Source organism: Cryptomeria japonica, chromosome 7 (assembly GCF_030272615.1).
Source record: "Cryptomeria japonica chromosome 7, Sugi_1.0, whole genome shotgun sequence".
Lineage (NCBI taxonomy): Eukaryota > Viridiplantae > Streptophyta > Pinopsida > Cupressales > Cupressaceae > Cryptomeria > Cryptomeria japonica.
This window is the reverse complement of record NC_081411.1, coordinates 339,406,488-339,478,576: the sequence shown is the minus strand read 5'-3', so window position 1 is coordinate 339,478,576 and position 72,089 is coordinate 339,406,488. Positions and strand designations below refer to the sequence as shown.

At 32.1% G+C, this 72,089-nt stretch overlaps 1 protein-coding gene across 1 annotated transcript; it reads left to right on the top strand.

The window, feature by feature from the left end:
* Nucleotides 1-15,708: 15,708 nt before the first annotated feature.
* Nucleotides 15,709-62,972, top strand: LOC131039090 (MADS-box transcription factor 55). Its single transcript, XM_057971741.2, has 9 exons — nucleotides 15,709-15,839; nucleotides 15,925-15,980; nucleotides 16,247-16,428; nucleotides 38,315-38,396; nucleotides 50,960-51,021; nucleotides 51,131-51,230; nucleotides 62,567-62,628; nucleotides 62,731-62,830; nucleotides 62,925-62,972. Exons 3-9 carry the CDS (start codon nucleotides 16,247-16,249, stop codon nucleotides 62,970-62,972), a joined length of 636 nt encoding a protein of 211 aa, XP_057827724.2. The 5' UTR covers nucleotides 15,709-15,839; nucleotides 15,925-15,980.
* Nucleotides 62,973-72,089: the final 9,117 nt, after the last annotated feature.

The following is a 72,089-nucleotide window of genomic DNA, read 5'->3' as shown; positions in this document are numbered from 1 at the left end:
AACAAGTGAATGCATTTAGATTCTCAAGGGGTATAAGGACAAAAGTCAAGAAAAGAGTTAATCTAGATCTAGATTTGATTCTCTCTTTTCTCCCTCATTTTGTTGTGCGAGTAAAATATGATATCATCTAGATATATATCTTCTTTATTAGCATTTTATCTTTGTAGTACAACCAACCATCTTTGCCTATGATATTATGATCAATGCTAATATACTAAGAGAGCATTAGATATGAAGTTTTTCTTTTATGCAACACAACAATTTATTAGAGTCCGGCCACCAAAGTTCTTATTTTTTTCACAGTCAAATAAAGTCAAATATTATGTCCCAATCTCATAGAGAGGTCCAACTACATAAAGGTTGATATGGGAGATTCAAAGACATACCATCTAGAGGGGGATATTTGTCCCTCACTCTATTATTTCTTGGGCATATGGAGGGAAGTAGATCAACCCACTACCCAATTGAATAAATCAACCCAACCTCCTTTTATTTAGCCTTCACTACCAATGGAAAGAGGTTACTAGCAACCTTCTTCCACCAAGAAGAAATTATGGAATGTTTTTTCGAGTAATATTAGAAATTAAATTCTTGAACTAATTAAAGAGGAACCAAAATGCCTATACTTGAAGAAGTTTTGACATTTAAATAATACATGCACATAATCTAGAGGTTATGATTAGAAGTAGAAGATATTGACTGTGGTAAACCCCTGAAGACCTTAACTTATTAGGAGTTAAAATTCATCTATATAAATTAAATAAATTTAGATTCAATTAGATTTAAATGATTGTAATGTTAAGGTAAAGTCAAGGTTACTTGATAATTTGTTAGGAGACCCAAATTAACATGTATTAAATATTAGTTAGCATAAGTTGGGCATGTGTTTTTTTCAATTTTTGCACATAACAAATTAGAATAAAAGTGGTTATCCCACATCTATGAGATTGTACTATTTGTCTATAGGTATAATCTTTACCTATTGTAATGACTTTTTAAGTGTGAATCACCTTGGATATTATTATTGGAGTTTATACACTATAGGGAGGTTCTCTTGTTTTTTATTAAGATAAATGGGTTTTACAGGGACCCAAAACCAAAATCCAACAAAAAATAAAACACAAAAATCAAATTCTAACCAACCACTAACCAACTATAGAAACAAGGGCATCACCCCAAAACAAAAACCACAAAAAATAAAACTAAATAGGACGCAACAACATAAAGAACTAAGATAGAGCTTTCATAAGCTCTGTAATTTTCTAGATCGCTTTGTTATTAATCTCCTAGAGTTTCTCCATAATAAACCTCGAACTACCAATAACCTGATGTTTTCTCCTGGTCCTGGTACACAGTCCCATGGAAGCCTACACCTCCTAGTTCAACTTAATCAAGTTGATATCTGGGGGTGTCTCTGCTTTGGCCATTTGCTCCTTTTGCGAAGCAATTTCCTCATTGACTCTCTTAAGACCCTCGACACTATTGTACATCGCTTCCTTGCTGACCTCCACCAAACCCTTTAGTTTACTCATCAGTTTCTATATCTCTTTCTCCAACCTATCGATTTTCACCTCATGCTTAGTCTTCATTATCTTGATATCTTTCATAATTTGTTGGGATAACTTTAGGAGTTCATCAGTCTTGTTTGGAGTAGGAGTCTCAATGAAATTGGCAATGAGGTCTTTAATCCCCCGTTTTGAAATATTGCTTTCCCCAAAAAACCATTGGAAACACTTTTCCTGATACATCAATGATTTCCTCATAAGCATTTCAACATCGTTTTCATCATCTTTGGTCACGTTGGGGTCCACATTGATGGGGATGTCAAGTTTTATTTCATTATCCTCCTTGTCAAGATTCACCGCCTTATTTCCAGTCTTCTGTTTCTTCAGATTATGCGGGCTCAAAATGTGAGTCTGCAAAATAGGGGTTTTCTTTTTAGCAGCTCATCTAAGAGGGTTTTTTTTCTACTGCTAGTAGTACCATGAGTCTTTTTTAGGGGACCCTCATCCTTTGAGGGTTTATAATCCGAGTCACCCGACACCTGGACATCGTTCCAATCCATAGCTTTCCCATCCTCAGTATCATCAATCTCCATATCTAATACATCATGCACCTCCAAGCTGGCTAAAGACTTAGGGTTTACTTGAATAGGGGAGGGTTTGACCTCATGGGCCTTTGCATACTCCATGATTAAGAGAATTAAACCCTCATGAAGAATTAATTTATCCTCATTCTTAGCATGCTTACTAATAGATAGCTCCAGGGGAGATAACAAGTAAAACGAAATAGAAATTATTTGGTCATGTCTAAAATGGTAACAAAAAATACTAGCAAAGCAACCATCAAGGGTAATGTAAGGTTCATAATGAATTATGCCATGTCCACCCAGAGACTTTGAAGGTCCAACTGGTTGTAACTGCCATCCGGGTTCTTCTTAACCCTCCTTTCACTTTGTATATTGTAGAAAACAGAAAGGGATTCTTCCGAAAACAAAAATCTATATCTTAGATCTCATGTGAGGTGAAGAAGTATTTATCTCATGAAGACTTGTAAAACATCAATGCAACATGATGTCAATAATAATGAAATATGCTTCGACTACTTGATGATGAATTTTTAAATTCCTCTAATTGATAGATCTATAATTCTACAATAATTAAATTGAATAACTTGTTTGATCACTATATTTCTCCTTAGAATTACATTAGGATTTCAATATGAGAAAAAGAGCGACATTTATATGTTTCTTACACCTTTTCATGAACAACGTTTTAGGAGAGGTTGACAATATGATATATAACTACTAAGGCCCCAAAAATAGCATTTAAATATTTGAATCTAGAGATAAATTGGGAAGACACTAGTGTTGGGTGCTATTGCCTATCTCTTTTTGTCTACACAAAGCATTAGGCACTAGTTAAGGTGGCCCACACTATAGATATAATCCCATAACATGAATATTCAAATGGGTTCAAGCACAACCACAAAAATAGGTGCTAAACCTAGTCTCAAATTGTCAAGGGTATACAATTTATGATGATATAACAATAATATTATTATAAATGATGTGGTGAGAAAATTGGGAATTAGAAATCATAATGCTTTTGGAAGGTGTATTTGGTCATACTTAAGCTGGGGTAGAAACTATAGTTTATTTGATGAATGCATTGTTATATTAGAAAAAAATGAAATGTTATGATGCTATTGGATTGTGTGGAATTTAAAAGAGTGGAAATATAGACATTTGTGTTACCTATGAAATTTAGTTGTACTAAGGCGCTTTACATAGTTGAGATGTGCCCCAACAATTGTTCACATTTTGAGGATGTCTTAGGTTCTTAATTGTCAGAGTATTGTTCGCGATTCCGCTTGGTTTTCTAGGGCTTCTGTGGTTATGGACTCTGCCCTCTTTGCTTCTCTTAAGGGTTTTCTTTTGGATACAAGGTGTCTCGACCTTCAAAATTTAATTTAAAGCCTGTTACTCTGCATTCTAATATCGATGTTGGGAATCGGCCAAAGTCCCCTTCTTTGCAAGGTCAGACTTTTGTCAACACTGAAATTCATCCTTCGGTAATTGAGGAGGATGGGGATTATGTGTCGGTTTTAGGGTCTCCTTCTCTTATGAAGGATGGCCTGCTCATGAATTCTCAGAAAGATGATCGTCCTATTGTAAATTGTATGGATTCCTTCCTTCCTGATGCAGACTTAATTTTTAAAGTTCAAAAATTAGTCTTTGATCATAGCATTATCTTGAATTCGGATGTCATGGATAAAGTGGTGGAAACGATTGATCGGGACTTGGTCAGTTTGAATTCCTCTTTGTATATTCCACCAAGTTGTAATCCTTTTGACATTCTTTCATCAGATAAATTTCATGGGGATGATAATGCCTTGGGTGTAACTGGGAATGGGAATGTGGGGTTTGATCCTACAATTAATAAACCTCTGGTTCAATTCCCTTTATCCCATACCTCTCCATCTCCTTCTCCTGCCAAAAGAGTTAGGAAGCCGAACGCGTTCTACATGTAGTTAGAGATTGATGCTGGCATTCAGTCTACGCTCTTGAGTCTGAATTTGGGATCAGTCAAGAGGAAAACAAAATTTAGTCCTCTATTTACTCGGTCTGTTGCTTCCAAGCTTAGCTTGAAGGCTGAATTGGAGAGCTCTGAGTTTGCAATTGAGAAGAGGGGAGAAATTGTCTCCCCTTGAGAGCAATGAAAATCGTGTCTTGGAATGTTAGGGGCTTAAATGCCCCTAACAAAAGGTGCCTCATTAAATCACAGTTGGATTTAATGAAGTGTGATGTGTTACTATTGCAAGAGACTAAGTTAAGTTGTCAGGATGCTGATTTTTTGTTTTCGAAATGGAAGTTGTGGAATTTTTGTGTCTCTCCTTCTGCGGGGGCATCTGGGGGCTTGGCTTTTCTTTGGAATGATGTGTGTACTGAGTTAAAATTGGTTGTTTCTGCTCCCTTTTGGATGTTGGCTTTGGTAAAGAGTCGTATTTCGAATGTTAAATTCTGGTTGTTCAATGTGTATGGACCAATACCAATTGGGGGTAAGAAATCTCTTTGGGATTCTTTATCTGTTACGTATTCTTCCCTGCATGGGCAGTCTGTGGTTTTTGGAGGGGATTTTAATGCCATTTCCTCTGATGATGAGAAAATTGGGGTTATTTTGCCCAATAAGCGTATCTTGGAGGATTTTTCTGGTTTTATTCATAATAATGATTTGGTGGATTGTAAAACCTTGAATAGTCCATTTACTTGGACTAATAGGAGAAAAGATTTCTCGCAAATTGCTGAAAGACTTGATCATTTTTTGGTTTCTGCCAATTGGATTTGCTCTGGTATGGATGTTGTGGCTTCGATTTTGCCTTATGCCGGTTCTAATCATTTTTCGATTGTGTTGTCTATTTTGGATGATAGAGCTCCTGGTCGTTCTTCTTTTAAATTCAAATCAATGTGTTTTTGAGATCCATATTTTCTCATGCTTTTGCAATCTTGGTGGTCCTCGGCTCCCTTTGTTTATGGAACTAAAATGTTTCGGTTTGTCAAGAAACTCTCTTTTTTGATACAAGAGATTAAGAAATGGAATGTGTTGCATTTTAAAAATATTTTTTTTGAAAAGCATAAGATTCAGGAAGAACTGGAAGTTCTTAATACTATGGTTATGAGCAGTGGTATGGATTCTGCTACTTTTTAGAGACATAAAATGTTAAATTCTCAATTAGAGAAGATTCTCTCTAGGGAAGAAATCTATTGGCGTTAGAAATCTAGGGATCTATGGTTGTGTGATGGTGACAAGAATACTAAATTCTTCCATTCTACAACTAAGTTAAAAAGACAACGTAATAGGATTTCTTGTATTCAAAATCCTGATAGGGTTGTTATTACAGAGGAGAAAGATATTGCTATCAAGGTTGTCCAGTTTTTAAAGTCCTTTCTATCTAAGGAGACATCTGTCTTAAATGATAGCTTTGCTTCTGCTATTCGTAGGCTTATTTCTGATGAGGATAATATAATGTTAATGGCACCTTTCTCTATTCAAGAAGTAAAGGAGGTTGTTTTTTCAATGGCACCTGATAAGGCTCCTGGTCCTAATGGTTTTACTGCTCTTATTTTTCAAAAATGTTGGCCTTTTCTTGGGGAGGACCTTTGTCTTGTTTTAGAAGAGGCTTGGTGCAATAGCTCTATTTTGAAGGAGCTCAATTCAACTCTGATTGCTATCATTCTGAAATTAGAGAGTCCTAAATCTTTTGTGGATTTCCGTCCAATTTCTTTATGTAATACCTTATATAAAATTATCACTAAAGTTATTTCTTTACAGCTTGCTAAGCTCATCCCAAAGATTGTTTCGAGGGAGCAGGGGGTTTTGCCCCTGGTAGGGAAACGACGAAAGGGGCTATTGTGGCCCATGAGATTCTGCATTCTATCTCTCAGCTGTCTATTTTGGCTATGACTCTAAAATTGGATAGGATGAAGGCTTATGATAGGGTAAGTTGGCAAGCGCTCTTGTGTGTGCTTAAGAATTTTGGGTTTGGGGTAAAATGAGTTAAATGGATACAGGCATGTATTAGCATGACCAGGTTCTCGGTGATTTTGAATGGTTCTCCATGTGGTTTTTTTGCTTCATCTAGAGGTCTCAGGCAAGGAGATCCATTGTCTCCTTTTTTGTTTATTATTCTAGCTGAAGCCCTTAGTAGAGCTATCTCGGGTGCTAGGGATAGTGGCCTCTGGAAGGGGATTTCTATTCCTCATATGGTTGCTAGTCATTCTCATTGTTTATTTGCAAATGACACGTTATTGTTTGGTAAAGCTACTATGGGGGAAGCTAAGGTCATTAATAAAATCATTTTGGATTACTCTTCATTTTCTGGTCAGAAGGTCAATCGGGCTAAGTCTAAGATTTTATTTCTTAATGTTTCCCCTTTGGCGCAGGCTAGGTTGGCTCATTTTTGGGGTTTCTCTATTGGCCAGTTCCCTTGTAAGTATTTAGGTATCCCATTTTTTACTGGTTCGGACAAGCATAATTTTTGGGGGCCATTTCTTCAAGAATACTTTCCTGGTCTCAGGTCTCATAAGTGGCTCTCTTTTTCTGAGAAAATTGTGCTTATTAAAGTTGTTCTAAATGTGGTTTCAATCTATTTATTTTATGTTTTGAAGGCTCCTAAAAAAATTGCGGTCGCTCTGCAATCAATTTTAAGGTCTTTTTTATGGAATGATAATGTTAATAAGAAAGACAGGATCCCCCTGTTAGCATGGGATAGGGTTTGTTCTTCGAAAGATAAGGGGTGTGCAGGGATTAAGGATCTTGGTAAAAAAAAATTTGGCTCTTGGTGCTAAGTTAGTTTGGAAGTTGTATAAACATCCCTCTTCCAAGTGGGCATCTATATTGTCTGCAAAATATTTGAGAAACAGTTCTAAGTAGGCCATTTTTATTGCTTCTTCACTTCATAAAGGGTCTGTAATCTTGAATTTCATGGCTGAGTGTAGATCTGTTTTTACTCCAGGGTTGTCCTGGCTTATTCATAATGGTTGAAAGGCTAGATTTTGGGGGGAAGTCTGGAATGGTTTCCCAACACTTTCTAGCCTTAGGGATTAGATGCCTCTTATGTCCCTTCTCAAATCTTCTTGGGGTATATTTGTGGCTAATTATTTTTTTGTGGATTCCTCGGGTCTTTTACCTGTGGCTAGATGGAAATCTATTGAATTTCTTACGGTGGACCAAGATATTAAATTTTCTTTTGTTAATGTGTTAAAAAAACGTCCATTTCTTTTTTCTGAGAATGAAGATGAGCTTATTCGGACCTATTCAAAATCTGGGGAATATTGGGTTAAGGAGGGACAATTATTTGTCTACAGGTTGTAGGGGGGAGGATTTGCCCTTTAAGTTGTTTTGGCATGTTTCCTATCTTCCAAAAGTAGGAGCTTTTTCTTGGTTAGCCATTCAGGATAGAATTCTAACTGGTATGAGATTGGATAGGCTTGGTATAACTGTTATTTTTCTGTCTGTTATGTGTGGCGGGTCTCTTGAATCAGTAGACCATCTTTTTCTTCATTGCCCCTTTGCTTCTCAATGTTGGTATTGGTTGTCTAATAAGTTAAACTGGTGTTCTACTTTATGTGGTGACCTTAGGTCTCAATTCATGAGTTGGCCTCTATTATATCCATCTTCATTTTATGCTTGTCTTTGGGTTATTGCTCCTTTTGTTTTGATTTAGAAGATTTGGCTTGAGAGGAATAACATGATTTTTAGGAAACACTCTTCCTCTCTGCTAGATGTGCTCTTTTGTATTGAAAATTCCATCTTTGAGACGACCTTGGCCTTTATTTACAAGGGCATTAGTTTGCAAAATTATTTTACACCATGGGATAATTGGATTACCCGGCATTGGCCGGCTTTGCAGACGCTCCCTATGATTGGGGCAATTTCTAAAATAAGGTCTTCTTTAATTAATAGGAAAGAGGTAGTATGGTTGCCTCCTCCTTCTTCTAAGTACAAGTTAAAATTTTGATGGAGCATCCCGTGGTAACCCTGGGAAGTCTGCCATTGGTGTAGTGGTTTCTGATAATAGAGCTTGTATTAGTAAAGTACAATGTCAATGGATTTCTAGTGGGACTAATAATGTGATTGAGTTACATGCTCTTTCTGTTGGGCTTGATTTTCTCCTTTCTTTGCACTTTTTGGATGTCATTATAGAAGGTGACTCTCAAGTTGTTTTTTATATGGTCACAAATCGCTCCTCGAATTCTTGGCATCTCAACTATTGGTTGGATAAGATACTTGCATAGCTTGAATTTTTTAATTCCTTCTCTATAGCCCATTGCTACAGGGAAGCCAATAGGGTGGCAGACTTCTTGGCAAATAAAGCATTAGATGAAGATATCCAGTCTCTGGTTGATGTGGATACCAGTTTGTTACCCCCTCATCCTGTTTAATTGAATATAACTTATTGGCTTAGTCTCGATCTAGTATCTTGTTGGTAATTATAACCAGGTATGTAGTTTAGTGTTGAGGTGTTGGTGGCCTTCTTGGTCTTTCATATCTCCCCATTATGTCTGCATTTTTTCTTGTAATTCTAGCCACGATACTAGTCATGGTTTTTTTCTATGGGTTGGATTTTTGGAGTGGGGGGTACCTTATAATCATGTTTTATTGAGTACTTTGTGCCTACTATTTTAGGTTTTGTGGTTGCCCGTAATATGATCTTCTGTGCAGCTTGCACGTGGGTTTATTCGTGTTTACTTTGGTTTTTGTACTGCCTGTTTGGAGTTAATGATCATATTTATATCTGCTTTTTCAAATGGTGGCTCGTTTGAAGGTTTATTTATGATTGGTATATTATTTCCTTTGTGGTGGCAGGCTGTGATTTTTTCTTTGCTACTTTGGGGATCTCATTTGTGTGACAATCTTGTATTATCATATGTTATGATCTTGAGTTTATGATCGTGCTTTTTGAAAGGAAGTTCTCATTATTCTTTTTTTTGAGGTGGCGGTTTGCGGGTGTTTGTTCGCACGATTTGTCGTGGGCTAGCTTGTGTTGATATATCTGTCCCATCCTTTAGTAGTTGAGCTCGCTCTTTTATGATGGCCTTTATTTTCTATATATTCTTGCTCTTTTTGTATCACATTATCTTTTCATGGAGGCTGTGGGTTATATAGTCTTGATGCCTATTAAGTGGCATGACTTCCAGGACTCTCATGGTTATGATGATGAAAAGCTTGGTCGTCTGTTTAAAAAAATTTCTCTGGATTTCTCTTTGGCTTTTCGCAAAGTACTGGGCAGACAATGGCTGGTGGAAAATGTAGATTGTTTCCTTGCTGAGGTTGCATCTCATTTTATCACTATCTGTATGGACTTGCTCTTGGATTCTTCTATGGTTAGGGCACTTTTTGATGCACACTTCCATCCCTATTTTTATTTTGCTGCTGACTTGGATAATGCTTTGTCTCTCTATCATTTTGAATTTGGCATTTTTTCTCATGGTGGTTTCCTATCTCATTCCCAATTACTATCTTCTGGCTAGCACAATGAACTTCTTTCAATTATGAGAGGAGGCTTGATTTCTAACCTTTATGATGATATTATGTTTGCTTTGGTAGCTCTGTTAGATCATGTTTCTCTAGATATCTTGGCAGTGGTTGTTAACGTATTTTCAAGAATTCACTTTCTTCTGGATTCGTTGAAAGCAATGATGTCTTCTCCAACTTCAATCTTGCCTCTTCAGATTGTGCCTCCTGCAGCTCACAATGATGATATTATCCACCCTTCCTCACCTCCGTTGGAAAGCACTTGTTCTTGGTTCTTGGATTCTTGATGTATATTCTCTCATTCAGAGAAATTTTGTACGAGTTCTAGGGGGTGGGGTTTTTTGTTGCCCAATATGGCTATTGAGGAATTCTCGGGTTGGCTTCTTATCTGGCTTTATTATGTATGAGCAAGACCAGAGGTTTTCTTTACCTGGTTCTTTCCTATCAGTGCTCTTTGAACCAGGTTGTAAAATTTTAAAATATTAATAAAATTTAGTGGTTCTCCACTTTTATTGAAAATTTTTTTTTTAGCTAATTCGATGAGAAGAAAATATTTGTGAAGAGATTAAAATAAAATAAAATTATATAGAATTAAAAATATTATAAGTGGAGGGAGTCCAAAAACAAAAAGAAATGGTAAAAAATGATATAATTATTAGCTTGGAATATACATTATGTAGATATCCAAGTTCAACGTATCGTATATTATTATTCTAATTAATATTATTTTAATTAATATTATTCACCCTTCATTATATTAAAGAGATGTATTTTTTATATTGATAAGTAACAATGTACTTATATAAAAATAAATATATCAAATAAATTATAGCCCTCATCAAAGTTGAACTCAATTGAATCATGTACTTCATTTCTTTGTTAGAATTTTGTAACTATGCAAGTATTAGTGAGAAATTTCAAATCCTACCTACCTAATACACACTATTTCTCAATGAATAATTTTAAAGGTAATAGTCTTGAATTCATCATAAGCATCAATACCATACTTAATACTTTTCTCAAATATTAATATTTTCTTCAAATATAAATTAAATAAGTGTAAAAATAAGCTATCAACTTGAATTATAGACAAATTGAAATAATATAATATAGTTAACCATTCCATATACAATAATCAAAACTAAAAACAAAATTATTTTAGTTGTTTATAATATAGAGGGTCCATAAAAAAGAATAAAGTGTTGAGTGGTCACTTTTAGCTCTATGCTAATAGGTTATCCATCTTTTTATTTTCAAAATAATAGAGTTTCTCTTCGCATTCTAGGTCAATGCGTGGGAAGTGTCCCAATTAAGTGTGGGTCCCTAAATGGAGGAATATAATGGACAATATAATTACTATGTTAGAATAAAATTATTAAATGATAACACTTGTCAAAGCAACAAGCTATCTGTTACTATTGTACTTGATACATTCATCCACTTCAATTAAGTCAAGAGATGCATTTACCTTTCTGTATGTATCAAGATAGATGTACAACAAACAAATCATGACACTCATAAAGTTGGAACTCAATTAGAGTGTGTTGATCATTTATTTATTTTTTGTAAAGCATTGAAAGGCACAATGTTATATGAATTTGAAGCCTTATGTTCTTCTACATGTTTTTCTAGGGAAAGTAGGGCCTTTGGTTATTGAAAGTTATAATTGAACATTAAATGTTTTAACAATAAAAATTATTAATGTATAATTTTTACTTTAAATATGTTCTAAGTGATTCCCATTTTCTCTCTATTAGTTATAGAATTATAACTTCACAAGATACTTATTAGGGTTTGTATCAATTTTTTTAAATTAAAAATATTTTTTAGTATTCATAACCATTCTCCATCTCCTATTTATCATAAAAATGACTAAAATTTAACTAAATCTAAAATCTTGTTACACATGTATACTTCAACTCAAATAATAAATTGATATATAATTATCACCAATTTACATTAGATACTATTTATATATTTAAAATTGTATAAACTATTAGTGTTGTTTTCATATAAATTATATTAATGCAAAAAAATTATTATTTCAAATTATGTTTGACTTTAAATATCATTTGGCTTAAACTGATTGTGTTGCTCTTAGCCATATGTTTCTAACTCCTCAACTTCTTGGACTTGTTTGTATGCATTTATTTTAAAATATCTTGTTCTCTATTGTCTATTTTGTTTATACTCTTATGAATTATGCCATTTCAAATTTTTTCTTTCCTCATTGATGTTAGTATGGATGGTGAAGGTTGATCGTTGATTAATTCTAAATATATGTAATAGATAAAAATATTATTATTTTCCACCTAACAAAAACACATAAATATGTAATAAAGGATTATCAACCATTGAAAAATAATATCCAATAATCAAATAATCATAGAGTTGTGATTCAATGGTTTTTATTATAAATAACATTAAGACTCATAGTAAATGAAAATTGCCAAATCCAATCTTCCTTCGTGCTCATGGCCTCCTACTCCCAAGTTTCAAACTCCTCCTTCCTACCCATGGAAAATAGTGATGTTTTGCCTACTAATGATTCTCTTGTCGATAGTTCCCCTATTTTTAAGTTGGTAGTGGATATCTCAAACACTTCCCCCTTGCAACACACCCTACTCAATGCCTCTAAAGAAAATGCTTGAGTTAACTCCCCCTTCAAGGGTTCCTTTTTAGATCAACTTAAAAAAACCCCATGTTGGCCTTTGACCCCTTCGGTTAAATTCTTTCCTTATTCTTCTGTGGTCCCAAAAGTGATCCTTGGCAAGGAGGTTTTGGATTGAATAACTTACTATGAGAAATATTCTCTCAATGGATGCTTCAACCAATTCTAGTAATCTCTTTTGACACTCCACTCTTGGATTTCAGCTTATTGGAATGCCCTAGTGTCAGGTAAGTTGTAAATTTACCCCTACACTTTAGGTTTTTTTGTTAGTCTTTATTGCACTGAAGATAAAGAGACTATTCTCTCTTGGGCCCCCTAGAGATGGGATTTGCATTCCCTATCTCTTCGCCCCTAGATCCCCTCTTTCAACCCCCTCACAAAACACTATTGAAGTCTCCCCTATGCGAGTCCAGCTTCCACATCTCCCTCTTCACTTTTGGTGTTAGGCTACATTTGAATTTATTAACAATATTCTTGGCCACTTCATTAAATTCAACCCCAACACTAGTCTCTTCTCCCACACCAATTTTGTGCACATCCTGGTTGACCTGGAACTCCTTAAACCCCTCCTAGTGGTGAGTTCTCTCAAGATTTGAGATTTGATTTGGTGACAATATGTTGATTTCAAGCGGCTCTCATTTCAATGTAGACATTGCTTTGCCACTACGAATCTTGCCTTGCATTGCCTATGCATGCCTCATCCTCACTTGTCTCCTACTTGGTTGAAGGGTGTTGAAAGGTGTCACCCTACAATCTTCCTTGTTGATATCACTTCAGACCCATTGATAGCATCAAAACCCCCTTCCTCTACAGTTCATGACTACTCCTCTCTAGCTCCTACTATTGTTCATTACGACTCCTCTCATCTAGTCATTGTTCAAGGTCCCCCTAATTCACTAGTGCCTATTTCTCATCAGACTCATGTCCCTCAGGCTCCCTTGAGTGGTCTCTCGAGTACGGGGCTTATTACCTCGATGGTGCAAGAGACACTCTCCTTGGATTACCAACTTATCTCTCCAACATGGCTTTTTCTTTAGAGGAATCTGCTAACACTATTCCTTTCACCTATCAAGATGTGGACTCCTGTTGGACAATTGTGCATTTCAAGAAAAATGGCCATTCCCTTTTGACCCATAGATCTTGTTATATTCCTTTGGGCCCACTTTCTGGCCAATGTTTTGACATTTAGTAGGTTGTTTATTTTAGCAGTGTTGTTTTGTTGATGGGTCACCTAGGGTAGCCCTACTGTTTTTCATTGGGTCTTCATGTACTTTTTGTAAACTACAATGGGTTGGATCCCTTCCCCACTTAATAAAAACATTAATACTCATAATCACAAGCCACAATGATATCATCCACACCCTTCATTATAGTAAAGGGATGCATATATCTATTTGTAAGTAGTAATGCACTTATATAAAAATAAATATATCAAATATATTGTGACACTCATAAAAGTTGAATTCAATTGAATCGTGTACTTAATTTATTTATTAGAATTTTGTTTCTATACAAGTATCATTGAGAATTTTTTCTTCATGAGAAATTTTTTATATTAAATGCTTAGTCATATCTCATCTCATGTTTACAATAGGAAATTAAAAAATCCTAACAAGTTTCAAACCCTACCTAATACACACTATTTCTCAATGAATAATTTAAATGTAATAGTCTTGATTTCATCATAGGTATCAATACCATACTTAATACTTTTCTATAAAAAAAAAATTTCTTCAAAGATAAATCAAATAAATGTCAAAATAAGTTATCAAGTTGACTTTGAATCTATTAATTTATAGACAAATTAAAAATAGTATAATATATTTAACAATTTTATATGCAATCATTAAAACTAATAATTCAAATGTTTTAGTTGTTTATTATATAGATGGTTTGTAAAAGGAATAAAATGTTGAGTGTTTAGTTTTAATTATTCTAATATGTTATCTATTTTTTTCTTATGAAAACAGTAGAGTTTCTCTTCACATTCTAGTTCAATGCATGGGTAGTGTCCAAAGTATAGGTCCCTAAATGGAGGAATGTAATGGACAACATAATTACTATGTTAGAATAAAATTATAACATGATAATACTTGTCCAAACAACAAGTTATGTGGTACTATTATACTTGATATATTTCATCCACTTCAATTAAGTCAAAGAGATGCATTTACCTTTCTTATGTAGCAATACAATTGTACAACAAACTAATCATTACATTCATTAAAGTTGAACTCAATTAAAGTGTGTAGTCCATTTATTTATTTTTTGTAAAGTATTCAAAGACACATGAATTTGAAGCCTTAAGTTCTTTTATATTTTTTATGAGGATAGTAGGGCTTTTGTTGATTAAAAATTATAATTGAACATTAAATATTTTAATCATGTTAATTATTAATATATTTTTCAAATAAAAAGTACTTAATAGTATTTGTAGTATTCTCTATCTTCTCTTTATCATAATTTTAAAAAAAAATTAACTAAATCCAAAACCTTATTAAATACATGTGTTGCTCCTCAATTAATAAATTGAAATGCAATTATCACCAATTTATCATAGATACTATTTTTATATTTAATATTTATATAAACTAATGATGGTGTTTTCACATCAATACATTTATTACAAATTATGTTTGACTTAAAGTGTATCTATGTTCCTCTTAACCAATGCTTTTATCTCCTTGACTTCTTAGGCTCATTTATATATAACATATGTATCTAGAATATCTTGTTTTCTATTATATATTTTGTTTATAACCTTATGAACAATGTCATTTTAAAGGGACACAACTATTCAGGCTCCAAAATGTTATATTCGTATGTCGTGTTATATGACATTCGTGAAAATGACGGTCAATAACACGCGAATGTCATATCACATATCACACAACGTACAAATATAACATTTTGAAGCTAGAATTATCTATAGCCATTTTAAAGTTCTTCTTCCTATCACTATTGTTAGTTTGGATAAAAAAGGATAGAAAGATGGATGATATCCAATAATCATAGTGCGATTAATTCTCATGAACAAGTCACAATGATAACTCTCCCCCATAAGTTTGGCATCACAAACAACTTAGTACTACAAAAGACATTCTATTGATAGGTGTCGACTCTAAAGTAAAATCTATCATTTCCCAAACAACATGAAAAAGCACCCTTAAAAATAGGTATCCAACCAAGATTTGTTGCAGCTTAGCACCATTTAACAATGTTCCTATCGGAGTCAGGTATAATTACTTCAACAACAATTAATGAACACTATAAGACTGCATTTTGTGATGCAGATTCGTACAATTATAAAGCCGACAGCCAAAAGGGAAGATGTAGTCGACTTTATCTGGACAGGTATCATTTACATTTGATACCCAATTAACTGTTATCTTTTAAACTGACACCGATGTGGTGTGGTCAAAAAAAATAGTAAGAAGTACTTGTGTACCCAGATTCATAACGTGAAGACATTGGTCCTCTGGCTTCCAATTCTAACCGAGTCACTTTACCCAAACTTAAAGTACATAATCTTAAGGTTTTGCAGTTAGATGACTCTGGTTTTCTAAATTTATAAATCAGGTTTCAAGTAGATCTTCATACAGTTTTATTCTTCTGGGAAACAAAAGGAAAAGGTTTGTATTCTCTTTTAGATTTCTGTTTGGGAGATTAAGCATTCTTTGCCTGAGAAACACAGAGACTGAGTAATTGTTCCTTCAGTGCAGGTGGAAGAATCTTAACACAGCAGGAGATTCTGCAGGAGCTACCAGTATAAGGTAGATAATTGGGTTCTTGTTATTTTTCTTTTTTCTTGCTTTACCCCTCAGAAATGAATCTGAAACATTGTCAACTTCTTTGTTTTACAGTGATGTTTTCAGGCTAGATCTGTCAATACTTTTGTTGACCCAATCTATAAGCTAAAGTTTAGGTTCTAATTCAATAATTTGTGTGTTTAGAGGGACTAATAAATTTCGTTTTGCTTTTGACTATACTGAAAAGGTGCATGAGATTGTCTAACAGAGAGATGGTGATTTGTTGGTAGATGGGTAGAGGAAAACGAGAGATGAAGAGAATAGAGAATATAGCAAGCAGGCAGGTTACATTTAACAAGAGAAGCAAAGGATTGAAGAAGAAGGCTGAAGAGTTAGCTATATTATGTGATGCAAGTGTGGCGCTTGTTGTCTTTTCCTCCTCTGGAAAAAAAGTAGATTATCCCAGCTTCAAGTATGTATTGTTCAGTACTATTACTACCCTTGCTGCTTTGCCAGCATTTCTAGTTTTAGTTTCTTTTTCATACCAAAAGTTCTACACTAGCGGTCTGGATATGTGGTCAACCACTTGTTTGCTACATGCAAAAGTAAACTGGTGATTACTTAATAAAACTACTTTTGCTCATTTTTTTTGTTGGTTTTGCTGTTCTATCTTAGAAATTTTATAAAAGAGCCCCGGCCCATTAATTTGTATGGTGAAAATCAAAATTTGAGACGTTGAAAATAAAGATTCTAAATCCTTAGGTCATTGAGAATTCACAGTCGTTTTGTAATAACTACACCCCACTAAAACCTATTTGACGGTTAGGGTTTTTTCCTCTTTAGAAATAGAGTACTACATCACTGGATGCTGTACACGTTCAAATTTTTTTTTCCCTCAGGAGGCAATGAAAGCCTTTTAAAGAAACTTAGAAAAATAAACTTAAGTAGATTTCTGATTTATTTCCCCAGTTATCTGACATATAAGCTCTATAGATTTTAGATTCGCTTAGACTTACAACAACAAAATTTGGGTAGCAGATCACCATTTATCCACTTTTCTTATGATTATTGGATAATTTTTTCTCTGTGGTATTTTGTTAATAAAACCAATGTTTCCAATCATAATATATAAATCATGAGGATTTTGTAATGATTTTTTAATAATGCAATACAGTTTAATTCAGAAAAAATATTGAAAAATTATAATGGACTGTTTTGATTAGATAAAAGACAGGATAGACTGTTACTGATACAAAAAGAAAAAGTGGCAAAGGATCCACACCCTTACAAAACCAGGAAGATCTCACAAGCTGTGAGATCACCCTACTCCAAAAAAGAGGACACCCCTTTTTTGAGAGCAGGGCTTTTGACAATTATTATGGGCTGTTTAAATATCATATTTTTGAATTTTTTTTATTGTTTCATGGTTAAGTGATTAAAACAAAATCATTAAATAGAATAAAATTTCTATATAACTAATTGTTGGTCATCTATGGTTGCATCATCTTCGCAAATACTTAAAAGTCTTATATATCTGAATCCAGAAGATATCTAATTGATGGCTCATGGACAGTAGAAAACTGTGTCAATTGTTAAGAACATTTATCAAACTAATAAATACAAATCCCCACAACTAAATTATTTATGATGTCAAAAGTTGGATCTTATCCCTTAAAAGTTCATGGGATTTCATGCTAGGTTCCAGGTTTTAAAACTTTTGAATATTGTTTTGTCCAATGTTCATCACTTGCACTACTAAACTTTGGCTATCACATACATTGTGGATGATTTAATGGTTAAGGTATATCTATTTTGTAATTATGTTATAATATAGTGTTATTTAATTAGAACTTTAAAAAATGGCTTGCAAGAGTTTGAAAAGATGATTATGTTTCAACTCTTATGGAGCATGTGATTATTATGAGATTGTGTGATGGATGATTTCTTAGAAAACAAGATGAGTATTGAGTTTCTTAAATATGATCTTCTTGTTTGTACCCATCTTTGCTTCATAATAGATTTTTCACATTATTTTTGAAAATGAAGAGACACAAAATAAGACATAGGCAAAATTCAATCCTTTACATGTAGAAGTGAACCCTATATTTCAATCACGTGGAATAATTTTCTTCCGTTAGAACCTATATCAATCTGATTACATAACTTACTACTTGAATATTGGTCCAATGAACAACTTAGAATAATTGAAGATAGCCTCCGTGTCATCGTAACATTTGAGGAAATCTTATATGGCAAGTCCTTTCCTTATTTAGATTGCCTTCATACATACGATCCTAAAGGAGGTTATCATAAATACTTGGGTATTGGCTAAAATCGATAGATAAAATTCACGGAGAAATAGATTGATCTCAAGTTTCAAATTTCTATAACAGTGGGTACTAAGCGCTTGTAAAAGAGAGAAGAAAACATAAAAATGGTTAGCCCCTCCAAAAGGAATCTATTAAAACTAAATTTGATGGGGCTAAAGAGACAATTCCATGACCTTTGGTGCAGGCTGCATCATCACAGATGAAGTGGGAATCCTTGTTTGGGCTCTATCCAAGAAGCTCAAACATGACACAAATAACAATGTCAGGATAGAAACCCTCTATGAAGGACATTAAGGTGGTGGATATAGAGGGTGACTCGTTGATATATATGTAATGCAATCAAAATGATGTTTGGGCTCATTTTGGTGGTTGATAGACTCTGTTCCACAACGCACGATGTTCCTATCTTTGAGAATCAGAGATCTATTTAAGTATGGTGGTGAGATCAGATTATCGTCCTTTGGCTATAGAATTCACAGGTTTCGTGTTGAGCTCACATCTTATCAATGCAAAGATGGAAGGTGTTGTCAAGACATCTAGCAGACAATTGGGGTGTAGCTGTTCAATAGTGACCATATCCATGATGGGTTGCTATATGAGGAATTCCTGATGAATGTAGTTCTGATCGTGGGGTAAAGTGGTTGTTCGCTGTCCCGGTCAGAAATTGAGATCAAACCAGCCCATAAGTCCACTGTTGATCGTTGCCCAGGTCAAAAATCCAAAGTTATTCGTTGTCCAGGTCAGAAATCCACTGATGTTGTGAATGTAAACATGTTGGGGTTGAGCAGAAAGATATTATTGACTTTCAACCCCCTGACCACATTGATACAAGCTACATCGAATTAACAAATGCTCTGCGTAAATAGAACCCTAAGTTTTTCTACTTATATAAGCGGGCCACCCAACAATTCCCACTGGTTTGGCCGCGTCTGCAGAGGTGGGGAAACAGGGACGAAGAGAGGGCTGCAGGGGTGGGCAGGGGTTGCGAGATTGGAAAGACATGAGTGTGGCTAACTGCCCCTGGATGCTTATTCAAACTTCTCGTAACTGCATTTGATTGGATTTTTGTTCCTAAAGCTTTATACCAAAACCCAGAACGCTTTCAGTCCAATGTTAACGTTATTCGTTTTTCAAAGCTTTGGATTTGACTGTGTATTTTTCATGTCGTTTTAGATCATATTCTGTGATCAATTATTTTTTTATTGTTGTTTTTGATTATATTCTGAGATCTTCATTATAATAATATCTCAAGAGATGATGAAAAATGGTGTAGAAGAGGTGATAGTTTTGGCAGCGGTAATTGGGTATGTCAAGGGCCGTGATGTGAGCTGGGAGGCACTCCTGGCAGTGGTTTGGGATGATGTTTTTCTGGCCTTACAATGAAGTATTTTAAGAGTTCTTAGTTCTTTTGTTATTTTTGTTTCTTTCTTATTTTCAAGATGGATTATGGAATGTGATATGAATCGTTGATATAATGAAAAATTCATACATTTCAATTCAGAAATGACATGCGCCAGCTCGTAATTCTCAGGCCAAGATCACAAATGAGCTTTTGAAGGAGCAATCAATGGCAACACAAAAGCTCTATCGCTAAACCTGGAAAGCCTTCAGTCCAATGTTACCACTATTTGTTTTTCAAAACTTTGGATTTGACCATGAGCATTTTTCTATAGACATTTCAGATCATATTCGGTGATTCATCATTAGAATAATGTCACGAAATATGCTGGAATGTTGGAAGATGGTGCAGAGGCAATGATAGTTTTGGCAGCAGAATTTGGGTATGTCAAGGGTTGTCATGTGAGTGAACAAAGACCATCCCATAGGCTGCAATGAATGGTTCAGTTGGGAATGAAGTAATTTAAGAGTTCCTAATTCTTCAACCATCATTTTCTTCTAGTTTTTTAATTCTAAAGGTGGATCACATATTGTGATTCAAATCGTCAATATAATACAAATAAATGAGCTTTTGAAGTAGTCGTCAAATGCAACACATTAGTTGGATTTGAAAGTTTACTAATATCAACAAGTTTTAGTGCAATGACAAATTTATAATAATCACTACAATCGTAAAGGTTCACTCATTCAAATAGTAATTTCAAGGTGTAATGACAAATCTACAACAAATACTACTATAACAAAGATTATGAGACTCATCAATCTATTTGTTAAAAATATAGGTAATTTCATCCATAATGTAAGATTTATTCAAGTTCATTCTATATATGTTTAGAGAAATGTATTTCAAAATATAGTAGGTTAGATGAATATTTATATGAAGAAAACTCTAGTGCTTCTTTGAGAATTGACTTTCCTCCTCATTAGGCGTGCACAAGGATGGCTGACTTCAAAAGAATCCTTTTGAGATTGGAAGGATTATTTAGTCAAAGGATTTGACCCCTCTAGCTATGGTATGTGATTCTCTTGAGGTCATGGTAGGTACCAAAGTGCAAGATGAAAGAACCATGACACGAGAACCAAATCATGGTAGGAAGGCTAGGCTATGTATGCGACTTATCCAAGAGAAATTTTTACATTCTAATAGGTCCTTGATAGTGTATGCAATGCAGATTTTAACAATTCTAAATCTAGATTTTGATCACAATCTACATTAAAAATTAATAATCAACTACACATTCAATACATTAAGCTAACCACATTGTAACCCATTTTTATCATTTATGCCAATCAATATCAACTTTTAATTTAGGGCTAATTACCAGCCTACCACTTATATTGTTAACAAGACTTGAAATTAGTGTAGAGTTATTTATTTACTCACATTTGGGTAAACCTTTGTTTCTCAAACCAACCTAGTGCTTTGTTCTAGGATTAACCTACTTTCTATTTGCCAAATTTGATCAATTTTTTGTTTTGTCGAATCAAATATAAAATATTTATACTTCAATTATCTTTTTCCTTTTTGATTAATCATATATTAGAGTTGCATGCCAAAAATATTAAATGATACAATTCTCTTATTAAGCATTATTTTAGAATCAACCCATCTATATCTATAGATTGCTTTGAGGTTTCAATTGTGGAAAATTGGAATATATCTATGTACCTCAATAAGGAAGAACCCTTTGATCATGATGTTTATCTTAAAAATGACAAATATCATAAAACATATGACTGACAAGCTAGATAATATTAGAGAGGGTATTCTAAAATTTGTGAGGATTCTAATCCTCTTAACATTAATGGAGGTAATTGCTCGTTTACTTATGTAAAATTCTATAGTGTGCAAGTGTTTGTAGGAATTGGTCAAACAATTAGACAACTCTTGAAATGATGATCCCTTCTCATATTTTAAATATTCTTCTATTTGAGCTCTTCCTAAATCCAATCGACCACTTTTCTCTTCCAACACAAGTTTCTTCCTTAATATTGACTTGCATGGCATTCCCAATACTCCATCAATATCGTTTGTCTTATACCTATCTTATCCTTATCAGGCTACTCTTCCTCCCACTTCACATATTGACCAAGCCCCCAATCTAATACCAGGATTAGGAATCTTTTAACCACTTACAAAAAATATTTAGACTAGTTAATTAACAAACAATCCTATGTTAACTTATGACATATTATCGTATCTTTTTCCTATGGGACTTGTGACATTTTTATTTGAATTGTATGATGGTAAGGGTGACCTGAGGAAACAAACAATAGAATTAAATGAAACTTGTTTTCCTTTTATATACAATAATAAATTACATGCAAATATTTTTTATATACACTAAAATAATATACCCTTTGTTTTTTATTAAGGAAAATCAGGTTTTAAAGGACTCGAAACCCACTTACATAACAAGGAGATAAGAAAAAGAGAAACTAGAAAGAAAGAATATGTACCCTTTGTTGATCTATCTCATACCACACATATTTATCTATTCATATAATTAATTAGTATAATACTTTATTAGACATTTTTAATTCAATCTCTATATAAGGATTGCTTTTATAAAATAAATATAATGTAACTCAAGACCAAATAAAAAAGATTAATGAATATGATGTGCTTCCAAACATTTATTGTGAAGACAAATAATCAACTAGTAGATCATCTATGACAAGAATGATTCATCGATAACTTGCTTCTAGTAATTAGACATAACTTTATCATACAACTTTTTTGAATTTATCTTCAAATGTTGAAATTTCAAGCTTATATTATAAAATTTTAATAAACTAATATATGGTTCATATAATACTCCATCTTTTTCATAAGACATATCAATGAAAAATACTTAAATAAAGGGTAGTAATAGTTCATTCCAAAAGAAAGATTTTAAGCCCAATGTAAAATCTTGTTCCTAATGGACAAGTATTGTTGAATAATATTACTATAAATACCTAGATTCAAAGGAAGCTTACACGGATTCAAGATACCCAATATTTAATATTTAAAAAATGTTTAGGTTCAAATATGATTATATTATCACTTGTTATATTAGTACTTTTCTAAAGGTTAAAATTAATTTTTTAATAAAATGGTCAATAATGATGATATATAATAAATAATAAGATGCAATATTTGTTTTGTAAAAGTTAAATTTATTTGGAGGGAATAAAATATGATAAAATAAGTTTGCTACTTCTACATTCCAAAATAATTAAACATTGATTCTTTTCCAAAACATCATAATCTCATGGAGACTCTTTTAGAAATGAGAAAAATGAATAAATAAATGTTTGATGCATTATATTCTCATGTTATGGGGAATTTGCTAACATTATTGATGGGTAAACTACTCCATCTTCTTCTTTATCTATTATATTTTATCATAAAGAAGTACTTAACAATGGATACCATTGGAGGATGCATATCATGTTACCACTTCAAAGATGTAATTTATGGTTGATCCTAGATTTCATTTAAATATTTATATATAAAATCTTATACATATTCATTTTCAACAAGATCAATATGCACATTTCAAAGTAGATTTAAAAATGTTTGTATTATTTAAAATATGTGCATTTCTCAAGATGTTGAAAATATTTAAAATGATATAAGATTTATATGCTTGATAACACCTAGTTTGTAATCCCTCTCTCAAAGAATACTAAGTTTAATATTAATACATTCAAATATATGCAAATACAACTAGCACAAAAAAAACAATGCTCCTTACAACATATAAATCCTTCAAGTATTGACAAGAATGATAAATAAAAAAGTTATCAAAGAATAATAATTTTACATCAAATATTAATATTTATAAGAATACAATTCAATAGTACTAAAACATAATGAAACATGGATAAGCTAGACCTAATAATATCATAATCAAGGAACCAACAAACAATCAAAATTATAAGATTAAAAGACAAGATAAATAAATAATATGGTTCAAAAAAAATAAAAAATAAAAGTGCATATATAGGAGTGTGATAATCATATAAAAAAATATCACTTTAGCACATGCAATTTGTTAAGGTAGCCCCATTAAAATTTAATTTGCATCAATGGATGAGTGGAGGATTATACTTGACAGTATTTCTATAAACTTTACGTGGATTAAGTTGTCCATCCCCTTGAATAGGGGTAGTTCATTTATTTATATTGATTTCATATTTTTAATATATTCCTCAACTCCTTGTTCAATAAGGGAAAAATAATTGACTTCCATGAGAGGACAATTAATCTAATAAAGGAATAAGTTTCTATTGTTAAGTAATCAATGCTTGTTAATGGGATCCCTAGGAAGTTAATCTCCTCAAAAAGAGGGATTGGATAGTGGGATCCTCTATATCTTTTTATGTTTTTGGATAATATCATTGAAATCAACCATTTTAAGTTTTGATTGGCTCTAGGGTTCTAAAGAGAACCAAATTTTCTTCTTCTCATGACCCCTTTACCATATAAAAATTTGTGGATGACACCATTCTATTTGATGTTACTTTAGTGGTGGAAGATGGGAGATGGAAGTCACTTTTGAAAAGCTATGTTGGTTCTCTTGGCCAATGTATCAATTATGAGAAGAGTAAGAGTTACTTTTTCAATAATAACTTGGAGTTATAGAAAAAAGTGCAAACCATTCTAGGTTGTTCATGTGTTTATATTTTTGGTATATACCTTAGGCTTTTGATTATTTTCAAAAAAGTCACCCCCACTTTTTGGATCTTGATCTTGGAAATACTTCAAAAAACCTTATTGGATGGAAAAGAAAACTCTTGACTCATGCATGCAAAATACAACTTCTTTCTAGCTCTTTGCATTGAGATCTATTTAATTTATGTCTCTTTTTCAGATTTTCAATGTTTATAGCAAACAATTTTTAAACAAATGAAAGGAAATTCCTATGGTCCGGTACTAAAGGAAAGAAAAGTGTCGCCTTGATAAGTTGGGACAAGGTATGTCTTCGTAAGGATCATGGGGATCTGAGCATTAGAAATATTTTCCTTTTAAATAGAGTTCTCTTGTCTAAGGCTGATTGAGACCTCACTCTGAACACCAAGGATTGTTGTACCATAATGAAATGCAAATATTTATATAAATCTCAATTTAATAAGCTCTCATATTTGCAAATCCCTAGCCTCCTCCATTTGGATCTTAATTGGAAGGAGAAAAATGGTAGTTGGATTAGGTTTTGGAAGGACACCTAGATCTCAAATGAACCTTTGAAAACCATTCATTTATTCAGTGATTTGTTTTTCCCTACAAGGTCTTTCTTTGGTTGTTTAATCCCTAATTACCTAATTTTTAATGATGATTATAAAAATAGAAGATCCTTATGCCTTGTTGAAATAACCAAGAAGAAATATTATTTAGAAATATATAACTCTTCAATAGGAACTCAAGTTAAGTAGGATTGCTTTATTTCCTAAGGATGATGGTTTATTTTGGACCCAAAATATGAGGAGAAATTTTTCTATCATTTTTTTTCTTTATGTAGTCTACTATTAGAAAACACCAACTAAAATAAAGTTTTGAAAAAAAAATAAAATCATCAACTCATCCCCAAAATCAACTTCTTTTGGTGGAATGCATCCCATAACATAATTCTAACTCAAGACAACCTAAAATGGAGAGGATTTTGGATCCCTAATAGATGTGTTCTATGTCATAATACAAAGGAAACTATGTCCCACAAACTTCTTCATTGTGCTTTATCAGAAATAAATTGGGGGGTTTCCATCTGATGCCCAGGGATTTGTTGGGCTCTTAATGAGAGATTTAGTTCTTTCATTGAGAGTTGGACTTTTCTCTATTCTCACTCATTGATAAAAGAACTCTAGTACCAAATCTCTCCAACTCTGTTAGAGATTCTAGAAGAAAACAAACAATTAACTTTTAAGAAATGTTTTAAGAAGCTATGGAGAGGCGTTTATAGCTTTCTTGAAGTTGATGATGGATGACATGTCAGCTAACACTTGGAAAACTTAGGGTATGCCTCCTAGCCATTTGGAAATTAAAGTTGGCTCCTTGCACTTATCTTGAGACACATCTAAAGTTGATGACTAAGAAAATTTTACTTATTAAAAAGTAAAATGGAAACCCCATATATGACTAGGGAAAACTAAATCTTGATGGTGTAGAAAAAGTTACCCCTAGCATGGATAGTGGTTGTGGAATCATGCGATTATCAAGAAATGGTGTTATTAATAGCTATTCTAGTAATGTAGCAGTGAAAACTAAAAATGTGGCTAACACTATGACCTTACTTTAGGGTGTTAAAATTTGTTCTTTAGGGATTAAAAAACCTATACATGGAAGGATATTCCAAACTTATTCTTAACTCTACGAAGGGAAAAGTCAATCTAGGATGGGCTATAGGTGGCATAATTTATGATATCAAAATTATAGTTGTTCTTTGATAGGTATGGGTTATCACATATTTATAGGGAAGGAAATAGACTGGAAGATCTTATGGCATATTTGGGGATTACCTTCAAGACTTTAAGATTCTAGAGAAATAAGAAAATTCTACTAGAGTATGTTATAAGTCTCTTGTTAAAGGAGTTACAAAACATCGCTCTCTATAAAGATTGAAAGTCGATAAAGATAACTATGGTTGAGAATATATAGCTCTATATAGTCTCATGATCTATTGATCTCTATTGGAATCCCATCTTTTGGGTTCAAGGGTGATATAGACTAAGTAATTGGATGCTATGGAGGTGGTAATGGCTAGGACAAAGGTCTATAGCTGTTTTTTTTGGAATTTTTTGATGGAGGTTAGTTCATGATGATGAGGACTATACTTGTAAAGACCCGACAATGAATCCCTAATTATTACTAGCCCCATATTTTTACCCAAATTGTTTTTTATTAGATTTTGATAAGGTGTGGATTCTCTTTTAAGTATATATTTTTTTAGATTATGCAGTAAATATAATAGTTTTAACCAATAATTTGTATTACCCTAGCATGCATCTTTATATAATTGACAATAATAATAACACCTTTCTTTGTGAGGTGATAATTATATATGTATCTAGTAAGTTACACTTGCTATTATGGACTCAAATTTAGGTGTTATTTTTGCAAAGGTGTTGGTTTTGTATAATTTATAAACTTTTCATTCCATAGAACTACTATTTTGTGATTGTTGTAATGGGTGGTGATGGGGTGAAAATATATGTAAGTTATGTGATGATTTTTATAATCATGCCACCATTTTCCATATTTGTCGTGAGGGAGGGATCACCCTACTCCTAGAATGCCACAATCTTAAATAACCAATAGGTGAGGATGGGAAAAAATTATTTTTAACTATGTGAAGGGGTCATTGCTTAGGCCACTAAGATATCATGTAAGGTAAAAACATTGAATAAACATCACTAAGGGCTCATTCACCACCTACTATTATAACAGAAAAGATAAAAATTAATTTTAAAAATAAAAAGATACCCTTTGGTTCAAAATATGCCCAACAATACACTTTTCACATATAATTCATGTTTTAATCATTTCTAAAAAAAATGGGTATTGCAACAATGTTTGGGAATTAAAATTGCAATGATAAATCATAAAACAACTAGAAGAAAGTTTTGATAAAATTAGCTTGATGTAAGCTCAATAGGAGCTTGATATATTATAGCAAATTACCCATCCTCATGATAAGGTTGATGATAAGATTAATGGTCAAATTTTTTAGACTATTTATTTAGTAATCAAAGAATTTACTTTGGAGTTTCCTCAAGGAGTTGAAGAACCTAACAAAGATGTGGAGATTATGGTTGATGAAGCTAAAAAGCAATATTGTATTGCCCACCAAAATACCCTAGAGAAATTAACCAATTAATATGCAAATAGAGAATTTTTTTTAAAACATCTACTCATATAACATATATATCTAACTCCATACTCAAATGCAATAAACATTCATCTTCTTAACATGCATCTAATCAATTTAAACATAATCAAATGAACATAATACGCAAGTGAAATTACATAACAACTCAACATATGATATTCTCTCAGATACCTCAACGTCATTACCTAAGAAATCCAAAACATAATAACACCACATTCAATACCATAATCAACTCTTCTTAAACAATTCTTTTTTATCATTTACTTATCACAATTTTTGAAGGATTATCCAATTACTTATTCTATCATGAGTACAATCTATTTAATTCCCACTAATCCTTGTAAGTTCATTTTAAGAGTACCAATACCAAATGTTCCTAATTCCCATTTCTCATTTCTCATTTATCATCATTACATTATTAGATCATAATACCTACAACATGCCTAATCCTTTTCCTTTCTTGAATGATCATAAATATGTGTACATCATAATATCATTGCATAATCTTAACGAAGAGACAAGTAGAACTAAAAAGTAACCAATTTTCCAAATTAAGGACATATATTCCATTACATCTGATATACCAATGACATCCTTTATTCGACCACAAATCCAATTCCATATTACCATAAATATGGATATTTAAATTATATAATAGACCCAACAATGATTACAATCACATGCCATATTACATCATTCTCATGATATAAAGGTACAAGTTCTTATTTTATCAAGATACATAAGTCTCATACTACAAATACATCTATCACATGATACATAATCTTTTCTTATTCTAACATAGGTGCTACAAGAATCATGGCACATCCATTTTTGACAAGACCATCCATAAGCTAAAGATATGAGAATACACATCTGGATGCACAAGAAAATCCAATGAAGAACATCCCAATGGAAGAAGGCATAAAACCTCTCGACCATGTGGAACCAAAGGAACCACCTCACGTGCTATGATATGACACAAGGTCCCACAAACACTCTAGACCTAGGCTAACACCTAACAACTAAAGGATACATCGCAATGACAACAAAAACAAGCTACCACATGAACAATAAGCCAAATCACATCACAAGGCTAAATCATAAGGTAATAAACTCCTAGAGGTGTACCAACCAACATGGCATAAGGAACAAGGACACATGTAGGGAAAGTGTGTCATCACATGCTATCCTCATGTAGAGGGGAATAATGTCACACCTTGATAGACATTTTGCCACATGCTATCCTCACAAAGAGGGGATAATACCATACCCTGATAATCATGTGGAGCCATCTCGGCCTATGAGAGAATCAAAGGAGTTTTAGCTAACCGTCTCCATGGTCTTCCCAAGCTCATCACGAGTCTCCGCTCAAGTGCCATGAGGTGGTGCACTAATTTCCATTTAATTATCTTGTTTAGGTGAGTCCTAATTACCCAACCTAAATAATTAATTCTTATGGTTATCACTTGTTTACATCAAGAAAACCCCCAATGTGTTCCTAGTGATCTAGACTTCATGGATCCTTACAAGGAACCTCTTGATAGTCCATTCTCTCATGACCCCAACCACCATGTGGAAGCCCACTCCCCCTAACCATGTTCCTAGATCTTAGGGTAAATGTAAATAACAACATCAACAAGGAGGCTCAATAATAACATCATAAATATCCACACACTCATATACAATAAGAACAAGGCCAAAGCCACATTGCCAACAAAATGAATCAAGAACCTCAACAATAAACCAAATCAAATCAATAAATAAGAGCAAGGTATAATTCCTTCTTTCTCAGCCATGCACAATCAAATCCTCAACAGTGAGGCACTGGTCCTCTCAGTGGAGCCATATTAGTATAAACCTCTACAGCAAGGAATATCCATCTTGCTGGAGCCATTCTAATATACATATACATCCCTCAATAGCAAGGTATTATCCATCTTTTCGGAGCCAAAACAATGATATAGTATCCAAATCAAGACAATAATCAATTCTAAGATACACAAGAATACAAACAAATGCCTCTAGTACAAAAAAAGACCCAAAAAAATTGACTCAGAAAGTCAAAATCATCAAAATACAATAATCAGGGCAGAATAGTGCTTTTGGCAAACAATATAGCGCATATACAAACCATTTTAGTGCCTCTATCCAATAGAGTAGCACTTCCGACAAATAAAATAGCGCCTTTGCCATTCTTTGTAGCACATTTGAAGGTTTAAATAGTGCATTTACAAACTATATTAGCGCATATGCATAAATAACTAGCTCATTTGTAAAACAAAATAGCACATTCATAGTTACGATGCATTCAATAAGAGTTTCAGTGCATTTACAAAGAAGACTCGGAAATACAAACTAAACAGAGTTAGGACAACCCATAAAATCACTAAGGCCTCAATACAATGCTAGAATCATTCAGATAGGGATGAAATGACAATATTAAACCAAGGGAACTTAATGACTATCAAATAAAAATTGAAGCATAACATACTGCTCCCAAAGCATAGATACAATTCTTGGCAACACATAGAGAGCTAAAAATTAGACATAAACATGATATAACTTCATCAAGGTAACATTCAACTCACATAAATAAAACATGATGACAAATCCATTCCACATCTCTCAAACCAAAATCGAGATTCACAATAAGCTACGAAAATCACAGAAAAAAAAAAAAGACCATTCAAGATAGTATTCCAAATAAACAAATGAAAATATGCATATATACTAACCCCCAAACTTATTATATAACTTATGTAAACGTAATAAGATTCACAATTATTTCCAGCTTCTCCCGTATACAATCTTTTCACAAACACTGTGACAAATAATATTTTCGGAAATATAAAATGTAGAGAAGTAGAAAATGCAACCAACCTGGGAATAAAAGTTATCGCAATGTAAATTGAGGAAGAGCAACCAAAATCCAACAAGCTCCAACAACAATCCAAATCCAAGAATCCAATTGAAAAAATCTTCAATAATGCAAGCAATTTCTAGAAAAAGCAACCCCCTTGAAAAATCAAGAAGATATATCTATAAAAATTAAATCAAAAGAATGGCCCAAATGTAGCCAATCAAAATAATCCAAAATGCTATATTTCATACCAACCCTTTCCGATTCGAGATGCGAAATATAAAATAATATTATTTACTTACCCAATTATCACAGCCAATAATGTAATAGGGTAGGTAGAAAATATAATATTTAATTCACCCAATTAGTAAAAGGGATATAATAATGTAAATAGCCAATAACTAAATAAACTAAGGGAACAATAAAATATAAAATCCCAATAGATAAATAACCACATGGGTATAATAAACAAATACCCAATTAAATATAAAACCATAGCAACATAAAATCATAAATAAGTAAACAACAAATAAATAATAAATAAATATCAAATAAATATTAAATCATAAATAAATATAAAAGAGCCAATTAAATATAAACAATTAAATCAAGCATTAATCATAATAACATAATAAATATTAATAAAGCACTTAATAATAATTAAATATCAAAGCTATGCATTAATTTAATTTAATATTAATAAACTATACATATCAATATTAATTAATTAAATAATCAAATACTCACAACACCTCAAGGCAACCCAACATAAGGTCGAACATCACAACACAAGGCTCCAACCACTGACTCAAGCCACAACAGTGGCTGACAAGCATATCAACCTAAACCTAGAGTGTGTAGAAGGAATTCATGCCTTCTCCAATCAAATTTCCATTGGGATGAAGACACGCTCAGACCTGTGAGACCAGGTGGAGTTGATGTCTAGTACCTGCAATCCTACAACCACCAATATCCACAAAACAATGTATACAATAATATATATCATAAATGGTTAGGCAAGTGAGAGAGAATCACAACATCATATCATGTTCGCAGTGAGTGATATGACATCATCTTTATCACGAATAAAATAGTAAGACAATCACAACCATCATAGCAACAACTCAATCAATATGATCATGGAATAGGGTTTGCATAATCAAGATGCCATCATAATCTCATAATAATATGATCCATCTAGGAATAATAAGTGCATATAGATCAACCAATGTAAATCCATCCATGATAATAGTCCAGGGTATGACATCATCCACATAGATTATCATATATCAAATATCCATATGAAATGTCTAGCATCATCAATAAGCATTTGAGATATCAATAGAGTCATAAGTATCATCCAAACAACATCAAAGAGTCTAGATAAGTCTATCGATGGACGATTCAAAAGATGAATCAGCGAGGGACACTACAAATATGATGTGATAGGTCATTGCGATGAACAAATGAATGAATAACCAATTGGTGATATTTATCCTAAGAATGAGGTTTGAGATAAAAACTATTAAGAGATACCTTACAATGAAGAAATGGACATGAATACTAAAGTTCTTGTTAACTAAAAAGTGTAATACATGAATAAGGAAATTGAAATTGATAATTCAATGGAACACAATATAGTACATCTTAACATCCAATAGGTAGAAGATGTCCCAAGTACTAAAAATGTAATAAATGAAGTTTACTAAGAACAACTAGAAACAAAGATGGATCACTCATGAAATAACAACAAGAAGATGAGGGATTGAACCTAAATACCTTGTCTTAGTTAGTGAAAAAATTCCAATCTTTTCCACACATGGAACTAGTGTCAATTTATTTTAAAAGTACCATGTAAAACATAGAAACACCAAGTCCTAGAAAAAAGGGATAGAATGTTATCATCAATAGAAAGAGATATTACTAGTTAAATTATTTCTCATAATTCTACTCCAAAATATTTTTTTTAAAAGATGGCATTGCTTCCATATAGGTGGAGAATGTAAACTTGAGCCAATTTACTATAGAGTAGGATATTTTTTTAGCTTATCAATAATGTTCACACCATGGCAATAATAATGGAGAAGGATAAGAACAAGAAAGAGTTAAAATTTCATGTAGTTGAATTACAAAATTGCATCAAACAACTAGTTAGGAAAAACCAAACTATTGAATAGTTACCTCCAAATCCTATTTTCCTCTAGAAAGTTGAGAAGTTTTCTCTAGATAAAAGGAATTGTGAAGCAAGAATCATATAGAGATAGATAAAAGAGTTAATTTCACAAGGAGAAGAAACAATAAATATGACCATAAAAAAATATAGAGGATCATTTTATTTGGAGCAGGGAGTAGTCAATTTCAAGAGAAACTTTCATGCTAAGCTAAACAAAATATAGAATTGACAAGGTTGAGAGCAATAGAAAATTTAGATAGCGATTTGTTATTAAAGTAAATCATATGACAAATGATATTATTCCTGAACTAATAACCTTATTTGAATAGTGAAAATTTATTTAATGCACATATTTGAAGAGTATGAAGATAAATTGGTAGCCCTCAAGGAAATGATGGAAGACCTAAAGTATGATGATTTAGCTATTATTTATAGGTTAAGTAATTAGTATAATGATATATATGTATTATAGGTTGATGATCTTGTTTTGGAGATATTCAAATATGTTCTTCTTAAATCCCTAGAATATCTAATAAACAACTTGAATGTTGATGTGATGAAAAGGGTTACAAAAAAGGGTGTTAATCAAGGAGTATAACAAAGAAACTAATGAGAGAATTGAAGAGGTATTTAGGATGATGAATTTTTATGGTACACATAAATATAGGTAAAATATGTCCCAATGTCTTAGTGGAGAGGCAATCAATAAATTATTGTAAAAAGAAATAGATTTATTTTGAGGTTGAGTGTGTAATTGAAGATCATAGTGAAAAGCTAAATAAATTTTAATCAACACCTAATTTTTCTAACCTTCATGTGTCAATCACTTTTTCTGAGCATTCAATCTTATCTTTTCCCTTTCCATATCACTAAGATATATTTTAAACACATTCAAATATTTAGATGAAATAGAATAGTTTCAAATTGGAAATTTTATAAAGGTTTGAATTTGAAAAAGAATATGCCCAAGTAGTTCAAGGTCAAATATTAATTATTTGAGAATATCCCAAACTATAAATTTAAAGATGTTGATGCCAAAAGGATATGATACCATTTTTAATTAAGAATATTTAAGATTTTGGTGTAATCTAAACCAATTTTGTAACTACATATTGGTTCCTTAAGTCTATAAAAGTGCTTGAGTTACTCATTTATAGGGATTGAAAATTGTTGATTACAATGGATATTAGTGAAAGAATTGTTACATATTATTCACTTAATGGCTTGCTCTCATAGTTCACAACATTATTTGTATATTCTTATATTTTTAATAAATTTCAAGTCAATTATATGGAATTTATTTATTATAATCATAAGTGACTATAATACTTATCATAATTTTAAAATATCAAATAGTTATACAATATTTGGGAGCATTTGATCAATTTATTTGTGTTATAAGTTACCTTTAAACATTTTCATCATCTATGTGTAGTAGTGAAGAATTTTGGTGAAGAATAGATTAATTTAGGTCACACTTCACGACTCTTGAAGGATATTCACGTGTGGTCACTTAAATCCTATTTTTCTAACCCTTTTCATATATTTCCCTTATCCTTTTCTATTTTATTTAAAATTTGTTAAATAATTTTAAAATAACAACAAATATAATGCAATAAATTGTACAAGATGAAAATAATATTAAATATGCTACAACTACTTGATAATAATATGTCACTTCAAAAGGGATGCATCCAATATTGTTTAATAATAACTTAATACTCTGCATGATGATAATAACTAACCTTTAGCTCATGTATGTACCATATTTATGCCTTCCATACCACCATACCACCTAAGTTGGCTTAGATACTTAAGTATAATTCCTATAATTATAATAATGATTATATAGCTTATTTGAGAGTTAAGGTAGCCACATGATGACTAGTCATAATAGAGTATATACTATAGGATTAGGGGCATAGCATAGCCCCCTCTTTACAAAAAGATTGTCCTCAATGCCAAATTTTTCCTTTTCTTCTTCTTCTTCTTCTTCTTCATCTCCTTTTTAATTTCTTTTTCTTTTTCTTCTTCTTCTTCTTGTTTCTTTTTTTTCTTGTTCTTTATCTTTCTCTTGTTCTTGTTATTTCTCTTTCTCTTGTTCTTGTTCTTACTCTTGCTCTTGTTCTTGCTCATTTTATTTCTCTTTCTCTTTTCATTACTCTTTCTCTTACTCTTGCTCTTGCTCTTGCTCTTACTCTTTCTCTTTCTCTTTCTCTTTCTCTTTCTCTTTCTCTTCTACTTCTTGTTCTTTATTACTTTTTTTACTTTTTCTACCTCTTATTATGAAAACATTACATCAAAATAATTTTACAATGAATCACACAAGTGAAATCAAAATTATTTGAACTATTTTTTCGTAACTTACAAAAGATTATATGTCACTTTCCCAAAAATATCTCCAATAAATTAGTTGATTTGCAATCTTAACAAAAATTGTCAAAAACCCTAATTTTACAATAAGTCGCTTATTTACTCTTCAATATATCTCAAAAAATTATTCTAAAATCTTCAGTGTCATCTTAGAAAATAGTTTCATTATTAGGAAGATATTTTTTTAGATTTAGGAGAAATTGGCTTCAAACCCTAATTTTGTAATAACTTGCTTAATTATGCTCCAATTCCTTTAAAAAATTTATTGAATGTGATTGAATTTTTCATCAGAAACCCTTTAAAATCGTAAGAAAACTACTTAAATCTAAAGGATATGATATCTCCAAAATAACCTCCCAGATTGAAGAAAGTGTCTTTCCTTTATAGTGTCAAGATCATGCTCTGATACCACTTGTAATGTAATAACTTGCATAAGATGGATAATATGGAAAATATCTTGCAAATACTAGAGAATAATATGTCATTTTGAGGGGGAAATCTCCTAATCCACTTCAAGGGGGATACATCCAATAGTCTTCAATAATATTTCCCAATAATCCACATGATGATAATAACTAACCTTTACCTCTTATTATCTGGTACCACCTAGGCTGACTTAGATACCTTAATATAATTCCTAGGATGGCACACACACATACACATGATTAAAATAATGAATATGTATCTTATTTAAGAGTTAATTTGGCCACATGTCAACTATTCATAACATATTACACACTATAGGGTTACGAGATAGAAAATATTTTATGTGTAAACCTTTACAAATATTAAATTAAGTTATTTTCCTAAATTAGGTGAAACTTGTGTATCATTTGAAAAAAAAATTATAGTTTTTGAAGAATCAATGAAATTATTTATCAAAATAACTTATGATCTTTTCTAATAGAGGTGTAATATTATAAGTTTAAAAGAGTATCTTGTGGGTTCATCTCAGTTTGAGTCCAAGAAGTAAAATCATTTATGTTTAAGTTCCTTTGTAAAATTAGTCCACACTAAAATATGAATGGACCTAATTTGCCAAGACTTAACCATAAAATTTTCTTTGGATTATAAATTCGTGCTATATTTTAAATCCTTTTTTGGAGAGATGAGGTTTTATGTATAGATATTTTTTTGTTTATACAAACCATGTCAATATTTATGTATTTATTTTTTCTATGTTTGTGGCCTAACAGTAGCAAATCAAAATAAAATGTACAATAAATCCATATAAAAGATACCAAGGACCAAAAAAAAAGGTTAATTTAGGTATTAGTTTTTGTAACTATCTCTAAATATTTCTTCATTATTTGGTTTTTTTCCATATAGTAAATAATGGTGAATACTACTACCTAAAGTTCTAATTTTTCTTATATATTTTACTTCATCAAGTTGGATGAATTAATTTTGTATCTTCTTCTAAAAATATTTGCATTATCCTTCTCTATAACCAAGGGAGAATTATCAATATTTCTAGAAATAGATGTATCTATTTTGATTGTAGACAATTTTTTATTCTTATTTTGGGATTCCGAATATCCCATAGAGCTCAAATAAAAATAAGTCTTTAGCTACTAGCTTGACAAACTTCCTTCTCTTTCAGATACTAATTTATATCTATTTGGAAATCAAAAAATACTTAGTGTCACTTATAGGGGGTACCTATAATTCACAGAATGAATGAGAGTTCTAAAAAAAATCATTTCTTTTAGCTATTTCTCCATTTTATCCATGAAACGATCAAATATCACAATTGAGAGTTATTTATTTTCTAGAGGCTTTATTATTTATTCTTCTACTTTATTTTGTTATCACTCTCTCTTCATCTCCCACTTTATCTTTGACTCAATTATAAGTTCCCCTTCCTTGTCAATGAATTCGTCTTTTACAAGTTTTTTCTTCTTTCGAGATGATTTTTCTCCTAATTTATTGTCAACCCTATGCATGTTAAAAACAAGGAGAGTTATATGGAGGTAAGAGGGGTGAACATAAGGAGAGAATATGCATAGCATAACTTGATCTATAATAGGCTATTTATATAGGGAGTAATTGGGAAGAATAGTTAGGTTAACATTAGCCTTATGATTTAAAATAAAAGTTATTTTTTTTAAGAGAAGGGATACCAATTCTAAAATATTGCGAAGGATGTTATGAAGTCATAAATAGTAGAAAGATAAGTAATTGTAGAAATATAATTTATAATGTAAATACTAGTACCTATATGGGAATTGGGTTTTAATTTGGGAGAATAGGTGGAGTCACAACAACAATTGATTTTAGCATAATTGTTGTTTTAATTACATCTATTGACTTTTAAGGGAAAATTCGTATTTTATTCTCCATTTTTTATTTATCTTTCTTCTTATATAATTTATTAGGTTCATTATCCTTCATAAAATCCTTTCGTTCTATACGTATCCTTCTATTTGGGATGATTTTAATCCTTACCTTTTCTAGTATTTGGTTTTTTTGAAGTCTCTCGTATTACTAGCTTGCTTCCCATGACTTTGATATCCTAGATTTATATCTTTAAACATTTCCTACTAAACTAAATAGCTTGCTAAGATACATCTTATAAAGATACCACCTAATCTTTAGACCAATAAATATTAGACATGAGACATTGGAATGTACTTCATTTTTAGTATATCCATAGTTATTTTACAATCAATTGAACTTGATCTAGAACCTATTTAATTATAAAAACTTTCATGTTGTAAGTAGCATGTAAATAATCTATTTTTCTTGATCCCACACTAAATATAGAAATTAACCTACTAATATTCTATGCATGGAGCATGCCTCATTGAGAAATTAATTTTTATTTTATATTAGATCTATAGTATAAACTAATTATCTCTTATCATGCAAATTGAGATATTGTGCATTCTATTGAATGTATACAAGAATCAAGATAAATATTAATATTTAAACTTAGGTGAATTTTTTATACCTTTCTCATTTTAAATATACAAGTAGAAAGTGTTAAATTTGTGGCTTTGTAATGGTTATTTATTAAATAAAAATTCCATATTTGAATTTGATATTATGCCCTACATTAAATATATACAAGATAAATATTCTCACTTTAAAATTAGGAGAGTATTTTGTACCTTTCTCATTTTAAATATTTATGATACAAACTATCAATTACGTATTTTGAGAGGTTGGAATTAGTTTTATTAAATAATTACCAATAGTTGTGTACAAAAGGTAGGTAAATGTTTTTACGTTCTTGTTTTGAAATTACATGTTCATGTTACAAAGTTTTTTAAATTGTCTGCTAAAGGGGGATCTATAGATCTTTGAGATGATTAACACTTAAACTAATTTAGTTCTTGTTACTTTTTTAGGGAGATTCAAGGTATTTTCAACAAATATATAAAACATCAAAATAAAGATGAAGGTGGTGCCTCTTCTGTATCAAGCCTTAATGTATGTCTCTATACCCTCTCTATTACACATTTCTAAATTTTAAACCATAAGATAATTAAATTAAATCAATAAATACTACAATTTTAATATGTAGAATAATTTAATGATATATTTAATGAACATCTTGAAAGGTAATATAAAGTGGTTAATCTAAAGGTATATAAAGCTGTTAATTATTAGAATTGTTACTATGATGATGGATGTATCGAATTCCCTAGAGCCATGTTATATCTTTATAGATAGATATTTTAAATTTATAATTATTTAAACTACCACATATAATGATATATATGTCATACCATTATGAAATAACATCTTATCAATCTACTATAGAGTTACAAGTGATCTTGAGTAAACCATGTAAATAGTAATCAGTTTGTATATAATTAAACTATTTTTGATAGAGTAAAAAAAACTTAATAGGGGCCCTCACCTATTATAAAATTCTAAAAGGTGAGTAAAATAGGGTTGTACAATAGGTAGAACTAACATTTATACTAAAAAAAATGAAGAAAATACATACATATAAACCACATAGAGGTGGAAACATTAGTTACCACTATATAGAGAAGTAAGATCCTTGACGCTAGCAATTAGTTCCAATTCACCCATCATTAACATTACCTTATTTTATAGAGGAATAGTTTACATGTTATCCATGACATTATGTTGTTGACCCAAAACTGTTTTATCTTTGAGCCTATTAGAAGGAGGAGGAGATTCGTTTTATTTCTAAATTTTCTCTATCTTTGAGTAAAACATAATCATGTTGGTAGTAGAGCCCTATATAACCTATTTGATGAAGGTAATTATAGGAGAGATTAAACCTCTTATTGTGTGGAAGCATGTAAATGAGATAAACCTCCAGTGAAAGATAAATTCCTCTCTAACTTAGATGCTATAATATTGGTCCAGCCCAATAGTAAATAAACCTACAACTATTTCTATTTTATTGATTACTGGGAGAAAAGTTAGGAAGAAATGCATGAAATTGAAATGGTGGTGATGGACCTAGATTTAAATGGTATCTTCCTTCTCACTATAGCATAGAGGGCCAACTATACTATTTGAAGAACTTATAGGATTCTCTATTATACAAGCTCACAAAGCCATACATGGAGATTAAGGTTTAAGAAATACTAAGAGCCCAAAGTTGAGAAATCCATATTTAGCACCTATAAATAAATTTAATACAACACACAAATATAAATAACAACACAAAACTCAATCAGATATGAAGTAATAAAGTTGTATAAAAACTACTAAAAGTGAAAAAGGTAAAAAATTTAGGTTCATTGATACAAAAGCATGGAGCCTATTATAGAGAAAAGAAAAAAGAACCACTACAAAATGAGCACAACGTTTATTTTATTCTAGGAGAATTATCAAAACTAGAAAAATATGGAAATTCAAGATGAAAAACCTAGTTGACTACAAGAATTGATGAGATGCAAAAATATATGCACTTAAAACTAACTTAGGTGACCAAGGAGCTATGATAAGACACATATTAGATTATGCCATATTTGAACATTGATATTTTTTTTAGTTTGAGTGCAAAACGATGACCATCACCTATAAAACTTGTGATTTAAGGTATGGGTTCCAATTTCCACCTTAAAATTCAAACCAAAATAATTTAAGACCATTTTGTATCTCCAAAAGATCATGATCTAATGTTTATAGCAGTCATCGAGGATTAATGACAAATTTTAGGCAAAAATCATTTAGAGATATCATCAAAGTATTAGGCTTAGACCTACCCTCCTACCAAAATCAAACATTAAATATTTTGTAACAATGAATAGCCTACCAATCATTAAGCCTCAAGTTTCATGCATATGACCAATATTGAACAAAGAAAATAAGCATTCATGTCAATGATGCCTCAATGAGATACATATTTGTTAGGCATCAATAATTGATCATCCCTTATGATAATCATTGATGAAGAAAGAGAGGATGAGGAAGGTTATAATTATAACCTGTAATGATGATGTTAGCATGATTTCTTCAAGTAGAAAAGTTGGGGTGATGTTAGGATGATGTCAGTATGAAGATGAAGGGAGATTATGTCAGTAAGAAATTTGAAAAGGATAAATAATGTAAACATGATGTTAATAAAATGAGTGAATCAATGATCATTAATTGGGAAGAATTCTTAACTCATACTGAAATAGGAAAGAAGTTAAAGAAAAATGTGAAGGCCAAAATCTAATTAGAAACTTTGAGTAAAAATAAAGGCAAAGGTGTTTGGTGTAAAGAATCAATGGTGATTCTTAACTAATCTCAAAAATAAAATAAATGTAAGGAGAAGACCAACAAACTAAAATCTTATGAAAAAAGAGTTAGAGGAATTATATTAGTTGAAGATAATGGTCAAGATTCAAGGATTGAGAGGAACATTGACTATATGCCTAACATGGAATGAAATTAAAAGGAAATCCCAAAGGTGAAAACTTGAATATTTAAACACAACAATTTTTAGGCTTGGTAATGTTTCAAGGATTAGAAGAATGGAGAAGGAAAAACCAAAAGTGCTAGAGGATTAAGGAGAAGATCGATAACCCAAAACTGCAATGCACAATTTTCGCACACTTAGGACATAATACAAACATAACTAATGTGCATAAAACTAGACTATGTTATAAATTTCTTTTTTAATCATCAACTTACTATATCATTTAACTAGTAACTTAGTTGACAATGATTCTATTTGGAATGATAATTTATCACAATATTTAATTAACCAACATAACATACCATTTCCTACCTAAGTTGATCTTGCATTCATTCATGACATATTTTTCTTGTCTCCGATACTTGTACCTAGAAGGAGTCTACATAGCTAGATGCACTTCATATTAAATCCTATAAAAAAAATTCAAGTTTCTTTGTTAACCAAATGATTTCCATTTACTGGTTCTCAACTAATGATAGTGCTTAATTATATGCAAGGAAAGACAACCATTAACCCAATTTAAAAATTCTATAGAAAATCAATTTTGATTAGAATCTACATTATAGATACAGTTTTGAAGTTTGCTTGCTCAGGGGGTCAATACATATTTTGTAATCATTGGAAATAATATTTTCCTCAAATGGAAATAGCATGAACTCTATAGACCCTCTATGAAACACATTCTATAATTACTTGATCTAGAAGAAGAGCTAGAGTTTCTTGACCAATTGGCTTGATAAATGTCTTATGGAAACGATCAAACTACATTCCAGAGTCCAAACTGTGTGTGTGTGTGTGTGTGTGTGTGTGTGTGTGTGTGTGTGTGTGTGTGTGTGTGTGTGTAAAGTGGAAAATTGGATCCTACTGACTCCCCACCTAGGAGAGAGAAAGGAAGCCACTAGGATGATTTTCAATTGGAGGAACTCTACATTCAAAACAGGGGCTTGCATCCACTAGATCCAAATCCAAGGGAAAGAAGGATGTGAATTCCAAGTGGATTGCCAGGGTTGAAGTGTGATTTACCCTCTTTTGTAAATGAGAAAGTTGACTTGTTGACTATGCAAAAAAGAGAGAGGAAATGAGTGAAATGAGGAGCTACCAGTTTGGGATCACGCTATAACTTTGGATATGAGATAATTAGATTGATACGGACTTGCCCTGCAAATTTTGAGAAAATTCGTCGGGACTGTGGCGGGAATGTACATAGTCCTCCACAAAATCTGTGAAACGAAAAGGCTTCTTCCGTCTCTGCAAATGAAGCCCAAACCTACAATTACAATGGCGCACCTGCAACCTACACATAGAAAAGAGAGGGAGAATGGTTGTGGATAGGGGTTTGCCTCAGTCAAACCCAGGTTGAGGAATCAACCTTGAAAGAAAGTAATTGCAAATGCTTGAATGTAAACAATGGAAATGTATACCTTGTAGAACTGCAACTTGTTGATGATGATTTCTTTTCTTCTTGAATGTAACCACAAATGTTGTATGAAATGGCATGTAACATGACAAAACCCTAACAGACACACATACTTGCAAATGAATGTTGTAATGTTGCTCCAATGGATGAATGAAGAAGACTTGAATGCTTCAATACTTGATGATGACCTTGAAATTTCGTATCTTATCCTTATGCCTCTAATTCTCCCCCAAATGAGGGAATTGAATCCCTTTTTATACATGCCTCAAGGATTAATTTTCAACCACCGAAGGCCGACAAAGAGGAATTACAAACCACAAAGGCAAATTATGCATAGGAGACCGGGAAGACCTAACTTAGGGCCACCCTAAGGGGTGGGGACAAGGGCGCCACGCCCCTGTTCTGCCCTATTTTGGGGCTCGGACAAGGTCTAAAGCAGCCACAGGTCTTGAAGGAGGAAGGGTGAAGGGGTGAGAATGCAGAAATAGGTCTTGGTTAGGGAAGAAGATGTCGTCACTGAGGTGAGGTCCTAAAATATGGTTAAAATTGCAGGGGGTGCAATTTTATGACACTACAATATATATTTCCTCATTTAATGATTAGTCATGTCATTTAATGATGCACATAGTATGTGATTATGGATAATAATTTATGTCCTATGTTTTTTACACTTGTATAGCAGTTCAAGATATTCTAATGTAGCAAGCATGTGGTTCCTTAGGTTGTGATTGTAATTGTGAGGTTTTTCCAAAGTATAGGATTGATTGTTTCACTGATATAAGATACACATTATTATTTAACATTCAACAAATGCTAGATATGAAACAATATTATATTATTCTATAATTATTGTATATTTATATTATTGACAAATTGATATTTAATAATGAACATATAATTAATACACATTTATATGAAAACAAAAACTCGTTTTTAACCTTAGAAAAATATATCTGATTAATTATAAGCATCATACAATTCTTTTTGAACATAATGTTTTTTCACATTTTTGTACCCTTAAACTAACTCCTATACTTGGCTTAAGTCAAATGTTTATCATCATCTTGAAGTATGGTATGAATGTACACGCCAAACTCAGCATTATAATATTTTTAGTTCTTTTGTTATTAATATTAGTCAATACTTGGTTCTGTTTTGATTACTATAAGCACGAAAGCTACAAATTATTGTATTCACAGGTCATATGTATTCATCCTTTAAGTTGCATGGTTTAATAAATATATTGCAAATGACGATATATTCTTCAAAGGCGTCAGACAATGCTTGCAATTTCAGTATATGTTGAGCTTCCTAGTGATAGAATATAGACATCAACCCTTAGGCAATCTCTTCTGACCATTATGAATGACCTGAGCCTTTTAACATTTAAAAGAAATGTAAAATTGTGCTCAAGATTTAGGGTTTTCAGGTGCCATAAAATGCAAAGGAACAGAACGTTTAAATTTATGTTCAATATTTAGGGTTTTCAGGTGCCATAAAATGCAAAGGAAAGGAACGTTTAAAACTATGTTCAAGATTTAGGGTTTCCAGGTGCCATAAAATGCGAAGGAAAGAAATATTAAACGTTGACAATACCAGATCATTTTCTGGTATTTTCGACGTACAAAAAACATCAGTAAAACTACCGTAACATTTCCCAACAAATTAATGGATTGGATAGACCGTCAGCTTTAGGGTTTGTGGGGTTTAAATTTAGAATTACACGTTAGCTACACAAATAAAAAATACCCAACTAATCGACTGAACATACCAGGAATATCGAATACTGTAACGGGAAAGAAAAAAGCTTTAGAACGAGGCAGTACCAAAGAGAAATCAAGTATGATGTAAAGATAATGAATCAGTCCACGTTGAATATGGGAGGCCACAACAACTTGCAAGCGGCGTCTGTACTGGTGAAGTTGCAGTTTTTGATGCTTTTGTCTAGATGGAGATTGCTTCATTCATCCTCCTGCAATGCCTCCCAAGATATGCCATCTGCATAAGCTCTCTCCCATTCATCTAACTCGTTTCCCCCACCTTTCTCTTCTTCAACCTCCATGCCCTTGCTATTTTTATTCATCTTTTCTCTTTTCATGCATCTCCATCTGTACCAGATCCCATCTGCAACTTCACATCCAGTTCCCATTTCTCCTCCTTTGTGCCTCTGCATCTGCCCTTGCATGTGTCTATGCACGCCGCCCTCACCATTTTCATATCCTTCCTCTTTTTTTTTTTTTCAGATGGACGATCATGGTAGAATATAACTGATGATGAAGCGTAGAGTGATTCGAAATGTTGATGGGAAAAAATACACACAATCTAATCCAGAAAATTTCAAAAGAGAATATAACTGGTTGAAAAGCCGCACACTTCTTCATCTTTCTATTGAAACATTAGCATATCCATAGTATATATATCTAAAGAATTCCTTATTCAAATGTGTTATCCTAATTATAATAATTGAAATAGATTTTATACATATTATTCAAGGTCCCTTCATCTTGATTGTGTTCTATTTAATCTAAAACAACCATTAAATTCTCAATAATATAAGAGTAGAGTTAGAATTTATATCTCTAACACATAATTTTATTTATCTTAAATCATTAAATTCTCAATAATATAATAGTAGAGTTAGAATTTATATCTCTAACACATAATTCTATTTATCTTAAAATAATTATAAGTAAAATTTGTTATAACTAATAAGTCATTCTACATTCATAACTTGACAATTTCATTTGTATTAGAATCCCACCTTCAACAAGGTTTTCTTAACTACCACTTGGAATCATTTAAATCTATTTGGTTGCCACACTTATGAGTCAACTCAAAGGCCCTTCTAGTCCTTATCATACTCATTGATAATTACTTCTTTGATAAATAGTTTATTTGAGAATAACATTAGTATAAATTCCACTTATTTCTCTTAATAACTTGGTTCTTGGACTAGATAACATTTGTACTAGGCATTTATAACTAAATGCTTCTTGTAATTGTAGATATCAACATGATAAGATCAAGCAATAACTTAACATTTTATTTGATATATTACCAAATATAGGGAGCTCATGTTTAACGGTCATACATAATTCTTATACTTAAACTTATAAAATAAAAATCCATATGATATACCATTGCCATGGTATTTTGAAATTGTTATCTTCAAGATAAGTATGATTTTTAAACTATAGTTAATAGATTGTTAATGTCGAACCCATACTAAAGATAGATAAAGAATACTCTATTCTCTAAGTTATCATATGAAAGTACACCCTCAATAGAAACAATAACATTATTTACCTCAACTAGTGATTATGTCCTACTAGATAAGGTTTAATGAACAATAGTAGAGTTATTAAAAATCAACACCACACCTAATTTCCAATGTATCATAGTTTTAATGTTAGATGTCAATTGATGACTAATCTTGCATGGTTAATGTAATGCCATGTCCAAAGGACCAAGGTATAACTTGGTGGAACAATTTTTAAAAACACAACAATCAAACACCAAAGACACAACATAACATGCCTCACACTATAAAATACACACAAGTGTCACATAGAACATAGCAACATGAAGCAAATGAAAACAATGGCAACCTTACTGCTACATAAGAAAGGAGGCACCAAAGGAAGACTAAACAACTATCAAAATATCCACAATTAACCTATGAGAGAGGGAACTACATATAATGATGATCGAGCACTAACCCAAGGTCATGTTCTCTCACAAAACCACACAAGGATATGATGGGGGAAACATCATCCTCTTATTTATTCAATGTAAGACCAAATATGATCCTCAAACACAAGGGCCAACCTATGCAGGTGGTTGCCTAACTGGGAGACCTTATTCTCTTTCGACCTTTTTCATCCTCAATTATCAAGGTTTTAACATAGCACTTCTCCTAAATATGGCAAGAATTAATCTAAAGTCCCTACCTCTAGCCACTAATAAGCAACCAACAATCAAGGTTTCGAGAATAAGCTTGTAGCCTTACCCTGGATGTTGTGGGTTATCGAGGGCAAGCCTTCGACCTTTCCCTTGATGCAACAAGGTATTAGGTTTCTAGGTTGGGGTTTCAAATTACCTTGTTGCCCCACACACATAACCATCAAGTTTAAACCCCAAGAGACAAAGACTAAAGAAATTGGGAACTGCAAAACTTGAAAGAGGACATTTCAAGGAATTGTGGATTAGTGTTACACCTTATCTAGTTCATAAGCAAAGGAAATTAGTGAATATATCGATCTAGTTAATCAAATATAAATACTATTCCATCCCCAATAATCTTTCAAAAATAATTAAATTAATTATATTTTTCCAATTTTATGGAAAATAATACATTAGGCATAAAACATTATTTAGTTCATCAAATACTTTTACAATAAGGGATAATTTAAACTATCATTTTAAATATTTAAATTTATCCAATTTCAATTGAAATACTATAAAGACACATATAGAATATAGTTTAATACAGACATGGTAAAATTAACCATAAATAGACATTCCTGACCCAAATCCTTTTTGTAAGTAAAATAAATTAATTTCATTTACCCTTATTTTTACCAAACCCATTTAATTCATTTAAATCCACAAAAGCATATTTTCACATCTAATTTACAAAAATAGAAAATTTAGACAACATATTAAATCATTCATTTATTGGGTGTTCATACTAGAAAAGGTTTCTAGAGTCATACCATTTGCAATATCTAGGGCAAAATGAATAAAATATCTAGGGACTCCCACTCAAATTAAGTACAATGAGTAAGCCCAAACATTTATGGCCAATTCGACACATCCAATATAACCACCATCAAGGTATGCTTAGACCTATGGAGTCAAGTGAAGTCAATACACTGTACCTATAACTTCTTAAAATGCACGTCAAGCATACTTGCTCAGTGTAAGATTCAATCAATGAAGCATCATGTCACTCTCTAGGATCATCCTACTTATATTTATATTGTTCATTTATCACCTCTTTAAATCTATTAACCATTTTCTTATGTGGGCAATCTATGGCGTAATGCATGTAAAACATCTCCTATGGATGATTCTAACCCTTCCATTGACCTAGCATCAAAATAGGCTTCCATATAAATTAATAAAATAATGTATACACGTCTTAATAAAAGTTTGTGTAAATAATGCAACCCAATTACATAAATAGGAAAATTAATTCGAGAGTACACAACATAAACATGCTGTTAGAAGTATTTTATATTTAAGATAATGACATGAAATTAACATTCAAGCAACAATTCCTACCATAATATTATATTTAAATGGATTACATGGGTCAACATCAAACTATTTATTTATTTATGATTACAACTAATAAAAGATTCCTCGAAGACTAAGGCCCTCTGCGATGCTCTCTACGGTTGGAGACCATGCGATTCCCTCTGCGGAGTTGCCATTTGTGGCTGTAGGGTTGCAGTCTGCAGCGGATGCTAGGATATCATCGACTTTGGCAGTTGATTCTTCCATCGTAAGGGTTGATTCTACCGCTAGGGTTGGAGCGAGTGCGACGGGGCCTGCCATTGTTGGCTTTGGTGGACTGTATAAGGATTCAAAGGCACAATTTCAGCAAGGGTTGAAGAGATGGAATGTTGACAGAGGGTTTATTCTAGTTTCTAATGCCATCTCCATTCTTCTGAAAGAAGAGACGAAAGAGCAAATAGATTAAAATGTTTCTGTTTTTTCCACTCAAGGAGTTATTTGTCGGTTTAGAGGTTTTTTGCCTAGCCTCCCTCAGCTGCATGCTTGAATCTCAAAATAGTGGGAGTGGGAGCCATTCATTACTGGTAAAGTTTATATTTATCCCATGGCAAAAGAGTTTTTCATAAAAAAGTTTGACAATGCTCACGACAGAAACATAATATTATGTGATCATTATTTTAGTTGGGAGGACAAATTGATGATGATGATTAAACCTTGGCACTCAGATTTCAATCCCTCTTCTGAAACATTTAACAAGATCCTGATTTGAGTTCGGTTGCCTAACCTTACCCTTCATCTTTAGGTTGATCCTCTTTTGGAGGAAGTGAATGAAGCCCTTGGTGATTTTTTGATGGTGGATGATGAATCTTTTGATATTTTTCACTACACCTTTGCCCGTATTCTGGTTGAAATGGACGTCTCCAAAGGGTTGCCTACTAAGATTGTGCTCAAATCTTCTAAGGGTTGTTGGGTTCAATCTTTGGACTATGAAGGGATACCTTTTCGGTGTAGAAGATGTTTTAAAACATGTGATGCGGCTAGACAATGCGGATTAGAGAAAAGACTGTCGGCTTTGTGGTGGAAAAGGCCTTTTGAACAACACTATATGGTTGAGAAAAAATCTGAGCAACTTAGGAGTTTTTCACATGTGGTTGTGTTGGATTCACAAGGTGTTGTGGCATCCCCATTGGAGACCACAAATGGTGGAAACGTTGATGCGACATCTTCTTTGGATGTCTCAAAGGGAGGGAACGTTGATGTTGAGCAGGTTGTACATGGTGATTCCCCAAATGGAAGAGGGATTGGGCCTCAGGCTGTCGTGTCTTGTGATAGTGTTCTGACTATCAATCTCGATGGCTCTTCTGATGTTGGGAGGAATGTTGTTGATTCTCGTGATATGGTGAATGCTCTTTCTACTAGTTCTCCTTCTCATATTGATGGTGGACTTTCGCTGGCTTGGCATAACAAGGAAGCATAGGTGGAGGGCTGGATTACTATTAAGGGTAAGAAAGATAAGCTTTCAAAACCCTCTTTTTATATGACTCTCCACTCCCACAAGAGTAGTGCTAATTGTAAATATTGATGGTTTTAGTTTGGGGGAGCCCTGGCTAGATTGTTTTTGGTCTTTCTCTAGTTTTGTTTTAGGTTGTGGGAGCCTTCTGTTAAAACCCATGTCTTTGTTTTTCAGTGTTTTATTCCCTGATTGGCTTTGTTTTTCCCCCATCGTTGTAATATTGAACATGTTTTCTATGGGGTTATTTTGTTGTTGTGGTCTGTTTTGGCTTAATGTCTTGTTAAGTCCAAACTGATGTCCTTTTGTAAAGGGTTTCAAGTCCCTTCAAAACCCATTTTTTCTTTAATCAAAAACATCAAACTATTTATAATTAATATATATTTTTATTTGATCTTCATTCTCCCATTCTTCCTTATTTTAATAAAATAATCACCTTTTTATAAATAATACTTTATATAGTGCAGTAATGTTTACCAAGACATTATAAACTCACACCCTGATCAAATATTGTTATGAAGCCCCAAAATTAGGTCCCACTATCATAATAACACACTATAATTTATAATAAGAGAAGCAATTATAATATTGAATCTTATAAAAATCAAGTGGGGAAGATAAAACATGTTCCTCAATTAGGAAAAAGTCATTAAGCTCCACATTAGATAAATCGTTGAGAATAAAGTAAATCACTATATGTATGCATCGGAGTACCAAGTAATGTAAGGGTATATCATGCAAAACATGGTGAATACCATGGTTATTTATGACAATATCATGAATATTCAAGAGAGGTGAAACGTTATTCATGAATCACCATATTTTAATTTATCAATGTAATAGAAGGATATGTTTATGTCAATATTATACATCATATAATGAATCATGTATCTCATGAACAAAAAAAGTAAACCCTTTGACAAAATCATATGATGAATCATGTATCTCATGAACAAAAAAAGTAAACCCTTCGACAAAATAAAAGGGCTAGAGAGTTCTATAAAACATGAGAAGTTATGAACATTAAAGCTTGGCATATCTATAAATATGAGGTACCATTCTTTTGGCAAAAAAATATAATTAGTGTTCTATGAGAACAAGCAACTTGATACAACAACATGTGAGAAAAAAATGAGATACTAATAAAATTGTACATAGCACAAGGGTATCCATGTCAATTTCAATTAATGCCTATATTTTAGTAATGAAAAGGACATAAGAATATATTTGCAAATCATGGGACAATTTAAAACATGACTCTATTATAGTAATGAAAATAACATAAGAGTGTACTTGCAAAGTGGAAAACAATGAAGAGATAAACTCTACATATATTAATAGATGCACAAATATAGATTATATTTTAGAATATGTAGGATAATCAAAGAAACATTAAATTTCGAACTTAAAATGGCAGATGAATTCTTGAGGAAACTCCTGTGTGTTTTCTATAAATTGAGCTTTAATAAAATTTATACCACATATAGATATTTAGATTTGATAAATTAATTAAGTATAAATAAAAATTTAATATTGATAATTGTAAATATAATTGAAAGGAATATAATAACTTTTCATATTTAATATAGAATAAATAATACATATCAAAGTTGTTATATATTTTGCATGATAAATTGTACCACATTTTTCTATTTTTAATTATTGAAACTATTTTATAAATATATTATCACTTCAATTTTCATTAAAATAAAAATTGATGAAGTTAATTTTTATATTAACATGGTCATATTTTTATTTGATAATTTGTAAACGTTATTCAATCACTTTTTTTGTTAATTATAGTGAAAAATATCTTAAATAAATTTTTAATATGTTATTACATTTAGTTAATTAATACATATTTTAAAGATATTTATTGAATAAATTATTTTTATTGGTTACTTATAATAATAAAAATGTTATAAATGTTTCAGATCAATAAAAATAAGGTTGAAGAGGAAAAGAAATCATATATCGATCTCAATCATGCATTCGGGTAAGATAAGTTAAAAGCTACTAACATAAGTACTTTATTTTTCTTTATTCAATAAATTTTATTTTTAGATGCATATTGTGACTGTGTATTTTCATATATTTTCTTTTAGACATGTGGATGAAGGTGAAAATGAAGGTATATTGTTGGAAAGATTACGTGAGATAGGAGAAACATTTAATGAAGAATCTACAACAAATCTCTCAAACCATGTAAGTATGATGATTTTTCTTATGTTATTTGAGAAAAAAAAAATTATGTTATGTAATGCGCAATCAAAGTTGTAGTAATATATTAGAATGGACGGGTATAGATAATAAATGAAGTCATTCCCTTATCATAGGAGTAAGAAAGACAAGTGTATTATTATTTTAGTGAGATAATTTCCACTAATTTAATAAGTTGGTTGAATATTTTTAATGCATAAATAAAACTTATAACTATAAAGAAAAACATAATTGTTAGAAAGGTTTAAAATAGAATGTAGATAATAATTTTTGAAGAAAAATTGATATATTTTTTTTGTGACTATGGAAAATTTGAAGTATTGATACAAAGTTGGGTGATTGATCTAAATCCAAGTCCAACGGATGAGTATGCCACTCATTTTAAAAAAATCACCATTTTACATTCATTCATTTATTTATGTTATTTTAATTTCTTTTATGATTTTTTCTAGTGTTTTGATTTAATTTATTGCGTGTTTAATTAAAGTTATAATATAGCAGTGTCTTAGTTACATTTTTGTAATTTTAATTTGAACGCTATTATATTTTATTTTTAATAATTTTACTATGTTATTTTATTTCTACAAGTTTAAATTTTGGTAAGTATTCTTTTCCAATAGATATAAATAGTCAATCTTAGAAATTAGATTAATTTAGCTTTTTTATTTTTGTTAGAAATATTTTTTTTCATAAAAAACCATTAGGTTCTATTGCATAAATTTAAACTTCCATTATATGTGTGTGTAGTGGGCTAGAAATGGGGTTCACTAGTGTAAACATGAAAACTAGGAAACAAAGTCATTCACATTAACATACATTAGAGAATAATCAATAAGCCCAAATCCAAACCCTTGGGAGAGTTGGGCACAATGATTGAGTTATTCTATCTATAAATTTTGATATGATTAGATAATATGGAATAGGAAAATGTAAGGATTGGGTATAAAGATAAAAATTTGACAATATTCAACATGAATAGCAATCTACATAACAAAGATGCAAAGTTGGAAGACAAATTTAGAAATAGGAATCAGAAATGAGCTTTTGTTTGAGATGTGAGACTGAAAGTGTCAGACAATGTGGATGTTAGGTCCCAGAGACAATTGAGAGGGGGGGGTGAATCAGTTGTCAATTATTTTCAAACCAAAACTAACTTAGGCAAACTTAATGCATAATACCGGTAAACCAAACTTTATGTCGGCAAACAGTTTTAACAGTTAATTGCAATACTGGTAAGGTTTAATGCATGAAACAGAAAGACAAATAACATCCACAACACATAACACAAATATTTGTACGTGGAAACCCTGTAAGGGGAAAAACCACGGTGGGAAACCTTACCCACAATCAGATGATACTACTACAGATAGTATGTGTGTACAATATGGAGTCTGCACATGCAGAAAGGCCAATTGCCTAGAGCTCACTGCTCAATCACAAAATGGGAGTCACACTGACTACAATTGGATGGTTAAATCCAATGATAATGTACTACTCAAAATAGCATCTTCATATGTTGGATTCAATACCGGTTAAGCTCTGATTTGCTTTCTTCAAAGACCTCCTTTAATCTTGAATGATGTCTGCATGTATAGCTCTTCTTATATTCATAAATACCTTATTATATTCCTCTTCAACTCTCTCACGTAATCTCACAAATGAGATCTTACATATATACCAAAATTTAAGACCAAATGTGTAGGTCGACTCACAAAAGATATTACAATAAAATCAATTACAGATGAATCAATATGCGATGCATTATGTTGGCTCAATGCATTTATAATAATAACAAATCATCTTCATAATGTGTCATGTTGATCTAGAATGAATAATGCTTGTCGGTGCATAACCTAGACCTATTCAAGCCGGGTAACAACAAATATGCAAACCCGATTAGATCAATGACCAAATCACCAAAACAAAGTGTCCAAACAATGTCTTTGACATAACCAAGTAATCTCCAAGTCATTCTAAGTGCCAGTGAACACTATAACCTATTGGTGAACCGGATACTGGTGAATGTGCATAAGTCACTGAACTTGTCAGTGAACATAACCAAGAATCTCCAAGTGTTGATAAGTGTTGACAAGTGTTGACATCAATGACAAAACCATACCAACATATCCAAAATACCAAAAGTGGATTGGTACCACTAAATTGAAGACGTCTGATGAAAATGTCATAAATAAATTTTAGATCAAGATGTCCCATAGATTATCTCCATGAAATTTTGTCAGAAAAAATTCTATCACTATGGCTAATTGATAATGACCAAGGTTTTATTCTTCTTCAATGTTTGGATTTGTTTGTCTCAATCTTCACTTTGTGAATCTATAATCCAACCTTGCCAAATTTAAATCTTACACACAAAAGGGATAAAATGGTGTTGGGTTGTATAGGGTCTTACCTAAGTCAATCCTCTTGTGGAAATTAACCTCCCCTACATCAATGATTATGAAAAACAGAGCTTGTTGAACTTACTTTAGAACTAAAACGGGGGTGAATCAGTCTACACCAAATACTTAAACTTTATTTCATAATTCACAACCAATTTAACCTTATTCTTATAAGAAGTAATGAAAGATGAAACAATGAATCAAAATGCACAAGAGAACACCAAGTTTACATGGAAAACCCAAATAGGAAAAAACCATGGTGAGATTCAACACATAATATATAAAATGATTACAATATTCTTTTAGGCTCGCTACCAAGAAAGTGTATTTCTCCTTAAAGAACTTGCGGGCTAAGATGCACTATCCAAGGGCAAGATAAAAAGGACTTGCAGGCTAAGATGTGCTGGCTTAGGGAAAGACATAAAACTTGCAAAGAAGACTCATTGTACCCGAGCAAGGTACATGAATATATGAATTAAGAATGTATAGGCCTTCAACAACACTACCTATGGCAATCTACAAATATCATGTTGTCCTTGAATCTCTATCTCAAGTAACCAACTTCACAAGAATCACCACACACTTTCTCTATCACAGCTTTGCATCATTGACTTCTTTGAATGATATAATCATGTAAGTGAAATGCACATATTGATTCACACACTCATCCACACAATCAACATTGATTTAATATTATATATATACCATCTTCTTCATTGTAAACTTCAATTAGGTCAGCTAGAATAGAGGACAAGCATATGTCCTTTTAAAATGGCCACCAAAAAATAACTATGGTGAAATTGGTCCAATCCAAGAGATAGAGAGGACCTAAAAACATCATATCACTTATTTCTAAGTAGTTTACAATAATTCATGTGCTATCACACATCCTCCAAGGTCAATAAGATAATGTGTAGATACACTAGTCGGCCCAAAATATATCTTCCAAATGAACAACTTTAATGTAGATCCTCACATGCCAAGGTAGGACCCAAAAACAATAAAATGAATTCTTCAAGGAAGATAAAACACCCAAGGATTTTCCACAAGCTTAAAAGAAACTCCTGTCAGTTGGACCAAAGAAGTTGCCTTGAAACACACATTCCATTCACAATTCACCATCAACTAGATCATCTAGCATCATGCAAAGCATACCAAGATGTTCCCTGAACATCCAAAAACATTCTAAAATTCTTCCATTATATTCCATATCAAGATCATACTGGCACAAAACAACTAACACTAAAACTTAATTCTAGAGAGTCATCTCAATATAGAACACCATTATTATTGCTTGCAAAAAACATTAGCTCCTAAAAATTGTATTACAAGACAACATAAATTTTATAAACATGTCTTCCAAGCTATAGCACCTAAAAAATAAATGCAAATAAATTCAAAGTATTTTTGGACCAAATCTGATAGATAAGGGGCTAATATTCATCTACAAGTGTAGCATCGTGAATTGTAATCTATTACAATTCACACTTCCTCTAAGGTTAATGATAAGCTAGCATGTAGATATACACTAAACAACACATCACTCGTCATCCCAAAACATATCTTCCAAATGAATAGCTTCAATGTAGATCCTCACATGCCAAGGTAGGACCCAAAAACAATGCAATGAATTCTTCAAGGAAGAGAAAACACCCAAGGATTTGTCACAAGCTAAAAAGAAACTCTTGTTAGTCGATTCCAGTCACTATGCACCATCAAATGGATCATCTAGCATCATGTAGAGCATACCAAGACATTACTTGAACATCCAAAAACAATCTCAAATTATTCCATAATATTTCCATATCAAGATCATACTAGCACAACACAACTGACACTAAAACTTTATTCTAGAGAGTCATCCCAACATAAAAGCACCATTATTACTACTTGCAAATAACACCAACTTCTAAAAATTGGATTACAAGACAACATAGATTTTATAAACATGTCCTCCAAGATACAACACCCGAAACATCAATGCAAATAAATGCAAAGCATTTTTGGACCGAATTTGATAGACAACCAGACTATCAACCAACTATAATCACCAACCATATCAGCTACAATAGGAGCTAATATTCATCTACAAGTGTAGTGTCGTAAATTGTAATATAGTATAATTCACACCCCATTCTTGTGTCCCTACTTTAGTGTGTCGAAGCTTACTTCTCATCTAGGTTTGTTTCAGTACTTTTTACTCCATATTTGATGTTGTTTGGCTACATGGCTAAGTGGACCCCATCCTAGAATTGTGCCCTCCTATTTACGTGCTTGTTTTTCTTTTTTTAGGAATGCAAGGGCTCTTGGGGTGTCCTTGTCCGAACCAAGGTGCCCTGGGCACCTTGGTCCCCCTTAAATGTGTCCTATTTCAAATAGGGTGGGGAACTTTCCCTCCCTAATGATTTTTGGTCCTTGTGGCTCAATTTGACCATTGGAGATCAGCCTAATCGATAATTTACCTAGGGAACCCTATATAAAGACATCCTATCCATTCATTTTCACTAGAGAGAAACATTCATTTTATCATTCATGCATTCATGAAGCAGTCATCATCAAGAATTTTCAAGCATTCAAGGCAACATTTCATCCCACCATATTCTTCAAGCATCCTAGAGAAAATCACATCAATCCTCATGAAAGAATATGTTTAAATGTTTGATTCTTTTGTGTGTTGTCATGTTATTGCATCAATATTTATGATCATATTCAAAGAGCATTGCATCATCAACCTACATCAATCATTGTAGATCAGAGGTATTATGATATAGCATTTAATTTAGAATTTATATTTCTTATTTCAATTCAATTCAAAGTTAATTCATTTAAACTAGGGTTTGACCATAGGCAAGGCAAACCCCCATTAACAACCCCTTTTCCTTCTCTCCGTGTGTAGAAAAATTTCTCAAGAGCTACAAGTGAGTAATCCAATAGAATTGACCATGATAATCAAACTCAACTTTTGAAGGCACAAAAAGAAGAGGACCAAGATGATTAACTCCCCCCAATACCATGAATTTATTATGATCTTTTGACAATAGATTTTGTGTCATCCTAATCCAAAATACATCAAGTTTTTTTGGCCCCAATATTTAGAGGTCTGGGAAGACATGCTCCCCCTAGTCTTGACAATTTTTCTTGAACTTTTTATCACAAGTTTTGATTTATTTTCCATCCTTATATTTAAGTTTATATCTCTGCATGATATCTAGAACATTCTCTTACTATTAATTTATATCAATTTCTCATTGTTTGTCCTAGATCTAGTATTACAATTTAACCCTAATTCAAATTCAGTTTCAACTCAAACAAGAAGGATTAATTTGATCTGTATTTAGCCCTTTCAGGATTGGATCAATCAAATTCAATTCCTACTGCAAGGTGTGTGCTCTTGGTCTCCTTGTTTTGTACAACACAGAGCTTAGGTTTGTGACATGGCTTAATCGTCTCTCGTGGATGGATTTAAATCTTGTAATTGTATCAAACATTATTAGGTTGATCTTTTGGTACAATGATAACTGTGTTTTTGACAAGTGGTATCAGATCCTAGGTCATAGGTTCAAAACCCTCACTTGCATTGGGGGAGATTGTTGAAAGGTTTTCACCCTTGGTCTCCTTGTGCTATGCAATGCAATGCGTAGGTTTGTGACATGGCTTAATTGCCTACTGTGGATTCATTAAATATCACAGTTGTATCAAACATTAATAGGTCAATTTTTTGGTGCAACGACAATTATTTTTCTATAAATTCCCTTCTTAATGGTTGGTGTTCCTAAGAAAAATTAGTGACACTATCAATCTAAGTGGTGAAGACCTAATTTCACCACCTTACAATAAGAAAAAAACCAACCACACAAAAGAGATTGAGCAAAGATTGTATGCTTTATAAAAACTAGAGAATTTTTTATTATTGTACAATTTATTAATTATAATGAATGAATGAATCCTTATAAAAGGATGAATGAAACCCTAGATGCAAACCCTAATGCTAAAATTAGGAGAACTAAAGCAATGCAAAGTAGGAGCTGAATTTAGCTCAACTACATCTAGAAATAAATATATAAAAGAAAACTCTAGATAACAAAAAGTAGCTAAGTTTATCTTAAGTGAAAAGTAATAAAGTCTAACCTAATAAATAATGAGATAAATGATTACTCCAAGAGTTTGGACTCATGTTTTTGGCCTTTGAATCTTGCATTGATTCTTCCCTCTTCTTTGAGTGACTTGTGGGTTGAATGGTCTACCCCTTTGCATAATTCTACTATATCCTTCCTTTTGTCTTTTATAATCCCTCATGTGGCTTGGGGAAGGAAAGAAATAACCCTATTTTTAGAAATAGATTGTTAAGATCTTCAGTTGTGTCCTTAAAAACTAGTTGGGCAATCAAGGAAAAATTTCAAGCTAGGGTTTTTGAGTCTAACTCTAACTTCTCTAATGTGATGGTGGCTAATTATGACCTATAAGATGCTGAAATTTTGGATCTAGACTATGATATCTCTCGTCCAATTAGGAAAGCTAAAACTACCAAAGATAAGATAGCTTGGTGTCTTTCTCCTCTAGGTTGGATCAAAACCAATTTTGATAGTGTGACAAATGGAAATTTGAGGCTTGTTCGTTGTCTAGGAGTATTGAGAGATGAATTTAGTAGTCTTCTATTAGTGATGACACTCCCTTTAGGAATCTAGACCAATCACCATGTTGAAGTGGTTGTTGGTTACCATGGCCTTAAAATTTCTCATTCTCAAAGGTACAAAAATGTTTGGATTAAAGGTGACTCTCAACATAATCTAGTGTTTAAAAGGGACTCAAAATCCTAGTTGGTCTATTTAGACCTGGATAAATGATTCACTTCTTTTAATTGTCTATTTTAAAGATTTTTTTATATCCCATATCTTTAGGGAAGGGAATGCCTTCGAGTCCTTTCCCAACATTGTGGTGTTAATGAGAAATGCTTTTATATTACAATGGAATTATTCCCTTTTGCCTAATGTTGAAGACATTACTAAATATGATTTCTTCATGGCCAGTGAGGTTAAGTCATTTTTTTTCCTGAATTTTCCAAGGTACTTATTGGTGGTGGGGTTTTTTTCTTGCCTAGTTTTTCTTTTGGGGTAGTAGAAGGTGGTTTTCAGTGTGTTTTTGCCAACTTCAATTGTGTGTTGTAAGCTCTTGGTTGTGATATTTAGACCTTTACTCATAATAGGTGGTGAGAGGAATAGGCTTGACGTTATAACATGTGCTGATGTCAAAATAAATACAAAAGTTTGGAGAATCTTAATGAAGGGTGAAGTGACTCCCTACGTAGAATGCCTCCATGGTACAAATCAAAAAAATATTCAAAAACCTTCTTCAATGGATGGAAGGATTGGACTCGTTCAACCTATGGTAAGAGTGTTGATATCTCTAAAGAGCTCATTGTACAGATAATAGGGCTCTCAATAGAGGGAAGGAAAAATTTAAGAGATAGGAAATCCTCAGAGGTGACCACACAAAAATTTCTCAAAGCAAGTTACGAGAGAAATAAAATGGTGAAGAAGGCTAATGGTGGATATGAGGTCAAATACCTCAAATATGTTTTAGTATTTTTGGTTAAGTGGATGGAAGATACACGAGTGTTTTTGGCTTTCATTTCACTTTGTTAAACCATTTTAGATATAAGAAAAAGGTGTCTTTTGATTAACCTATTAACCTCTTTCAAGTTAGGAATTACACAGCTCATATAAAGAATGAGAGGAACCCTATTCTTATAGAGGGTTTAATCCTCCTTATCCTTGAGCATGTCAAGGCCCTTCCCTCTCCCTCTAAAGCTAGAAGCCAGAAGGATGGTTCCCCTTCTCCAATTGATAATGAGGGGTTAGGATCTAAAATAAGGGATGATATGGATACTAAAATAGGGGATGTTGATTCTAGGGATGATGAGTGGAGAATTGAGGAGAATGAGTCTAATTCCCATGAGATGGATGCCTCTCCCTTTAGGATATGAAGAGTAAGAACAAGAAAAGGAAGATGGATTATGTGGCTATGTTAGGGTCTAATGATTTGAGTTATGAGGGTGATGATTTGGAAAGAAAGTATAGATTTGTGGATGAAGAATAGATCAATCCTAACTTTGAGAACCATGATACCACTAGAAAAGACCTATTCTGGGAGTTTCCTCTTCCCCTCCCTCTCCCCCTAGGACTAGTGAGGATATATAGGCCCGCACTCCTTTACTTAGACATTTGTAAAATGATTCCCCTTTGCTAAATTCTAAAAGAGAGGATCTGGAGGACCTTCTTGGGGTGGTCAGGGATGCAACTATTTATCAATTTATAATGACAAAGTGGTTGGCTTTAGAGATCAATCAAGTCAATATTAGAATTCAATCCATGCAAAGAAACATTGTATCCCTTCAAAATAGAGAAGCTAATTCTAAGTTCAAGGAGGATGATAAGAAAATGTTGGGGATTCTAGAAAATGTGGCTAAAGATGTCAATGTCATGAAAAAAGATTATGAAGGGCGTATTGTTGGGCTCAAGGCCAAGATGAAAAAGGTAAATGACAATTTGATTAATCTGGTCAATGTGAGATATAAGGATATTCACAAAAGTGTTGATAGCATTAAGTCCCTCATTGATAACTGGTAGAGGCTTCGAGCTTCTAGTCTTGTAACAAGGCATATGTTGATTTGCAAAGCATTGATAAGGGTAATCAGGGTGTTGATGAGAAGGGCTCATGTTCTTGTACTCATGGGAACATAAAGAAGTGTGCTAAGTAGGCTAGAAATGATATGCAAGAGATGAAAAATATGTATCATAACTTAGACCAGTTGGAGGATGAGGTTGTTGAGGCCCTCAAAAACCTTTAGTGGTATTTTTTGGTTTGTTCCTTGTTTTCTTATTTTTCTATGATGGTGTCTTAGTTGCTTATGTGTTTCAACATTTTTGTTGGTTGTGGGTTGTTTAGTTGTTAGTACCCTTATAGCATCATTTTCTAAATATGGTATTGTGTCCCTTCCAAACCCTCTTTACCCTTAATAAAAAATATTTTTATTTGAAAATATTGGGATTTTAAAGAGAGAAAGGGCTTTTAAGGAAACACGATAAAATTTGGTGATACATTTTTGGAAAGAACTAAAATTGTATTAGAACATGTCTATTATAATAATTTAACTATCAAATAAATATATGAGTACAGGTTTGTGAAATATATTGTCTCTTACATAAATTTGCATGTTCTTTGAAAGAAGCATTTTTTCAAGAAATGTACAATATTTAAGCTTCTACATTTTCTACAAGAGTTTAAAGTTTGATTTGTTCAACAAAAAGTTGTAATTCTTTCAAACATTCATACTAAGGTGTGCATGTTTGTTTAGGATTACAAATAAAATCCCTTTTCATAATTCAATTACATTGGTTTAAATTATTGTAAGATAGTAATATATTATTTCTAAACTATAGAGCATGGATATTGTCATATTAGGATATTGAATCAATTTTAGACTCTATTATCTCAAGGAATAGGTACTAATATTTTATAGTCTCTCTACCCACTCACACTATTAAATTAAAGAATTTTATTTTGTGTTGCATATTATTTTAGGTGGCATGTTCGCATTCAATTGTTAAAGGTACAAGAATATTAATATTACAAAATTATTTTGACATGCTTGTATGTATACATAAATAATCATCTTCTATTTACAATCATCTTTTATTTATAATTATAATGCTATTATTTATATAGAATTTAGTGTTATTTGAGGTGCATCCACCTAGTTTTTGTGGAACATAAAGTGTAGGAGAAAGTCCTACATCTCTCATTTGTTGACCCAATTTATTAATTAATTTGATAATAGGGACTCATAACCCATTAAAGATAATTAATAGAAAGTTGGAGAACTAGTGGAAGACATTTACCTCTTTCCTAGGAATTATCTCTGCTCTATATATGGACTTAAATGAAGTATAACTAAATTCTTGAATAATAGGTGCTCACAACTTATTTGGGGAAAAATAGATTTTGCATCTTAATATCTTAGTAAAGAGGCCAACAAAACCATCTTTAAAGAGTTATTGTGAGAGGTAAATTATAAAATTTAGGGGTGTTTTTGATACTTGTGAGGCTTCTAACCCTTCAAATGTTTGGCAAGGTTTACCTAGTGAACCTTATTTCTTTGCTCCATTCCACCTTGAAAGAGGTTATTCAAACTAGGGTCCATATAGAAAAAAAATATATGGATCCATTGGAAGGGCTAGTTTAATGCTCCTCATGATGTTTTTATTTTAAACTTCCTTGATTAAGATGGTTGTTTGTGATCCTTGGGATATTTTCCCTTTATCTTGTTTGTTTGGCCCTTTAATTTTTTTCCTAACAGCTTGCTAATGTTTTACAATTATTTTTCTCCGTTCATTTATTGTTTTTCCTTGTTACTGATTGGATATCGTATATCAAGTTTTCTTGCATTATACAAAAGAGTAATGACCTTTTTAATTCTCCTACTTTTAGAACACAAATAATTATATGTAATTTTTTAAAAAACATATTATATTCCTACTAAACATATATCTATTTTTCATAAAATAAATATGTATTTCTTGTTATACATTTTTTAAATTTCCTTGATTAATAAATTAAAAGTTCACTTAATTAATTTCAGCCTTATGCTTTCTCTCTTTTGTGCATTTAAGGTACATTTGATTTGAAAAAAAATCTTTAATTAATAAAATTTTAAGTGACCTCGATTACTTTTAAAAAAAAAAATTTAATATAATTTGTTTTTTTATAAATAAATTATTTAAAATATTATTATGTTAATAGTAATTTAATTTTTCATTATTTTTCAGTTAAAATATTTTGAAAGAGATGTTTTTTCTCATTATTAAAATTCTTATTTAATTTAAATTGGACTAATACTTTTGAATAATATTGTAAATATTTCAGATTGATTATAATGCATATGAAGAGCTAAGGAAAGAATGCTTAGATCTCACTCAATTATTCAGGTAAGAAAATAATTTATTTCCTTATATGAGTTGACTTCATTTCAAATGATCAACGAAACATATATTTATAATTTACTAAAAAAAAAATCTTACTATTTTTAGGAAGATGAATGGAAATGACCTTGAAGGAGAAAGTCTAGAAAATTTAAAAGAACTCGAAGAAAAGCTTGAAATAGGACAATTACGAGTTCGCTCAAGAAGGGTAAATGAGATAATTCATTAGAATAAAGAATAATTGCTTAAATTTTCTCTCTTGAAATTAAATTTATATTAATATTAATCATTTTTTATTTTAGGAAAAACTATATGAGGAGATTTCAAGAGATGTAAGTACTAGAAATTAAATTGAATAATTTTATTTTTTTTGCTATATAAGGTTTTGTTGTGTAAAAAATGTTTGTTTTTTTCAAATATCAGCTAATTATGGATTGATGGTTATTTTTTTCAGAATGAAATAAAGAAAAGAGAAATGGAGGAGACAAAAATAAAGGTAAGTATATTATTTATTTAACTTGTATAATTTTATAATGAGGATAATATGTCAATTATATGTATTTATTAAAAATTAACAATTATTTAAATGTTAATTAATTAATATATAATAATAAAAATAAATGAAAATATTAAATTTGTGTTAATGTAGTAAATAAATTGATTCAAAATTAAATAAAATAGCTTAATGTAAAAAAATTAGCTAGAATTATGTTTCTTAGAAATTATAAATATATTATTTGAGATATCATATACGTATAACTATTATTTATATAAAGTATAAATTGCATGTGATGATTTCTTAAAATGTTAGTATTCTATTATTATTATTATTAGATAGAGAAACGGTCTATAGAAAACCAAACCATGTGGTACAATAGGGATTTCAAAAATTTAGTAGAGGGGAAAGGACCTAGTAGTTGAGCACGTTCCAATTTTTGTGATAGAAGTTGTTGATTTAATACCCCCATACTTGTTGATTTAATGTCTAACTTTTGTACAACATTGCACCAATAGTTGTACGATAAGTACCAATAATTGAATGAAATATACCATTTGTTGTGAAAGTAACCAATCATGTGATGCCACATCAGCTACACAAGTATTGGGGCCCTTTTGTACACCTATTGGTCTCACTTTGTTTTTGGGCTATTTTGGACACCTTGGCAAAAAGCATGTTGATGTGGCATCATATTTGATGATGTGGCCTTGAAACCTTAGTTATAAGCAAGGGACTTGTCAAGTAAGTTGTTGTAAAAAATTTAGAGTGATTTAAAATTTCCACACGTAAGATTTTGAGAAGCACGAAGTTAGGGTGTACAACTATTGGGTCCTCTCCCCTAGTACTTGAAATGACATGAGTAAATTTTTTAATGATTTCAAGAAGAAACATAGTTCAACCAGAGAATATTTTTCAATCTAGTAAAAAAGATAATAAACATAAATAATGTATATGTAGAGGTACTTGAACCAAAAAAATATTAGGTACCAACATTAAGGTTAGTGATGAGCTAACTGAAGGGACATATAGACACAACTAACGGAAGATGTAAAGAGCTATAGATAAAGTAATCATGACCCTCATATAAATACATGAGCGTATAAGAAAAATCAAGAGGGCCATGTTTAATATATAGAAACAACTTATACAAGTCACTTTGGACTCTTCTTTGAGCATAAAACAATAATAATGTGTAGTAGGAAAAAAAATTATAGAAAAGGAAAGTGAGATAGTCAAAATGAAAAATTTAATAATAGGAATTTTTTTTTGGTAAGATATAATTAATGTTAAGAAAGAGAAATAAAGTTAAAACCAAAATTAAGTATATAAAGAATTCTTGTAACAATGAGAAAATCTTATAGTTATATTATCTCAATTGTTTTTCTTCCATGAAAATATTAAGATTTCTATGGATAATTAGAGCATCATATTTTTTAGGTTACTCTTTTGTATAATTCGACAAAGTAAAGGGATGGATCGTAGTAGGTACAAATTAAAAATATTCATTTTTAGTTTCATCACTTGCATGAGTAATAAATAGTTATCACCAATCAAATGACTTTGTCAAGGGAATTTGTTAGTCTATGAATGGTAGACATGATAATAATTTTGGTAGATGCATAAGAAGTGAACAATTATCATTTATTAATTTATTCTTTTAATGAAATAACAACAACATTTATTTATGAATCTAAAAATCTAAATATGATTTCTTAGATAAGATATTATTTAGTGAACCAGTATTTACATCTATCTCAATATCTTATGAATAAATATTCTACATTAGAAATTTTGATCAAAATCAATATTTTAAATTTTTTTCTAATAATATATCATTTTGAAGATGGATTAAATAGGATATGAAACATTTTAATAGAATGAAGTACTTAAATAATTTTTGTTTTAATATTTGGAGGAAAGATTTAACATCTCTTAAGGAAAAGATAACATTTAGGTTGAGGGATGATGTTCATATAGATAGAGACAACTTGATGATTTATAATAGATTTAGTTTAAAAACTAAAAAGGTGGGTAATCTATCCCTATTAGGTTAAAAATTTGAAAAAGTATCTAAATGGAGGTAAATAATAAAAACATATTATAGAACCTTGTCACACTCATCACATAACATCGATTCTACTTTGGTAGAGATATAAACTTTTAAAATATAATATCCATGACATTTATAGATTTTAGTAGCTTTGGATCAATTTACTTACAATTATCACCACTAGAAGTTCACAAGCCAAAATAGCTAACACTCAATTCAATAGATGATGTTTAAAAAAAACCTCTCGTGCCTTGTGGTATCAAACCCAATATCTCACAAGGTAGTATTACATTAGAGGAGCCTTTCACTATAACTAAATAAAATTTCATTAACTTTTGGAGCTTCATTATTGGATTTAATCTGGCCTACATGTTTTACAAAAGATTGAGTTCTGGGGCATCTTTCAATTAGTGTGAAACACTCTTTCACACTCTTAGAGCTTGGAGTTGATATATAAAAATATCTTGCATTCATCATGAAGTGTATTTTAGTAGCAAGTTAGAAGATTCTTTAGTTTAATTTTTTTGAGTTTTTCTTTTAGTTTTGAGTCTCTTTGTCATATCTAACATGTAAGCTTGCAATAAGCATGTGGTGGCTTATGGTCCAATCTATTTTCTACATATGGTTTTACAAACAATATATTGTAAACATTTTCTTATTTTAATTAAATGAGAAGTTATTTTCTATGACAATGTGTGTGTGTGTGTGTGATGTCAACTACTCTCAAATGCATAGTTGGACAATCCTTTTTCTAGTGTTAGAGAATTGTTTTGAATTATTTAGGAGTAAATGAATTCTAAAAGGTCCAAGCGTGAACAAATTTTTAATTTGAGGTATCCTACAAGTATTTTTTGATAGAGAACCAATGGTGAGACAATTGCAATCTTGTAGCCAAACCATTTTTTTTTTGGCAAAAGTGGCAAGCCATTCAAATATTTTTATTATATATAAACTGATTCAAGAGCTCCTAGAGGTAAGAATCAGTAAAGAAAACCTCCATTCATTTCTCAAAATACAAAGAGGAGGGACTGATTAGGACTACTAACTAGGAACATACACATTGGCATCCAGCTATATATCCATATTATAGTCATAATGAATATGGTGGCCAAAAAGAGAGGCACCAAAAGCAATACTCTTCCTACTAACAAAGACACTACTTAGCCTTTGATGTCCTTCTACATACAGCCAATTATACCTAAAGGAGTTACATAAAATATGATGCATTGAACATAATATTCAAAATCTTTACAACTAACCATGGGCACCAGAATTCCAAGTTTGTCTATGATGCTCCTCAATACACAAATGGAGAACACAAAATTATTGCCTTGGTACCAATTATAGGCATGAAATTGTAGCTTTTCCCTTTACCATATTTCACACTTTTCATATTGTTTCAGAGGCTATCTGCACCAGAGGGTTGAAGAAGATTTCCTTTGCTAGTCATCACCAAAAAAGATGAAGTAAATGCCCATTACCATGCTTTGGGACCTTTACTATTGACCACGTGCACCAAGAAATGAACTATGTCTAAAATGTACCACAATGTACCAAAACGGGGCACAAATTTTGCATAATATGGGCACAAAATTTCAAGAAAGAGACAAAACCAAAGATCTATGACAAGTATTCTTCCATTGGTTGCAGACCCAAGTCATAATCATCTTGACTTTCGATATGGCTAGCATTTTCATCCTGATTTTCTTGCTGAACATCATTTATATTATGTAAAGGTACCTGTGAGGTGCTTGGTGGAGAGGAATGAGGCATGTACCACCTAGGAGAAAGGGGAGGGTTGTAATTTCCTTGCAGCCAGGAGCCTGCGGATGGTGAATGCTCAGGAAAAATGAATGGTGAGTTGTGTTCATGCCCCAAAATTGCCAACAGAGCATGCACCTTGGAGAATATCAAACTGTGCATTTTCAACTCCAAAGCCCTACCATGACTTCAAAACACTTGTTGAAGGGGATGAACATTCTGTAGCTCCAAAGATTGCTTAATGTTGTCATAAATAACCATGAAGGCTTCTTTATTCAAAAGGAAATGACGAGGAAAGAGGCCTCCAACGAAAGCTTGTCCCTTCCATAGATCATATTGGTGGACAACTAGTAGTAATTTATTCTCCATAATGTATTTTGGTTTGATTGTCATCCTTGAAATTCATTTGAGAACTTTCCATGACTGCAAAATATCCAAAGCATTTGAAAGGAAAACTGAAATTAGCTGCGAAGGGAATATTAGTCTTCTTGCCTAAGGATAAAGAATTTCATCGCCCACCATCTTCTTTACACTTCTTCTACAGTGTTGGTACTGGAGGTTGAAAACTTGCCCTAACAGATCATCAACAATGTGTTCAACTCTGAGAAAAACTACGGTTGCACAGCTAGTACTCCATTGTTGTAAATTGTGTCATACTTTGCAAATCCCCTGATTCAGATGACGAGGAGGAGCTCTACCTATTTTGGTTTCTTCACTCACTAGATAACTGAAAAAAGGAATGGCTTACCTGCATATTTAATAAGGCCTTAACACCTTATGAGAAAACTGTCAAATAATAATTTGGGCGTACCAAGGTCGATAAAATACACTTGCCATTTCATGCATGCGAGCACTATATTATCTTACTGAGGAGCTTAAAATGTTATTTTCATGATGAGACAATCTTATTCATATATGTCCTCATTATTTTTATGTCCTTTGCATGTTTTTGGTGTCCTTTGTAAGGTTATGATGTCATTCGCATGATGTAATTTCCACATGTTGCTTTAAAAATACACGAGGTAGATAAATGGTCACCTGGTCATGATTGACATCCTTGCATGAAGATATGGCACCAACTATTGATTACCCTTTGCGATAGATATAAGATAAGCTGATCACGGGAGAACTTTCTCGTTTTGAGCAATTTCTGCTAAAACTGGGAAGTCTTCTAATTTAAAACTTTTATCAGTTGAGTCCATATTTATATCATCACACCCCAAATTATCAAGATGATCCGCTAACTTGTTCCCTTCTCTAAACGTGTGGGAGATGAAGTAATCTTTGAAGGAGTCTAACAATGCCCAAATTTGGTTAAAAATATATGCAATCTTCCAATTTAGAGATCTTCTACTTTTGCAAACATTTACAACTAGAGATGAATTTCCTTCAATATGAATGTTTACATATCCTTCCTTCTTAGCCAATGTTAATCCAGATAGGAGAGCATGAGCTTCTGCCATGTTATTTGTACCTGGAGGAAGAGCAAATGATTTAAAAGCCTTCAGGTTGCCCAAATGATCTCTAATGCAGACTCCAACACCCGAATCACTCAGGTTACCCCGCGAAGATCCATCAAAATTAATCTTCACATAGTTAGGGATTGGAGGTTGCCATTTTATAGTGGTTATGTCAATTGGGTGATGAGATTGTCTGGGAAGACCAGAATGGGAGGGAATGGAGAGATATTTCCATTCCTTAAGTATTGCTCCATCCCAATGAGTGAAAAGTGGATTTCATTTTGAATTGATCTGAGTGTTGGCATTTACCAATTCTGAAATGGATCTCTCAATTCTTTCCAAAACGCTCTATATATCAGAAACAACTTGTCTGAAAATTTGTTTATTTCTCTCCCACCAAATGGCCCAAATAATTGTGGATGGTACACACTTCCAAATGCATGCAAAAAGTGATGAGGAGAAGAGAGTAGGCCAGGTTTGAAACATATCCCAAAGTGTATTGGGCAATGGTAGGGATAAATTTAGTTTTGTCATGATAAGTACCAGCATTGTTGTGCAAATGTGCATTGTAGAAATAAATGATCTACAATTTTGTTCTCTTTCTCACACAAGACACAATGGAATGATTGAGCAATTTGTATCTTCTCCAACTTGTCACTTGTTAAAATATTTTTTCTTAAGGCTAACCAAGCAAAACTTCCTACTTTAGGCAAAACCGAACTGTGCCAGCAAAATGAGAAAGCTCTGTGTTTTTGCTACTGATTATCCATTTGTTGAATCGCCTTATATCTAGTTTTGATTGAGTATTTTCCATCTTTAGAAGGGGCCCATATCAATCTGTCCTGTTCTTTTGAGATATAAATAACTCTGTTAGATAATATATTTTGCAGGCAATTTCTTTGTGCAATATTAATGGAAAGATCCAGTGGGTCCTTCCAAATGGATTTTCCTGAATAAAGTTCCACTCCACAAACATAGTCAATCAATTTGTGACCCCATACATTACTGATAGTTGAGATTGCATCTGAAAGAAGGGTGATTTGATCAAGTGGTGGAAGCCCATTCCAGGAGTCCTCCTAGAAGTGAGTTAGCTCTCCATTATGCAATTCCCATGAAACATATTTAGTAACCATATCTCTAGAATAAATCATGAAATTCCATATGGTTGAACCCTTAGGTGGGTCTGAGATGGTTATGATTCTAAGTGGGTTGCTAGAATCTAGGTACTTAGATTTCGTGACTTTACACCACTTGGTGCCAGGTTTGATGTGCATTTGCCATATGAGTTTACCACTCAATGCTTTGTTCCTTTTGGAGAGGTCTTGTACTCCTACTCCTCCAAGTTCTTTGTTAAGTGCCATGTTTTTTAATGATATCAAAGGGATCTTTTTTTCCTCTAATATGTTACCTTTCCAAAGAAACTCTCTAATGTGTTTCTCAATTTGTTGTATCACTGAGTTAGGGGCTTGTAAAATCGAGATATAGTAATTTGGGATAGCAGCTAAGACAATTTTTTATAAGTAAGATTATGCCTGATAATGACAACCATCCTACTTTCCAAGCTATGACTCTGTCTCTAAACCTATCAATTACATTTTTCCAGTACGTTGATTTATTGGAACCCACAAAGAAAGGTATGCCTAAATAAGTGAAAGGGAGTTCCTCTAAGATGAAGCCTAAGATCTTAACAATTTTCTTTGAGATGACCAAATTTGTATTGAAAATATATACCTTGGATATATGGGTGTTGATCTTTTGGCCTGAGACTGTGGTATACAAATCTATAGTTTCCTTGATTTTCATAGCTTCATGAACAGCTAATCTTCCGCAGAGAATAGTATCATCTGCAAATAGTGAGTCTATAGCTAATATTGTAGTACCAGAAATTTGAGCACCCTTCTAGAGTCCCTTTTCATTTCTTAAATTGATTGTCCTACTGAAGGCCTTTTCCATGATAATGAATAAGAAATGAGACAAAGGATCTTCTTTTCCAATACCCTGTGAAGAATAAAAAAACCCTGTTGGCACTCAATTAATGATAATTGAGAAGAAGGTACTTGATATGCAGACTTTGATCCATTTGTACCACTTTTCTGCAAATCCAAATTTTCAAAGTACTTTAAATAAAAAGGACCAATTAACTTTGTCATATTCTTTCATCATATCCAACTTGACTACAAATGTTGGTGACTAACTGGAGTTAATGGAATGCAGTACTTCATGTGCAACTAAATCTCCTTATATTGTCTCCCTACTTGGGACAAAACCACCCTATTCCAGATAAATCATTTTAGGTACAAGATGTTGGAGCCTCAAGTAGATAGCCTTGGAGAATATCTTATAGATCGTGTTACATAAAGAAATAGACCTGAAATTTGCAAAGGTCATGGGATCCTTTATCTTGGGTATAATAGCAATGTTGGTGGCATTAAAAATTTTAATGACTGAAGAACTCTTTCTTGACTCTTCTATGGCTACCAAGAGATCAAAACAAATAACATCCCAACAATTCTGAAAGAAGAGTGCAGTAAACCCATCTGGGTCAGGGGCTTTATCCAAAGCCAGAGAGAAAACTACGTTTTGTACTTCCATCAAAGTGAAAGGGGCCATAAGAAGCCAGTTATCTTGGAAAGTAATCAAGGAAGGAATGCAAACAAGTAGTTCTCTTTCTTTTGCTTCATCTGGAAGAGGAGAAGGGGGAGGGGCAAGGAGATTTTTTTAAAAATGAACACCCTCATCTTGAATTCCTTGTGCATTTGTAATATCACTACCAGTAGTAGAGTCCTTTATGGAGAAAATTGTAGTTGCTGCTCATTTTATTTTTGCTGACCAATGGAAGAATTTTGTGTTCTTGTCCCCTTCTTTGAGCCATAATTCATGATATTTATGCCTTCAGTATACTTCTTCCCTTTTGCACAATTCTTCCCACTCCTCTTGCAATTGTTTTTGTTTCTCAAAAGTGGTCGAATCCAAACCATGACATATGATGTGATCATTAACCTCGGATAACTCCATTTCTACAAGTTCCTTTTGAGAGAAAATATTTCTGAATACTTGTAAGTTCCATATTCTGATTTGAGATTTTAGATGCTTCATTTTTTTATAAAATTAGAACATCTTAGTGCTTATCTGATATGGGGCACTGACCCACCATTGTCTCAATATTGATAGAAAATGTGGATGGTAAAACCACATTTTTTCAAATTTAAAAGAAGGTTTGTGCCTATGTGTTGAAACTTGTGCAGTCTTTCTTATATTCAGTGAAATGGGAAAGTGATCAGAGCTTGTATAAAATAAAATTTGTGACTGAATATTAAAGTCTTGAATCTTCCAACATTGCGAAATAAGAAACATGTCCAGTCTTTCTACAATCTGAAGAAAGTTTTCTCTTCTATTTGTCCAGGTAAAAAGGTCATTCTGGGGCACAACGTCTAATAGGGCATTATCATTTGTGAATGAGATAAAACCATCAACGAATTTAGTGGGGGAGCATATTCCTCCTTTCTTCTCTAATATAGAGGTTATTGCAATAAAATCAGCTCCTAAAACAATGTTCTGATCTACATACTATTGAATAGAAAAAGTAAGAGATGTACATGTCCTTTTCTTATCATGTGTGGAAATAGGCCCATATACATTGAACAAATTGAATGATACCTCAAAATTTTGAATTTTAAGCAATTACCAATTATTATCT

What these genes read in the sequence shown, in the direction of transcription:
- LOC131039090 (XM_057971741.2), top strand. Translation starts at nt 16,247, where the DNA reads ATGGGTAGAGGAAAACGAGAGATGAAGAGAATAGAGAATATAGCAAGC. An exon ending in CAACAAATCTCTCAAACCAT is followed by an intron (nt 51,231 to 62,566) that starts GTAAGTATGATG and finishes TAAATATTTCAG; the next exon opens with ATTGATTATAATGCATATGA. An exon ending in GATCTCACTCAATTATTCAG is followed by an intron (nt 62,629 to 62,730) that starts GTAAGAAAATAA and finishes TACTATTTTTAG; the next exon opens with GAAGATGAATGGAAATGACC.